This window comes from Balaenoptera physalus, assembly GCF_965194825.1.
Source record: "Balaenoptera physalus genome assembly, chromosome: 17".
Lineage (NCBI taxonomy): Eukaryota > Metazoa > Chordata > Mammalia > Artiodactyla > Balaenopteridae > Balaenoptera > Balaenoptera physalus.
The window spans coordinates 34,289,351-34,361,439 of record NC_138895.1 but is presented as its reverse complement, the minus strand read 5'-3'; positions in this window follow the sequence as shown (position 1 = coordinate 34,361,439).

Below are 72,089 nucleotides of genomic sequence, written 5' to 3'. Positions count from 1 at the left end.
GGCCAGGGGGAGGTAGGGGTACGGATGCAGGGCGAGCCTGCGGTGGCAGAGGCCGGCATGACATTGCAACAGCCTGAGGCATGCCGTGTGTCTTCCCGGGAAAGTTGTCCGGGTATCACGGGACCCTGGCAGTGGCAGGCTGCTCAGGCTCCTGGGAGGGGAAGTGTGGAGAGTGACCTGTGCTTGCACACAGGCTTCTTGGTGGTGGCAGCAGCAGCCTTAGTGTCCCATGCCCGTCTCTGTGCTCTGCGCTGAGAGCCACAGCTCGTGTCCGTCTCTGGAGCTCCTTTAAGCAGCGCTCTTAATCCCCTCTCCTTGCGCACCAGGAAACACAGAGGGAAGAAAAAGTCTCTTGCCTCTTTGGCAGGTTCAGACTTTTTCCCAGACTCCCTCCCGGCTAGCTGTGGTGCACTAGTCCCTTCAGGCTGTGTTCACGCATCCAACCCCAGTTCTCTCCCTGGGATCCGACCGAAATTCGAATCTCAGCTCTCAGCCCCTGCCCGCCCCAGCAGGTGAGCAGACAAGCTTCTCGGGCTGGTGAGTGCTGGTCGGCACCATTCCTCTGTGCGGGAATCTCTCCGCTTTGCCCTCCACACCCCTGTTGCTGTGCTCTCCTCTGTGGCTCTGAAGCTCCCCGCCTCCACCACCCACAGTCTCTGCCTGTGAAGGGGCTTCCTAGTGTGTTGAAACCTTTCCTCCTTCACTGCTCCCTCCCAGTGGTGCAGGTCCTGTCCCTATTCTTTGTCTCTGTTTTTTTCTTTTTTCTTTTGCCCTACCCTGGTACGTGGGGAGTTTCTTGCATTTTGGGAGGTCTGAGGTGTTCTGCCAGCATTCAGTAGGTGTTCTATAGGAGCTGTTCCACATGTAAATGTATTTCTGATGTATTTGTGAAGAGGAAGGTGATCTTCGTGTCTTACTCTTCTGCCATCTTGAAGCTCCTGGTTATGCATTTTAAATATAGCAGTGTGTACATGTCAATCCCAAAATCCCTACCTACCTCTTCCCTCCACCCTTCACCCCTGGTAACCATAATTTGGCTCTCTAAGTCTGTGAATCTGTTTCTGTTTTGTAAATAAGTTCATTTGTATAATTTCTCTCTCTTTTTAAAGCTTTTTATTTTATATTGGAGTACAGCCAATTAACAATGTTGTGACAGTTTCAAGTGCACAGCAAAGGGACTCAACCATACATATACATATATCCATTCTCCCCCAAACTCCCCTCCCATCCAGCCTGCCACATTATATTGAGCAGAGCTCTTTATGCTATACAGTAGGTCCTTGTTGATTATCCATTTTAAATACAGCAGTGTGTACCTGTCAATCCTAACCTCCCCACTCCCCACTCTTCCCCTCTGGTAACCATAAGTTCATTCTCTAAGTCTGTTCCTGTTTTATAAATAAGTTCATTTGTATCATTTCTTTTTAGATTCTGGATATAAGCAATATCATATGATATTTCTCTTCCTCTGTCTGACTTATTTCACTCAATATGATACTCTCTAAGTCCATCCATGTTGCTGCAAATGGCATTATTTCATTCTTTTTAATGGCTGAATAATAGTTCATTGTATATATGTACCACACCTTCTTTATCCATTCCTCTGTCAATGAACATTTAGGTTTCTTCCATGTCTTGGCTATTGTAAACAGTGCTGCAATGAACATTGGGGTGCATGTATACTTTCAGACAATGTTTTTCTATGGATATATGTCCAGGAGTGGGATTACAGGATCATATGGTAGCTCTATTTTTAGTTTTTTAAGGAACATCCATACTTTTCTCCATAGGGCTTGGCCAATTTACATTCCCACCAACAGTGTAGGAGAGTTCCCTTCTCTCCGCACCCTCTCCAGTATTTATTTTTTGTGGATTTTTTGATGATAGCCATTTTGATTGGTGTGAGGTGATATCTCATTGTAGTTTTGATTTGCATTTCTCTAATAATTAGCGATGTTGAACATCTTTACATGTGCCTCTTAGCCATCTGTATGTTTTCTTTGGAGAAATGTCTATTTAGGTCATCTGCTTATTTTTTGATTGGGCTGTTTGTTTTGATGATATTAAGCTGCATGAGCTCTTTGTAAATTTTGGAAACAAATCCCTTGTCAGTCACATCATTTACAAATATTTTCTCCCAATCTGTGCATTGTCTTTTAGTTTTGTTTATGGTTTCCTTTGTTGTGCAAAAGCTTTTGAGTTTAATTAGGTCCCATTTGTTTATTTTTGTTTTTATTTCCATTACTCTAAGAGATGGCTTAGAAAAGATATTGCTGAAATTTATATCAGAGAGTGTTCTGCCTATGTTTTCCTCTAAGAGTTTGTAGTGTCCGGTCTCACATTTAGGTCTTTAATACCTTTTGAGCTTATTTTTGTGTATGGTGTTAAAAAAATGTTCTAATTTCATTTTTTTAAATGTAGCTGTCCAGTTTTCCCAGGACCATTTATTGAAGAGACGGTCTTTCCCCCATTGTATAGTCTTGCCTCCTTTGTTGTAGATTAATTGACCATAGGTGTGTGGGTTTATTTCTGGGCTTTATAGCCTGTTCCACTGATCTATAAGTCTATTTTTGTGCCAGTAGCATACTGTTTCAATTACTGTAATTTCATAGTATAGTCTTAAGTCAAGGAGCCTGATTCCTCCAGCTCCGTTTTTATTTCTCAGTATTGCTTTCACTATTCAGGGTCTTTGGTATCTCCATACAAATTTTAAGATTTTTTGTTCTAGTTCTGTGAAAAATGCCATTGGTAATTTGATAGGGATTGTACTGAATCTGTAGATTGCCTTGGGTAGTATAGTCATTTTGACAATATTGATTCTTCCAATCCAAGAACATGGTATATCTTTCCATCTCTTTGTGTTGTCTGTGATTTCTTTCATCAGCATCTTATCGTTTTCTGAGTACAGTTCTTTTGTCTCCTTAAGTAGGTATATTCCTAGGTATTTTATTCTTTTTGATGAGATGGTAAATGGGATTGTTTCTTGAATTTCTCTTTCTGATCTTTCATTGTTAGTGTATAGAGATGCAACAGATTTCTGTGTATTAAATTTGTAACCTGCAACTTTACCAAATTTATTTATGAGCTCTAGTAGTTTTCTGGTAACGTCTTTAGGATAGTCTGTGTATAGTATCATGTCATCTGCAAACAGTGACAGTTTTACTTCTTCTTTTCCAATTTGGATTCTTTTTATTTCTTTTTTCTTCTCTGATTGCTGTTGCTAGGACTTCCAAAACTATGTTGAATAAAAGTGGTGAGAGTGGACATCCTTGTCTGGTTCCTGATCTTGGAGGAAATGCTTTCAGCTTTTCACTGTTGAGTATGATGTTAGCTGTAGGTTTGTCACATATGTCCTTTATTATATTGAGGTAGGTTCCCTCTATGCCCACTTTCTGGTGAGTTTTTATCATACATTGGTGTTGATTTGTGCTGAATTTTGTCAAATGCTTTTTCTGCATCTATTGAGATGATCATATGGTTTTTATTCTTCAATTTGTTGATGTAGTGTGTTGAATGATTTGTGGATATTGAAAAATCCTCACATCCCTGGGATAAATCCCCCTTGATCATGGTGTTGATCCTTTTAATGTTTTGTTGGATTGGAATTGCTAGTATTTTGTTAAGGATTTTTCTGTCTATGTTCATCAGGGATATTGGCCTGTAATTTTCTTTTTTTGTGTGGTATCTTTCTCTGGTTTTGGTATCAGGCTGATGGTGGCCTCACAGAATGAGTCTGGGAGTTTTCCTTCCTCTGCAATATTTTGGAACTGTTTCAGAAAGATAGGTGTTAGCTCTTCTCTAAATGTTTGATAGAATTCACCTGTGAAGACATCAGGTCCTGGACTTTTGTTTTTTGGGAGTTTTTAAATCTCAGTTTCAGTTTCAGTGCTTGTGATTGGTCCATTCATATTTTCTATTTCTTTAGCTCAGTCTTGGGAGATTGTACCTTTCTAAGAATTTGCCCATTTCTTCCAGGTTGTCCATTTTATTGGCGTATAGTTTCTTGTAGTTGTCTCTTATGATCCTTTGTATTTCTTTTGTGTCCATTGTAGCTTCTCTTTTTTCATTTCTAATTTTGTTGATTTGAGTCCTCTCCCTTTTTTTCTTGATGAGCCTGGTTAAAGGTTTATCAATTTTGTTTATCTTTTCAAGGAAACATCTTTTAGTTTCATTGATCTTTACTATTGTTTTCTTTGTCTCCATTTCATTTATTTCTACTCTGACCTTTATGATTTCTTTCTTTTAACTAAGTTTAGGTTTTGTTTATTCTTCTTTCTCTAGTTGCTTTAGGTGTAAGGTTAGGTTGTTAATTTGAGATTTTTCTTGTTTCCTGAGGTAAGATTGCATTGCTATAAGCTTCCCTCCTAGAACTTCTTTTGCTGCATCCCATAGGTTTTAGATCATTGTGCTTTCATTTTCATTTTTCTCTAGGTATGTCTTGATTTCCTCTTTGATTTCTTCAGTGATCCATTGGTTGTTTAGTAGCACATTGTTTAGCCTCCTCGTGTTTATGTTTTTTACATTTGTTTCCTTGTAGTTTTTTCTAATCTCATAGCATTGTGGTTAGAAAAGATGCTTGATATGATTTCAATTTTCTTAATTTTCCGAGGCTTGCTTTGAGGCACAGCATGTGGACAATCCTGGAGAATGTTCCATGTATACTTGAGAAGAATGTGTATTTTGCTGCTTTTGGATGGAATGCTCTATAAATATCAATTAAGTCCATCTGGTCTAATGTATCATTTAAGGCCTGTGTTTCCTTATTGATTTTCTGTCTGGATGATCTGTCCATTGATGAAAGTGGGGTGTTAAAGGCTCACACTATTATTGTGTTATTGTTGATTTCTCCCTTTATGGCTGTTAGTATTTGCCTTATATATTGAGGTGCTCCTATGTTGGGTGAATATATATTTACAATTGTTATATCTTCTTCTTGGATTGATCCCTTGATAATTATGTAGTGTCCTTCTTTGTCTCTTATAACAGTCTATATTTTAAAGTCTATTTTTTTTCTCATATGTGTATTGCTACTTCACCCTTCTTTTGATTTCCATTTGCATGGAATACTTCTTCCATCCCCTCACTTTCATTCTGTATGTGTCCTTAAATCTGAGGTGGTTTTCTTGTAGACAGCATATATATGGGTCTTGTTTTTGTATCCATTCAGCCAGTCTATGTCTTTTTGTTGGAGCATTTAATCCATTTACTTTTAAGGCAGTTATTGATATGTGTGTTCCTATTGCCATTTTCTTAATTGTTTTGGGTTTGTTTTTGTAGGCCTTTTTTCTTCCCTTCCTCTTTAGTTCTCTTCTCTTATGATTTGATGACCATCTTTAGTGTTGTATTTGGGTTGCTTTTTCTTTTTTGTTTGTGTATCTATTGTAGTTTTTGCATTTGCTGCTCCCATGTGGTTTTGATATAGCAGTCTATATATGTACACAGGTGTTTAAGTTGCCGGTCTCTTTCCCCCTAGAGTAGTTCCTTTAGCATTTGTTGCAAAGCTGGTCTGATGGTGTTGAATTCTCTTAGCTTTTGCTTGTCTGTAAAGCTTTTGATTTCTCCATCAAATCTGAATGAGAACCTAGCTGGGTAGAGTATTATTGGTTGTGGGTTCTTCCCTTTCAACACGTTACATATATCATCACCTCCCTTCTGGACTGCAGAGTTTCTGCTGAGAAATCATCTGATAACCTTATGTGAGTTCCCGTGTATGTTATTTGTCATTTTTCCCTTGTTGCTTTTAATATTTTTCTTTGTCTTTCATTTTTGTCAATTTGTTTACTATGTGTCTCTGTGTCTCAACATGTTTCTCCTTGGGTTTATCGTGCCTGGGACTCTCTCCACTTCCTGGACTTGGGTGACTGTTTCCTTTCCCATGTTAGGGAAGTCTTCAACTATTTTCTCTTCAAATATTTTCTCAGGTTCTTTCTCTCTCTATTCTCCTTCTGGCACCCCTATTATGCAAATGTTGTTGCATTTAATGTTGTCCCAGAGGTTTCTTAGACTGTCTTCATTTCTCTTCATTCTTTTTTATTTATTCTGTTCCATGGTAGTGATTTCCACCATTCTGTCTTCCAGGTCACTTATCCGTTCTTCTGCCTCAATTATTCTGCTATTGATTCCTTCTAGTGTATTTTTCATTTCAGTTATTGTATAGTTCATCTCTGATTTTTTGTTCTTTAGTTCTTCTAAGTCTTTGTTAAACATTTCTTGCATCTCTCGATCCTTGCATCCATTCTTTTTCTGAGATCCTGGAATATCTTCACTATCATTATTCTGAATTCTTTTTCCAGAAGGTTGTCTCTCTTTCCTTCACTTAGTTGTTTTCCTGGGGTTTTATCTTGTTCCTTCATCTGGGACATAGTCCTCTGCTCTTTAATTTTGTCTAACTTTCTGTGATTGTGGTTTTCATTCTTCAGGCTCCAGAATTATAGTTCTTGCTTCTGCTGTCTACCCTCTAGTGGATGAGTCTATCTAAGAGGTTTGTGTAAGCTTCCTCATGGGGGGAACTGGTGGTGGGTAGAGCTGGGTCTTGGCCCTCTGGTTTTCAGGGCCATGCTCAGTAAAACTTTAATCCACATGTCTGCTGATGGGTGGGGCTGTGATCCCTCCCCATTGGTTGTTTGGCCTGGGACAACCCTGCACTGCAACCTACTGACTGTTTGGTGTGGTTAATGGTGACCTCTGGGAGGGCTCACACCAATGAGTACTTCCCAGAACTGTTGCTGCCAGTGTCTTTGTCCCCACACTGAGCTATGGCAGCCTCCCACCTCTACAGGAGACCCTCCAATACTAGCAGATAAGTCTGGCCCAATCTCTTATGAGGTCACTGCTTTCTCCCCCTGGGTCCTGGTGTGCACAGGACTTTGTTTGTGCCCTCCAAGAGTGAAGTTTCTGTTTCCACCAGTCTTGTGGAAATCCTGCAATAAAATCCTGCGGGCTTCAAAGCCAGATTCTCTGGGGACTCTTTTTCCCATTGCCAGACCCCCAGGCTGGGAAGCCTGACATGGGGTGCAGAACTTTCACTCCAGTTGGAGAGCTTCTGTGGTATAATTATTTTCCATTTTTGTGTGTCATGCACCTGGTGGGTAGGGGATTTGATTTTATCATGATTGTGCCCCTCCTCCCATCTCATTGTGACTTCTCCTTTGTCTTTGGATGTAAAGTGTTTTTTTTGGTAGGTTCCAGCATTTTTTTTTTGTTTTTTTATCACTGTTCAGTTTTTAGTGGTGTTTCTGGTGTTCTCATAAGAAGGGGTGAGTGCATGTCCTTTTATTCTGCCATCTTCTCAATAATCAACAAGGATAGATCTTGAGGGTGTTATGCTAAGTGAGATAAGTCAGATGGAGAAAGACAAATACCACAACATTCCACTCGTGTGAAATATAAAACTATTAATGAACAAACAAACAAATAAAAACAAAATAAATGCACAAAACAAACCAAACTAAAACAAATACATAGATACCGAGAACCAAGTATTGGTTGCCAGAGATGAAGGGGAAAGGGGAGTGTAAAATGGGTAAAGGGGATTAACTGTTTGGTGATGGATGGAAAATAAATTTTTGGTGATAAGCACAATGTAGGGTATACAGAAGTAGAAATGTAATATTGTACACATGAAACATATATTGCTATACATCAACATTACATCAGTTAATTTTTTTGAAAATTAAAAAAAATAACTATTTGATATGTAGACTTCCAATCAGTCTTATGTTCAGTTCCACTCTATTTATCCAAATTAGTCCAAAATTACCTGGGACCTCAAAATCCAGGTTTTCTTTTCCTGCAGAAAATTTCAACTTTCCATATTCTAAATAATTATTGACATTTCTTGTTTGTTATTTCCTATTCTGTTCTCTGTGTCTTTGTGGATTTATATCATTTGTATTCCTTTCATACTGTATTTGTGTTATTTGGAAAGAAATGAAGATATCTGTATTCAATCTTACTTTTTTTTTTTTTTTTACCAGATACTCTTAACAAATGCTTTCTCTTGTTAGTCCATTCAGGATTCTACAACAAAATACCACAGACTGGGTAGATTTTAAATAGTAGAAATTTATTGCTTACAGTCTAGAGGCTGGAAGTCCAAGCTGAGAGTTACAGCATCAGGGCCCTTCCCCAGTAGTACAGTTCTCATTGTATTCTTCCATGGTGGAAAGGGGTTAGAAAGCTCTTTCTGGAACCTCTTTTTATAGGGCACTAATCTAATTCAGGGTTTTACTTTTATGACTTAGCACCTCCCTAAAGCCTCACCTACTAATGTCATCACTTTGTGGGTTAGGATTTCAACATATGAATTATGGGGGGACACATTCAGATTATAGCAATGATTTAAAGCTCCCATGAGTCTTCTAATTCAGAAGAAGTCTTCTAATTCAGACCCTAGTTGCAATTTACACCATTCCAGCTGTTTGTACATTATAGTTACCTGCTAGATTATTAGACAGCACAGTAGCAGGAAAAAAGAAGGAAAAAAATGTTTTGTTGAGTGACACTCTATTCCAGGCACTTTGTTATGTATTTTTATTGAGATATGTCATAAAATTTACTCCTTTAAAATGTAAAATTTAGTAGTTTCTACTATGTACACAAAGTTATGCAACCTGCTAGGTACTTTTAACAAACTTTATTTTATTTAATTTTATTAGTCTCAAGAGTTGCTATCATTTGCTATCATTAACATCATCTTTGTGATAAGCACACTGAATCAGGCTCATAGAGACTAAATAGTTGTCCAAATCCTCCCATATAAGAAGGATGGATTCTCTACTTGAGAACCCAAGTCTATAATATCTTCAAAGCCCAAATTTACCCATGTCATCTTACCACCCAAGAAATGGTGAAATTTTTAAAATCATGATCTTGATCATATCCATGAACCCTGAGAAATTATTGGTATTAAACCCTCTTTATTTAATTCTCTCATTCACAAAATGAAAAAAATAACAATAACTACCATCACGTTTTTACAGTAGTATTGCACTCTTTCTGACAACCTTCAAATATATTACCCAACTTGATTTAAATGGATATGATTTAAATTTATTAAGTAACACTAACCAAATGCAATGAAATTCATGCCCATAATAAAATAAAATATAGCATTAGCTTAATTGAAAGTTTTATGGCTTCATTCAAGATTATGTTTCCATCTCTGTTCTTGGAAGATCATAGGTCAAGAGACCTTGTACTGTTTTAAGAAACTCATCTAAAACCAAGTTGAGAGTAAGTACTCTGATTCTTCTAGAAAGGCTAGGAGTGTGGACGGAAAATTTTCAGAATTTGATACTTTGTGAAATCTTTTCTTTGATGATAACTTTTACACATTTTACAGATAATTCCCTGATACAGCCCTTTGAGAGTTTTATCTCAAAACTCCATGTTTATGTGAGATATGCCACTATTCTCTGCACAGATTGCAATCATAGTAATGAGATTTAGAGGCACTAATGTATTTCATGTACCCGGCTTATGGTCCGCTCTCTGAATGGGTGCTTACACCATCAGTATATATTATCAAATGTCTACTGGAGAAAATGAGAAGAACTGCCATCACCCCAAATCCAAAATAAATGATTAGGGTAAATATTACTAAGGAAAACAGCATTTGCTGCTTTAAGTATGCTTACAATAGGAATTGAAATGATCATTGTAAATCAGAGGATCTCAAATGTGGTCTTTGGACTGGCAGCATCAGCATTACCTAGGAACTTCTTACAAATGGAAATTCACAGAAACCCCCAGACGTACTGAATCAGGAGCTATGAAGATGGGCATCCAGCAGTCTGATTTGTCAAGCCCTCTAGGCTGGTGATGCTAATGTCTGATAAAGTTTTTTTAAAGTGTGCTGTAATGTGAAGCTGACAAACAAAAGAATAACAAATAATCAAACAGAGATCACAATGTACAGTATACCCCCTTACCTGTGGAGTTTATGTTCCAAGACGCCCAGGATACCTGAAACATGAAACCACAGATGGTACCAAACCCTATATATACTATATTTTATCCTATACATAGTTACTTATGATTAAGCTTTATTTACGAATTAGGCACAGTAAAATATTAAAAGCAATAACTAACAATAAAATAGAATAATTATAAACAATATATTGCAGTAAATGTTATGTGAATGTGGTTTCTCTCTCTCAAAATATCTTATTGTACATATTTAATTCCTTTTCCATCTTAACTAAGCACTTATCATACACTGTGGCTATAACTTTTGCCATGTGAGGTGCCACAGCAAAACTGGAATGGATTTCTTTTTTCTTTCTTCATAATTTCACAAAGAGAAGATTCGTTCTTACTGTAGATTTTAGCAACCTCAGCATACTTTTCCCTTTCTTATTACATCTAGAACTTTCATCTTTTCATTTTACAACACTTTACAGCTTCTCTTTGTCATATCTGAATTGCCAACATCACTACTTTGGAACTTTGTGGCCATTATTAAGTAAAATAAGTGTTGCTTGCACACAAGCACTGTGATAGCCAGGGCAGGTGATTTGATATCAGAGAAGATTGACTAAGGGGCAGGGTACACTGAACAAAGGGATGATTCATCTCTCAGTCTGGAAGAAGCAGGACAGAGTGAGATTTCATTACGTTACTCGGAATTGTGAGCAATTTAAAAATTATGGATTATTTATTTCTAGAGTTTGCCATTTAATATTTTCAGACTGTGCAGGTTTTGCACGAAGTAGGTGGTATCTAAACAAAAGAGAACCTTTTCTACTGAGATACACGAATGGAGGCTCCTCCATTGCTTTCATTTCTGCTTTATACTAGATATCAGGATGATTTCCTAATCTGGTAAGATCCAATGTAAAACTCAAGAAATAATACACATGAAAATTAAAAAGTGTTAATTACAAACTGTATCATATGACATGGGAATCAATAACTTCTTCCTCATGTCTGACTGTCATTTTTATTCTTCGGGAGAACAGTTTGTTCGTTATGAAAATGTTTTAAATGGATACAGACTGTCTTAATTTTTGATTGTTATGGTGAAATATGGTGCCCACAAACTAGGGGTTTTCTGAGACTTCGTGTAAAGTACACATCATATCAAACTTTTAAAATGTATTTGTTTAAATTAAAATGTAATATGCATTTATTACATCTTTGAAAATAGAGAAATATGCACTGGTCATGTGAAAAAGTGATCTCAGTTCTTATAATCTGGAAAGATGAAATATACATAATACTTCATGCAATGCTGATAGATTCCATGGGTGACAAGCAAAGGTACAAAGGATATTTGGGAGTGGAAATTAGATTTCCTAGAGAAGGTATCATTTGAGTTCGTTCTTGAAATATAATTTTAAAAACAGCTTTATTGAAGTATTTGTTACCTACCTAAAATTCTCTCATTTTAAGTGTTCAATTCAATGATTTTTAGTAAAATATTTGAGTTATGCCACCATCAACAAAATTCCTTGTGCCCATTTGGAGTCACTTCCCTTACCAACCCCAGTGCTAGGCACCACTAATCTACTCTCTGTCTATATAGACTTGCCTTTCCTGGATAGTCTATATAAATGGAATTATAAAATATAGTCTTGAGTGTCTGGTTTCTGTCACTTAGCACAATGTTTTTATGGTTACTTCATGTAACCTGATGGTTTTTTTTCTTTTTATTTCTCAAAAGTACTCTGTCATATGGATACACCACTTTTGTTTGTCCATTCATGAATTGACTTTGAGAATGTTTTAATTTTTGGCTACTATGCATACTGCTTTCAATATTTGTGTACAAATCTACTTATTGATATATTGCAGAGGAGTTTAGTCCTCTACAAGGTGGCCTCCTTTGCTTTATATTTCCTGTGAGTCAGGAAAATCTTCACAGAAAAGAGAAATGTGTGCAAAAGAAAAAATGATATGGCATTAATTAATAAGTAACCATATCCTATTTTCTCATTGTTTTGGATTAAAAGCAACAATAACAAACTAATTCCATCTTTACCTAGTAAAACTATCTCCACATACTTTGGGAGAAAATGTTTAGCTTTTCCATGGAACAGAAGATACTGAGGTAAACTGTTTTATAGTCTCATGGAATGGTTTTAATTTTAATTTTACAGTATCTCATTAGCTATGTTATGGTATACAGCATAGGTAATGCCTCCTGTGGTTCAATAAATCTATAAAGTTAGCTGCAATATAGCAGTGTTTTTGTTGTAGTACTCTTTTAGGCCCTCATGGGATCATGTGATGGGATAAAGTTAAAATGAAGAAGTATTATAGTAATGCAATTAAACCATGGTAAATTTACTTTCATGACAGGTGCATTTGCCCCCTACCAGAAGGCTTAGAAATCCACAGAACTAGCCATTTGTCTAAAACATGTTTTATATTAAAACTAACTTGTATAAATCATGAATTAGAATGCTCCAAACTTAAGATAAAGCATGAGGTTTTGTTTCTTTCATAAATATTTCTAAGAATCCACCCCTTTGTGACAGTGAACACTCTGAGTTGCATGTGTGTTCATTGAACTCATCTTCTGTAATGTTGAAATTGTATTATTTTACATTCATTATTTGATTGTGACAGTTTAATTGAGTGCATTATATGTGGAAATGCAAAGTTGTCTTTCCATTCAAACAAGGACTGAAATGATCATTTGAGTTGAGTACTGAAGGTTGCTGTTGTTCTTTAAAAAGGGCAGCACTAGTGGTGTGGTGAAACAGCAGATTGCACCAGGTTGGAGCAGATGGGAATGATGACCAGTGTTTCCAGAAAGCTAATTGAGAAAGGAATAGATCCAATAACAGCTAGATGATGATGACAGAAAAATGGTGAGATATTGTAATGGCTCCAACGACAAGATTAAAGAGATTTAGGCATATGTTTACTGTTTAAAGAAAGAGGGAGCAAAATCATAGAAAATGTGGGGAAAGAATAGAATTAAGGTCAGAAATGCAGGGATTGAACTTGCAATTAGAGGAATAATCCTCTGGATGGGTATAAAGGATGATGTTGTACATTGCAGTACAGTCTTCTGGACAATGAGGACAGATGGGGGCAAGGACAGAAATCTGTACAAAGAAATCTAGACTAAGATTAGGAAAACTGAATTATGTTCCCTACCGTGTTTTATGTTGGTAAGCATAAATGCTTTGTGGAAGGTGTAAAAATAAAAAAAAAATAGAATAAAATTAAGCAATAAATGAACAAAAAAAATCTGTGACCTAGAAATGTCATTTAAATTCTGTGGACTTTAAGTTTTCACTTATAAAATAAGAGATAATAATAATTTATAAGATTTCTTATAATTCCAGGTTCCAATCAATGGGAATTTTAAAAGTGTGCCATTAAGTAAGATCAATAAATGATTTCCACCTATTAAATGGGAGTAGATTTCCTGCCTCTTTGAGTAACATTTTGATTACTATGAAGAGCAAATAATGTAATACATATGGTCCAATGACTTATAAATATAAATCATTTACACTTATATTTACTTATAAATATAAATCATTATATTTACATATAAATATAAATCATATTCTGGCAGTATTACAACTGTTGAGGTTCAGTGTGGACTTCCCAAAGTATGCCACAATGGCATATTGATTATTTTGAGTTAAAGTTACTTAAGAAATGTCCAATGCAACAAGGGCACTCTGATTCTTACTTTTGTCCCCCTGAAAGCATGAAATAAATCTTTCATGTTAAAGGTGAACTCCCTGCATCTGGAGGTAGAAGGACATACTGATCACCAGAAACAGGGAATTCAGGCCAAGCCTATACAAACAAACCTTTTTACTTCTTTAATATTCTACCTCAGGTCCAAACTCTGCTTAGATTTTTCACTAATTGAATATCCAAAACCTGTTTTTTTGTCATGTCTAATCCTTACAAATTTATTGTTTCTTTGTCTAAAAAGCATTAAAACTACCTGCTTTGGCCACTTCTTAGGTCCCATTTCTATGACATTTCCATATGCACATGATTAAAATTTGTTTCTTTTTCTCCTGTTAATCTGTCTTGTGTCAATTTTATTATTAATTCAGCCACAAGAACTCAAGAGGAGTGGAGGAGATTTCCCCCTCCCCAACAGTTGGTGAGCCAGCCAGGAGGCTGGCTTGACCCTACTTCCCATGCTGAGGCTGCTGAGAGATCCCAGGAGACCTGACAAAGGCTCACAGAAGGTAAGATTTCTTACCATGTCACACTCACAAGTCTCTGCCTGTAAATTCTGGTGGAAGGGAAAGTGGTTACAGTTCCTTTTCTCTCTCTCTCAATTTAGATTAGCAGGAGAAAATATTTGTGAAGCTAGTTTCTTGGACTTAGCAACTCTTGGGGATCCTTTTCCTCCCAGAGATGGTCACTGTTTTTCTTTGTCTCTTATCAGTTATGTTTTTGTTTTTGTTTTTGTTTTTTCATGAGGAAGAAGAACCATAGGGCAGAATACAGGCATGGGCCCTATAAGCCTGCTATTTGACCTGGCCTCACATACTGGTGAGTTAATAATTCTCACCAAGCAGGTATCTATTTAGACAAACTTTGCTGTGGATCCTCTATATAAAAACTGGATGTGGTTTTTCCTTCCATTTTGTTCTGTGTCCTGAGAGTTACTTTATGTCCAGTGAGAAAACTCTGGTCTCCACCATCTGGAAGGTACACTTACTGGAGTGTGCCTAGTGTCCAGTTGAATACACTGAGGTTCCAAGACATGAAGTCTCAAACATCATTCTCTTTTTCTGAACATTCCAGCTTTCAAGGGAGTTTGTCATAGAGTCCCAATGCATAAGGAGCATTTGTTGTCTCAAACTTTATTGCTTGTTAGTGCTGGAAAAGTCCCATTTCAGTAGTGCCTGCCTGCGACATAAATTAGTGGGTTCATGGCTGAAGGTGCCCCACATTTTTGCTAGACACCATTTTCACTACACCATTCTTACCTCCAGTAGCAATGAAGGGCTTTTACTTTCCTAGACTAACTCAAGGAGTAAATTTTCTGGACCTTGTGAGGACTACATACTCTTTTGTGAGATGCCTGTTTTGTCTTTTTCTTTTTTTCTTTTAATTTTTATTAGGGTATAATTGATTTACAATGTTGTGTTAATTTCAGGTGTACAGCAAAGTGAATCTGTTATACAAATACATATATCCACTCTTTTTTAATATTCTTTTCCCATATAGGCCATTACAGAGTGTTGAGGAAAGTTCCCTGTGTTATACAGTAGATCCTTATTAGCTATCTATTTTTTATATAGTAGTGTGTATGTCAGTTACAATCTTCCAATTTATTACCCCCCCCCCAAGCCCTGGTAACCATAAGTCTATTTTCTACATCTGATGTCTGTTGTGTGTTTGAATAAGCCATTTTTTTTTAAAGGGCTTATTGGTTTGAGTTGCTATTTGAAATTTATATGAGATCCTACTTGTTAATGGCTAGACAATGGACTTTTTAAAATTAGCTATATTTAAAAGGAAAACAAATTGAGAACTCTCATTGTAAACAGCTGTCATATTGGTACTTATGGGAGGATCAAGTTTAAAAAAATATATGCAATGACTAGCCTTAAGGAGTTCCTTATTAAGATGAAATAATCAAATTAAACTTAAAACAAAAATCCAACATAAATCCCCCTTCTTAAAAATCTCCCCATCTCCTCTGCATTTCCCCAGGTTCTCCTACAAACAATCAGGAATAAATCAGCTGAAGGCCAATATTCAAGGGCTAATAGAAACAACTGTCTTGCCTTGAATATCTCTACAAAATGAGAAGTACAATTCTAGAAGCAAGTCAAGGAGCACCTCTTTTTACCTGTTCCAAGTCCTCTCCTATTGCTCTCAAAATATTTGGACATATTGGGTATTGGAATTTCCTATAGTTAGAAAACAATTAATAATCATTAACCTAAGACTTATGATAATAGACCAATATATTCCAAAACTCCCAGGAGAAAATTTACATTTTCTTTTTCTGTCCCTTAAAGCTATAAATCTTATCATGTCTTTGAAATGTAAACACAACCCACATCCCATGAGACTTGGCCCAGGGTAACTCAATGGGAAGACATGAAACTAAAGACAAAATAAAGGGAAAACACAAACAGCCTCCTTAAAATTGCTTGTCAAGGGCAAATACAGATCTTAAGAGTCATCTCCACAAATCATAAAATATTTTAGCCATCTGAGAAAACTTAATTTTTTCCAACTGTTATTTATAAAATAGTGAATTGTACCTGACTTATGATTAAAGTTTTAAAATGAAAACTATGAGATCTCTGCTTGTGTCTGTCTGTATGTCTGTATGTGTACATTATAGATATGGCACTATGTAAAATGAGTATACTTTCAAAAATATAATAGAACTAACTCAAATGTTGTTCAAGTTTACATGATCTAAGATTAATCTTTAGTAAATAAAAGCTAATTTAAATTTGTTGGCGTAATAACTACTGATATGTATTTAGATTTATCAACACTAAGTATAATACTTTTATTCTACTTTACTAACTTAGTAAATACGTTTGGTACCAGGCTGAGAAATTTTCTATGAGAAAGCATGTTTCTAGAAATTACAAAAGTATTTTTGTTCCCAATCTACAGAATGCTGTAGACAACTCATAATTGTTTAGTTTTCACTAGAAATTAAGGTTTCTAAAGGTTAAAAATTCTAATTAATATATGTAATTAAAGCTACCAAAATTAAAACATCTTCATATGCAAGGACATTTTTTTGAAAGGTATAAGGAATGGAAATGCATTTTGTTAAGGTAAAATAAAGTGATTTTCTCCCTAAATCTGGTTATTCCTAAATGGGAAAGAAAACAAGAGACAAACAAAAATAGATATAGAAAGTTGTAGATTGTTGAAAGAAGGAATCTTTAGAAAGAAATTTATCTGTGGTCAGGACAGGTTAAAATTGGAATAAATTGAATTAAGTGAATGAGTTTTAATATAAAAAGTAAATGGAACAAAATAAAAATTTGATTTTTTCTCTGTTAAAAGGGTACAGTTTTCTTATATTATTGGTCTGGTCTTAATAAAAATTTGTAAATAAAAGTTTTCTTTACCTTTAATGTAATCTGTCTAGAAAAACAGATTCTATATTTTATAACTAAGGCTTTTGGCAACTATTTAAATTTCTGAAATTGCCTGTGAAATCTTTGTCAATTCCATTAAATAGATAACTAAACATTACTTCACAGTGACCTATTAGACTGTTTAAAAATCTTTTTGATATTTTTAACAAACTTCCCCCAAATCAAATTCTAAGTGAAGTATTTTGTCTTAGAACTAACTTTGAGATATGAGATGTTTCAAAGGTCCCTGAAATATCTCAAAGATTTGTTCTCTCTCCTTTTAAAAAGAGAGATAGTCAACTAATCAGGCATATTTGATATGTTAAATTACATGGTAAGCATTGTCAGATAAGTAACATTAAGCTTTCTTTATGCTGTGTCTATATAAGCATGTATTAAAAGTGTTCCAGAAATTCCTGGAAGTCTTATATGTCTTGGCACAAAATGTTATTTGTCATCAAAATTGAGGCTCACATTAAAAGAAATGAACTTGAGTATCAGGGAAATGCCCTAACTGACTTTCATACAAAGGCAGCAACAAAAAATAAAATGTAAGGGTTGTGGCACATGTGAATAAAGTTCATTCTGCTTCCGCAAAAAAAAAAAAAAAAATTGACCCCTCATTGTTAGACTTTTGCCATCCTGCTGTCCATGTAACATGCCAACAGTCTGCTCCTTAATCAAAGAAAGTAAGATGGGTAAACAACAGCTGTAAATTACAAACAGTTGGGGCTGTGGGAAACCCAAGACTGGTTGCTTTGTTCTTCCTGGCTCCCTGGCAAACCTCATTTTCTGTTTTGTTGTTGTTTATTGGTTTGTTTGTTTTTCATTCCTTCACCCACCATAGTGCATTTACGATGGTTCAAACTGTAACTAAACATTGGCAGGAAGATTTTTATAAAATTGTAAAAGCAGTCTACCAGCAATATCTGACATGCAAAAAAACTATTTTTCTCTCCAGAGGACTCAGATCTCCTCCATTTGGACCTGCAGCTAGACTTCATTCAACTGCCATTTATTATGTGTTATCAAAATATTCTTGTTATTGTATGTATGTTTTCTGGATGGGTTGAAGCCTTTCCTTGCTGCAAGGCTGGTGCCCTCACAATGACAAAGAAACTGATAGAAAATGTGTTTTCCAGTTGGGGTATACCTCCCAGAATTTCCAGTGATCAAGGCACCCACTTCACTGGGCAAATAATATAAGCTTTGATGAAAACCTTACAATCTTCTTGGAATTTTCACTGTCCCTATCACCCTCAATCATCAGGCAACATTGACAGAAATAATGGAAAAACAAGATTCAAGCAGGATACGAATTAACTACTTGGGACTGAATGAAATAATGAATATGATTATAATTTTTATGACTTTTTGTCTAAAATATTACTTTTTAAAATGTTTTGTTTTACAGATACAAGTTTTTTCTAAGTAATTTAGTAAATTATACCTTTGTAAGCAGAATTAAAGCATTTATCTTTTTCTCCCTACCTGATTCCTCCAGAATCAGAAACTCTCAGTGAGTATTCTTATTTTCTTGGCAATATAGTTGTTTGCATAAATTCAATGAAAATCTGTTCTCCTTATAACAGGACACAATTGTAAACACTGATTATATTACCAAAGCTTTGACTGAAATGTCATATTTGAGAGAGACATGCATACACTCAGACATGATCAGACAGCTTTAAGGAACTAAGGTTGACTTTATGCAGCCAATAAAGCCCCTTGGAAGAATAGCCTGGTACCAGTTTTTTCTCCCATTCTTTTGACTTGGAAACCTTAAGAACTAAAACTTCACTTTTCCAGAAGCCATGAAAGCTAAAATTGGGCTACTTGAAAGCATAACAATGGCTTATGTTTAGACAATCTTCATGACTGTTGCTGTATGGTCCAATCAGAAAGACCATCAGAGACATTCAAACTGCAGCCCAGGATAACCTGTCAGATAGTCACTGTCTGCCTCACTCCATTGGAGGATGCTGTGAGCCTGACATCTAGAAATCTTCTTAAATGGTTACTCTCAGAACCCAGAAGCTGGGATTAGAGTTTACTCCAATTATTAACAATTGTTTTTGTTTTGTTTCCATAGAAATGCCTCTTATTTAATACCTGATTTCCTGCACCATAAACCTAGCTTTTGGAGCCCACCTGCGGCACTGCCTCCTGAAATGAGATACACTATTTAACTGAAATCACCTGTTCTCAGAACTAAGAAACTGGTACAATTAAACGGAGGACTCTCATAACCTGTTCTTTTCCACAGTCACCAGCTCAATTTTTAATATTTGAAACTTCCAGGGAAGTTTCAGAAGAAGGAATTTGGGGGCTCAGGGTGGACTCTCTTAAAATATGCCACAATGGCATATTGATTATTTTGAATTAAAGTTACTTAAGAAATGGCCAATGTAAGAGGGGTACTCTGACCTTTCTCTCTGTTTCCCTGAAAGCAGGAAATTAATCTCTCATGTGAAAGATGCACTCCCTGCCTCCGGAGGTAGAACACTTATCACCAAAAACAGAGAATTAAGACTAAGAAGCATTTATAAACAAACCTTGTTATGTCTTTAATTTACTAATCCAATCCCAAACTGTTTATATTCTTCACTAACTGAGCATCCAGAACCTATGTTTCTTTGTCCTGTCAATTCCTCACAAATTTATTATTTCTTTGTCTAAAAAGTATAAAACTGCCTGCCTTAGCCACTCTTAGGTCCCATTTCTATGGTCCCCTTGTACATGATTAAAGTTTGTTTCTTTTTCTCCTATTAATCTGTCTTGTGTCAATTTTATTATTAGTCCAGCTATAAGAAATGAAGAGGAATAGAAAGACAAATATTGCCCTCCCTGATACATCTTACATTAGGTTATTCTTATTATAGTTCTCCTTGTCCAATAACTTTACATATTCAGATACAAATGAGTTGGTAGGGTTAATGTGTTTTAGTAACCTCAAGTAAAAGGAACCATGTAAATAATATATAATTGTTTTACAATTAAGAGTTACAATGTTATTTCTAGATTAGTTACCCAAGTTTATAAGAACCTCTTCCAGGAAAATTACAAACACATTCTTTACCTGCAATTAACCTTGACAGTTAGGCCTGGTCTATATGGTTCCCAGAATGACAAAGAAATTGCCTCAGCATATAATTCTTGATAACTCTTCACACTGATAAAATTAGTTCAAATTTCTAATCATTTTGCTGTTACTATCTAGAACATAAGAATAAAAGAAAATGTCTCTTTATTAGATGTGGAGAAAAAACTAATACAATGTAATCAGAGAAGTCATCAAAAAATCAATAAAAATTAATATTTTCTTCATCCTTACACTAACCAAATAGTAGCCTGGTGATAGAGGCACTCAACAGAGCCTGAACTATTGTGAAATCAAGCTTTCATTTTCTTCCAATACCTCCAAACCCAGCCTCTGCCTGCCTTCCTCATTTCCCACCCTTTCTCTCTTACTTTCCAGATGTATTTCTTTTCCTTTAATTTTTTTTGTATTCTTTCCAATGTAAATTTCTTAACTCACCTGAAACTTCTCAATTCCATCCTGTCACCCCACAACTACCAGTTTACTTAATATAGTAAGTACAGAGAAAGATATGCTGCCTCTCAGACCCTAAATTTGTCTATATTTGTGGAACAGATTTTTAGCCTGGAGCAACACAGGAATCCACCAGGTCACTATCATCACTACTGTTTTAAGGGCAAGATCACTCAGTATATATGTAGCTGCCAGATTTTAACCTCCTAGGACTTGATAAGGAACATTAAGGGGAGAACAATTTACAGAGGAAGGGTATGATAAGGACACCCTAGAAGGGATTATCTATATGGAATGCAACAAAATACAGTAGAAAATATAAATGTTTATTGTGAACTGTCAGACACTGTTTAGAAGGAAAATATATTGCTCTAAATGAAGACATCACAAGAATAGCTATACTTTTAGGTCTCTGTCAATTGCATTTCCAAAGACAGTAACTGATTCTTTTTACAAAAAGTTACTGTCAGAACAATAATTTATTGCTTTTGTTGAAAAACACTTAGGTAAGATTTTTTTTTTTTTTTTTTTTTTTTTTGCATCAAGCTCTGCGTTAGGTTCAGGGGAACTAAAAATATTAAATCAAGGAGCTTATGGTTTGATTAGAATAATTATGGGTTATAATGGGAGTGCTCAGGAAATAGTATTCAAAAAATATTAAGCATAATTTATCACCATCTGACATATACAGCAGTTGTCCCTCAGTATCAGTGGGGGATTGGTTCCAAGACCTCTTGTGGATACCAAAATCTGTGAATCTTCAAGTCCCTTATATAAAATGGTGTAGTATTTCCATATAACCTATGCATTTCCTTCCATATACTTTAAATCATCTCTAGATTACTTATAATACCTTATAAAATGTAAATGCTATGTTAATAGTTGTAAATACAACTTTAGTGAATAGCAAAATCAAGTTTTTTCCTTTTGGAACTTTCTGAAATTTTTTAAAAATATTTTTGATCTATGGTTGGTTGAACCCATGTGTGTAGAACCTGTATATACGGAAGGCCCACTGCATTTTTGATTTTTCATTTGTTTGCTTTTATATCATCAGTGCCTAGAACAGTGTCTGACACAAATTAGACACTCAAAAACTTGTTCATGAATGGATAAGTGAATCTTCCATTAGCTGGGCACTATGCTATGTGCTGGGACTATCATTATAAATAAAAAAGAAAGTTTGCATTCAGGGAGCTTACAATATATCAAGGTAAAGAGAGAGTAGGTTGTCTGAGGTCTTCTGTGGGCACTCAGTAGCTGTTCTGCGTGAATTGTTCCACTTGTAGATGTATTTTCAATGTTTCTGTGGAGGGAGGTGAACATATATACAATGGAATATTACTCAGCCATAAAAAAGAACAAAATAATGTCATTTGCAGCAACATGGATGGACCTAGAGATTGTCATGCTGAATGAAGTTAGTTAGGCACAGACAGACAAATATCATATAATATCGCTTTTATGTTGGATCTTTAAAAAAAAAAAAATAGGTACAAATGAACTTATTTACAAAACAGAATTAGAGTCACAGATGTAGACAACAAACTTATGGTTACCAGGGGGTAAAGGGGGATGAATAAATTGGGAGAGTGGGATTGACATATACACACTACTATGTATAAATTAGACAACTAATAAGAACCTGCTGTAGAGCACAGGGAACTCTACTCAGTACTCTGTAATGGCCTCTATGTGAAAAGAATATATAAAAAAAGAGTGTTTATATGTATATGTATAACTGATTCACTTTGCTATATACCTGAAGCTAACACAACGTTGTAAATCGACTATACTCCAATAAATTTTTTTAAAAAGAGAGATTAAACCAATAAATTTACAAAGCAAAGTGATAGGAAGTATTGTACAAATCTACTTCAACTTGGGAGACAGCATATTCAGGAAGACATAGAGAAGAGATGCAGCCTGAGCTGTCTTGAAAGATGGTTAAGAATTGTTCAGACAAAAATAAAGTTTCACCTGTTTGGACAAATGATTTTATTACAAAGAGGAAGCAGTGTGTACAAAGATTTAGGGTTTTAAATATCCTGCATGTCCAAGAAACTACAAGAAGTTTGAGTTTGTAGGACATGAAAACAGGCACACAAAATGAGACATTTCAGTGCTAGAGAAACTGAAAGTGGTTTAGGAAGGCTGGGATGGAAGCAGCTATATGAGTAAGACCAGATCAAGTCCAGCTCTGGGTCTCATTGTAATGGTTTTGGACAAAGACAATGTGAAGCCAATGAAGAGTTTTAAACAAATTAGTTTTGGAAAGAACACTTCATCTATATATTTACATGTAACATACAAATAACGAATACAAATAAATTATATACACCAGATGTTGAAAGTTTAAATCTAAAAATAGTGGAAAAAAGACAAGTATGCTTGTTTAAAAAAAAAAAAATGTGGTTAGGGCAGAATGGGGAAACAAAGTATTTAGATTTTGCTTGTAGAAAAACTTGAAAAACCTATTTCATTGAAAATGTATTAACACTTGAGTTTTATTTTTGTATTTTATGATGAATTATGACCCTATGGAGGATAAAGTTGATTTATAGCTGGACTGGAAAGCTCTTCTTTTATTTGGGGAAAGGCCAGGGTATTTTTTTTTAACTTTTGGCCAATATAAAGGCAATGCTGGTTAAGGGATATGCTGTTTAAAATCCTAAACACCCTGGGAACACTTACCAATGGTTTACAGTTGGCATGCCCTGGCCTACATATATAATCATAGGAGCATAAAACTAAGAACTTCTGCTCTGATCTCTCCCAAAGCCTGGATCCCTTTCACAGATCTTGATGATGCAATCCTGAGACAGAGTGTTGTCAGATCTTGGATGACTAATGCCTGGAAGCTTGCTCATGGGATGTCAATTGAACCCCTAATGCTTACAGCTCTCTCTTGGTGCATTGTATCTTGCTTTTAAATAAAAACCCTACATGAGTATGTTCTGTGGAGTGTGGTGAGTTCTTTCAAATATCAAAACTTGGGAAATTTGTCCAGACTCTTACTCTTTCCCATGGCCAATATTATTTTATAATTTTAGTACTTTCAAAAGTACTTCCTTTTATACTTTTATAATTATACTTTCTTTTATAATTTTAGTACTTTCCTAAACCAAGGTAGGTTTATTAAAAATAATACCCTTAAATTTTAGTAATTGTTTTAAAAGTAAATTTTAAAAATCTCAGTAAACAAACATAATATAATTATAGAATTTCATAATTCAATTTGTCTCCTTAAATCAAATATATTATAAAGATATTTAACTACCTCAAATGCTTTTTTCCTCTATTCTATCACTAAAGCAGCATTTTTTGAACAAAATGAGAATTTTAATAAAGAAATAGTAACCATAAAAAAGAACCAAACAGAAATGTCTGAACTGAAAAATTCAACAAAGAGTTTCAAAAACAGAGATTTGGAAAAACACTTCATCAACAAAGAAACACAATGGCAAATAGGATTTGTCTTCCAAAGCCTCCCACACTATACTTCTTTAAACTGTGGGGATTAGTCACCTCAAAAAATGCAGCTTTAGGGATCCAAAACATGATGTCCATGTTTTTACTTTATAGAAGTTAATAATTCCTTTTAGGTGTGGCATAATGTCTGAAAGGCTGTGGGTGTATGTACTAATATGTATAGTTAGAGGAAAACAATTCAACTTTAGGGAGTCAAACGTCAAAATTTCAACTATATATATTCTTTTGAAAATAAAGAAAAGGAAAATCAGGAGTTCTTTGCAGCAGTTTTGTATGTATTCTGGTTTCTCATAAACATTACCTGAGGATGGGTTCTAGAAACAGAGAAATCCATGCCCAATTCCCAGAGTTTGACTAAATTGTTCAAGGGTACAGCCCATGCATGAATATTTTTTAAAAGCTCACCAGGTAATGCTGATGTGCAGCCAGAGTTGAGAGCTACGGAGCTGAAGGAAATGAAAGTCCCGTTTTAGAGTAAACATCCTTACTCATACTCTGTGTCTCAAACATGAAATGACACTTGAGACTGCCTACGCCTTACAGAGTATGCTGTCCTGGCATTACAAAGATGTAAGGATGAGCACAACACTTGTCTGATAGGAAGTAAAGAGGTTATTTTGACTAGAGTAGTTCTTGAAACCATTTAATTGTTCCATTATAATTTTCCTCTATTTTTGTCTGGTATTTATACAATTTAAATTTACTTTAGTGTTCTTAAGTATTACTCTAAAGTTCTAGTTTTCAAACTGTATTATGAAGAATCCTGGCATCCCTGGTGGAGTCTCAGGGATGCCAGGATTCTATATGAGGGAATGGGTGGGATAGGTGGAAATCTAGCTTAAAGCCTGTGGACTCCCTTCTTTTCAACCAGAGCATGTTTGCTCCACTTTGTTGGGTATGTTTGTGTGTGTGTGCAGGTGTATGTGTGTGTGACATATATTTTCTTTTCCTATAGAAAAAAGCGGACTTTGAAACCTCAGAAAGTATTTGAAAAGTATGATTTCAGAAAAATTGTAATAGGTCAATAGAATCTTGCCTCCAAATAACTGATATTTACTTCTTTCTTTAAGGACTCAAATATTTAATACATTAACTCTTCAGCTACTGGTAAATAGAAAAAGAATAAAGAAGCACTTCTTTTAGCATAACTAACTCTCAAAATGTTTTCTTTGTTAGAAAGGTAGCTACTAGCATCACTTAGGAAGAAATATATATCAATTGATCTACCTATCATCTATCTATCTAACTACCTATCTATTTTTAGAAAAACTGAGCCCTTTCTCCTGTGTTTTTCATTTACTTTTACACTACTACCACACTTGCAACACTTTTTTTTTTTTAAACATCTTTATTGAAGTATAATTGCCTTACAATGGTGTGTTAGCTTCTGCTTTATAACAAAGTGAATCAGTTATACATATACAATATGTTCCCATTTCTCTTCCCTCTTGCATCTCCCTCCCTCCTACCCTCCCCATCCCACCCCTCTAGGTGGTCACAAAGCACCGAGCTGATCTCCCTGTGCTATGCGGCTGCTTCCCACTAGTTATCTATTTTACATTTGGTAGTGTATATATGTCCATGACACTCTCTTACCCTGTTACATCTCACCCCACCCCCTCCCCATATCCTCAAGTCCATTCTCTAGTAGGTCTGTGTCTTTATTCCCGTCTTGCCACTAGGTTCTTCATGGCCTTTTTTTTTTTTTCCCCCCCTTAGATTCTGTATATATGTGTTAGCATACTGCTCGCAACACTTTTGACACCAGATGTGTTAGTTTTCCCCACATCAAGCAATTCTCTGTGACACCAGCTGGGTGTCCTACAATTTAACTCAATTCTGAAACTATCTACCTGTAGATAGCATTAGATACCACAGGTTAAAAGCTCAGTCCCATGAGACTGCCCCCTCACTTCAGATGCCAGGTTACCCACAACTTCTAACCAATTTGGCTGTAAATTAGAGGTGACCATGACCCCCTCCTTGAGTTCAATTAATTTGCTAGAGTGGCTCACAGAATTCCAGGAAACACTTACTTACATTTACCAATATATAAAGGATATAGATGAACAGCCAGATGAAGAGATATGTAGGGCAGGTCTGTCGGGGAGGGTACAGAGCACAGGAGGGTCTCCAGCACAGAAGGGTCCCCATAGAGTTGGGGTATATCACCCTCCTGGTATATGGATGTGTTAACCAACCTGGAAGCTCTCTGAACCCCATATTTCTGAGATTTTATGGAGGCTTCCACATGTAGGCATGACCAATTATTAACTCCATTTCTAGCCCCTCTTCCTTCTCCAGAGAATAGAGGGTGGGGCTGAAAATTCCAAGCTTTTAATCAGGGCTTGGTCTTTCTTGTGACAAGAACTCCACTCCAAGAGCCATCCAGGAACCCACCCAAGGTTGCCTCATTAGAAAAAACCTTGCTCTTCTCACTTAGGAACTAACAAAGATTTTAGGAGCCCTGTGTCAAGAACCAGAATCAAGACCAAAAAGTAGAATGAAGTATACTCCTAGCACATTTATCGCATAGGAAATTACAAGGGTTTTAGGAGCTCTGTGCCAGGAACTGGGGTCAGAGAACAAGTTTTCTATCTATCTATCTATCATCTATCTATCTATCATCTATCTATCTATCTATCTATCTATCTATCTATCTATCTATCTATCTATCATCTATCTATCTGTCCAGCTATCATCTATCTCTATCATCTATCCACATACACATACATATATATATCAGAAAATATTAAAAGTGTTTGATATATTTATAATGCCAGAAAATATTAACAGTCTTTTGTGTGACAAAACAAAGATGTGTTCAGTAAAAAATAGAAGTTATTCTGAGGAAAGACATCAGCAGCCAAGAGAAAACTCAAAGATTGCTTAAATTTCCACTATGGAAAGAATGATGACCACACAACCAACTAAGAACTGATAACATTTGATACAGGACTGGAGAATTGAAATAAACAGAAGACAATATAAATAGCTGAAAAATCTGGCAATTCCTCAAATGAGCATTTGAACTGTGAGTTGCTCACAGACTGATGCAATAGGAACATGACCCACAAGGGGACCTTAAGTGGGTTTCTTTGTCTCTAGTGGCATTGAGAAGGAAACAAAGGAAGTGGCAGATAGAAAGAGTTACACTCAAAAAATACTAAATTGTTGAGCTGGTTAAATAGTAAAAATGGCTTATATAAAGTATATTTTAACTGGAGGAAATGTACTAAAATGCTATAAATAGCTGCTGACTCTCGGGCATTGCTTCTGCAACCACATATTGCCATGGCCACTTTTATTCTATAAAATAGACATTTTTCAATCAAATAGAATAATGAAAAAACAGGTCTGATTTTGCAAACAATGCTGATATTAAGGTAGGAGAAATAAATCTTTTCTAAGATCAGATAACAGATATCTGCTATTTTCACTGCAGCCAGTCAGAAGATAACATAGTAACTCTCTACTTAATTACAAAAGGAAAACAGAGCATGTTTATATATGGAGGTTTAAAAAACTGTTGAAAATATACTGCAAATAATACTGAAATAAATATTATTGATAAAAATATATAACATGAGGCAGTAAATAAGTAAAAATTTAACAACTAAGAAAAATTGTTGACTGAAAATTTGATGTGATTGTTTCTGGAAACATTTTGGAACATATTACTGTAAAAAAGTAATAACCACCACTGCAAAAACAACATACACTTAAATATTCATGCCATTGCTTATATTTTTTTCCAAACCTGTCTATTAAAAATCACCTCCTACATTAAGTTACAAAGTTTAAAGTTCAGAACACAGAAGCTTTACTAAAGACTATTTTATTTTCAGTGATACATTTAGCAAGGCTTACTGTTTCTGTTTTTTGTTTTTTCTAATTGGAGGACCATGCTTCACATAAGGAGGTGAATGGTCTGAAATAAGCAATGAAAGATTTGCTCCAAGAAAACTCTGCTAGCTATAGAGTTTTAGGGAGGGGGAAATTTCCTCCTACTCTTCTGGAGTTCTTGTGGCAGTACTAATACTAAAATTGAAACAAGACGGATTAACAGGAGAAAAAGAAACAAATTTTAATTTATGCACATGGAAGTCTCATAGAAATGAGAACTAAGAAGTGTCCAAAGTGGGCAGTTTTCATACTTTTTAGACAAAGACACAATAAATGTGTAAAGAATTGACAGGAGAAAAACTTAGGCTTTGGATGCTCAATTAATGAAGACTCTAAACAGAGTTTGAGCTTGGGGTAGTAAATTAAAAAAATAAGTTTTTTTTTTTCTTTTTTTTTTTTAAATACAGATTTCTCAGCTCTGAATTTCCTATCTCTGGTGATAAGGGTGTCCTTCTACCTCCAGATGCAGGGAGGGCACCTTTCATATGAGAGCTTTATTTCCTCTTTCATGGGGAAGAGGAAAGTTAGAGTTTCTTCTTGCATCAGCTGCTTCTCAAGCAACTTCAATTCAAAATAATCAATATGCCACTGTGGCATATTTGGGGGTGGCCTTCCCTGAGTCCCAACAATCCAAAAGATCTGGGAAGTAGCCGACAACCACAAGGCAGGTTTTAAAAGTGTGTGCTGCTGCTAATGCAGAAAGAATTCTGCCAGTTGCCACTTTAATATTTGCTGATTGTTAAACATTAGGTGTTAGCTAATCAAACACACACACACACACACACACACCCTCTATTTTTCCCCAAGTCATTTGATTCCAACTATATACTGCCTCATATGGCAAACTAACTTTTCTTCAGTGAATGGAAACATGTTGTGAACAAATTTCTCTTTATTATTCATCTCTTCCTTTCTATTCATGCACAACAATCCAAACACAAACTCAAACATGATCATTTCTATATCTTTTGGAGAAATTTGCCCTCTAGAAGGAAAGGCAATTTTCTTATATATTATCTTTTAAAAGTGGAAACATCCTAAATAGGATGGGAGATATACAGTTTATTTTCATCTTGTGCTCAATTTTCTCTTTTTTTTTTAAATTTATTTATTTATTTATTTATTTTTGGCTGTGTTGGGTCTTCGTTTCTGTGAGAGGGCTTTCTCTAGTTGCGGCGAGTGGGGGCCACTTTTCCTCGTAGTGTGCGGGCCTTTCACTGTCGCGGCCTCTCCTGTTGCAGAGCACGGGCTCCAGACGTGCAGGCTCAGTAGGTGTGGCTCACGGGCCCAGTTGCTCTGCGGCATGTGGGATCCTCCCAGACCAGGGCTCGAACCCGTGTCCCCTGCATTGGCAGGCAGTTTCTCAACCACTGTGCCACCAGGGAAGCCCCTCAATTTTTTCTTAATTTTCCAGTGTTTTTTGAATTTTTTTTTTATACAGCAGGTTCTTATTAGTAATCTATTTTATACATATTAGTGTATATATGTCAATCCCAATCTCCCAGTTCAGCCCACCACCACCCACCCCCACTTTCCTCCCTTGGTGTCCATAAGTTTTTCTCTACATCAATGTCTCTGTTTCTGCCTTGCAAACCAGTTTATCTGTACCATCTTTCTAGATTCCACATATATGCGTTAATATACGACATTTGTTTTTTTCTTTCTGACTTATTTCACTCTGTATGACAGTCTCTAGGTCCATCCACGTCTCTACAAATGACTCAATTTCGTTCCTTTTTATGGCTGAGTAATATTCAACAGTATATATGTACCACATCTTCTTTCTAGTTTCCAGGAATGAAAATAGTTTAAAAGAAACTTTGTTGTTAAGCCTATTTGTGCTGTTTCTGTTCATTCTTTGTAGTGATTTACAAACTCATGACTGTAAACATCTATAATCCAGCCAAGTGGTTTAGAAATAGGTATTAGGCAAATAATTGCTGTGAAGGATTTTCCCATCTAATTAGTTGCACCATTGCATGAAGACTATCTTAATATTGTAAGCTTTACAACTTAAACCTGTATTTTAATACCTATATTGGAAAAGTAGAAAGGTCTCAAAATAATAATCTTTGTACTTCCACCTTAAGAAACTAGGAGAAAAAAAAGGCATATGGAAATCTCTGTACCTTCTGCTAAATTATTTTGCTGTGAACCTAAAGACACTCTAAATAATAAAGTCTATTTTTTTTAAAAAAGCAAATTAAATCCAAAATAAACAGAAAAAATAATGAGAGGAATCTATGAGAGGGAAAAAAGGAAAACTTTTAAAATTTAAAAATAAAGAAAATAGCTTCAAAAGAAATACAATTGATAAGTCTCTAGCCAGAGTAGTCAGGAAGAGGGAAGCCACAAATTGTTTATAGTAGACTTTATAGATTACCTACCCAAAAAGAAACCTAAAGGCCCCAGATGTCTATACAGATAAATTTCACCAAAAATTTGGGAGAAAATAAATAATACCAATCTACTCATGCTTCCAGAAAATGGAAAACATCTCAATTCAAATCTATAACGTCATTACTGATTCTAAAATGAGACAAAAATATTACAAGAAAAGAACATCACATGTGTTAGCATCCCTCAGGAACATAAATTCTAAACAAAATTTTAACAAATTGAATAGCAAAAAATTGTATTCAGAATTTGTACCCAATCAACATGAGACTATGAGAAAGACATAAAAGACATTATTGTCTGCATACTATGATTCTTAGGAAATTTTGATCAAGGTGCCAAAAAACAAAGATGTGTCCTCATTGGGGAGATCACAACTGAAGACAGCAATGACCTTCAGCACTAGGACACCTGGTTGACTGGAAAGACAAATATCCCTGTGTCTGGAAAACATTGGGCTTTCCTGGAATATTTTTAATTGGCTGTGAAAACACTGCTGTTGCTACATGAGGTGTGAAGAGATGAAATTGGAAATACATGTGCCCATCGATGGCAAGGCCTCCAAATATTATACATGGGAAGAAGGACAACAGTCAACACCAAGACTGTGCCTTTACGGAAGTTAGTGTTACCCATATAACAGAATTTTTGACGTTAGGCTTGAATGTGTCTGAGAAGAAGAAAATTTCCTCTACTCTTCTAGATTCTTTTGGCTGGTCTATGAATTAAATTGATATGAGATGGATTAACAGGAGAAAATCACATGAAAGTTTAATTACATGTATACATGACAGAGACCCAGAAAAACTAAGTAACTTACCAAAGCGGCTGAAATCTTTACCTTAAATACCATCTTCAGCTAAAGACAAAAGAGGATGTTGCAGGTAGTGGTTCAGGACTTCAAAGGGGAGAAAGGCAATTCACATGGACATGAAAAAGCAAATGTTTGGTAAACAACAATTTCTCTCTGTGGGACACAGAGAGAAATTTTAATAAACCGATTTTTCTAGGTTTCTCTTTGTCTATACACCTAGTTCATACCATAGTTATCTATGGTGATAGCTCCCTTCCTGGAACAGGTCTTCTGTCTACATTTTTTAGGCAGTTTCATCCTGAGTCTTTTGGGCCTTGATTGTTTTCAGCTTGAAATAATCCACATGCCAAAGAAACATTTTGGAGTGGCACGTTTTTTCCCCTATATCCTTCAGGAGGAGAAAAATAAATCTGAGAGCACTGGAGTCTAGGAGAGTTGTTTCTCAAACTTTCTTTTTTCTTAAGTGCAGGACAGTCTCTCTTCCAATGTCATGACTTCTTGCAATATCTGCAATTGTCTAAAGGCACATAGGGAGGGCTCTTAGTGAGCTTTAAGTTATTCTCAAAGTCATATTTTTGTTTTTCTAAAGATTCAAGTTGCAGAGCAAGAATCATTGTTTTTAATTCCCTTTTCCTTCTGCTTTTCTGTAAACTGTTTTCAAAGCATTGTGTGGCAGCTTCCATTATTACACTAAAAGGCTGTCCTGACCAACCAATCATGTTATTATGAATTTGTTTTTTAATCTCAGAAAAAATGTCCTACTAGAGCAGAAAGTATGAGATTCCTATGCACTGGGGCTTCGAGATTTAATGCAGTCTGGCTTTGAAAAGTTTCTATAAAGCATTCAACAAAGGCTTTTAGATGTTCTCCCTCTTTCTGAGTGCATAATTCAGTTTTGGCCCAATTAACTTTAAGAGGAAATGCCTCTAAAATCACTCTTATGAAACCTTGAATATCAGCCTCTAGTGGAGTCATCTCCTGGTCATTTGCAGAAGGGCCTGGAAGAGGGTCTGGCCATCTATTTTCTCTGTGGGAGGGATTTTCTCCAGGGGACCAAATGACCTCGTTGATAACTACAGTATGAATAGCCATTAATCTTTATAATTGCTCTCTGAATTTTACAGATCTTCTGATAATGGAGTTTTAGAAGTTTTTTATTTTAATTTTTTTTATTAGTTATCTATTTTATTTTATTTTATTAACATCTTCATTGGAGTATAATTGCTTTACAATGTTGTGTTAGTTTCTGCTGTATAAAAAAGTGAATCAAAAAAAAAAAAAGTGAATCAGCTATATGTATACATATATCCCCATATCCCCTCCCTCTTGTGCCTCCCTCCCACCCTCCTTATCCTACCCCTCTAAGTGGTCACAAAACAGTGAGCTGATCTCCCTGTTCTATGCAGCTGCTTCCCACTAGCTACCTATTGTACATTTGGTAGTGTATATATGTCAATGCTACTCTCTAATTTAAAAGATCAACTGCTGTCCAAGGGACATGAATTCTCTGTGGTATGGTCCTCAATACGTCTGCAAGATATATTGCATGGGAATGCCTGATTACAAAGTCCTGGAAAGTAAAAGAAGTCATAAGGGACAGCAAAAGGAGACTTCCCGGCCTTCCAGGTTACTTCTGCTAAATTTACTTCCTGGCTTTCAACATTAACACAAGTGCTCCTACATGGCTGTCAGGCCTGAGTGCCCTCTATAAGTCTTCTAGAGAAACGGAAGTTAAAATTTGTAACTGGATGTCTTCTGCAGAAGCTGGAGTCTTAAGATCTAAGGGAACTGGTGGAGGATTTTGAGATGTGGTGTTAAAAACCAGGGGCCAAGAGATCCACAAGATTTTCTGGAGGACCAGAACCAGGAAGTTGGGGGAAATAGGGGAGTATAGGAGGGGGTAAAGGGGGGATTTATACAGATTTGGTTTTTAACTTTTCTTCTAAATCTGACTTTTGTCCTTTCATTTTATTAAGGGATTTCCTGAGGTTAGCTGGTATACTTCCTTGGGTTTTCTTTTCAATTTGATTCTCCCATAAATATCAAAAAAAAAAAAAAAAAGCCAGCTGCTTGGTATGAGAGGTCTCTAACAACATTTCAAATACAAAAGTTTTTCAAATTAAAAAGATCTGCCTTCTGGCCATTGACAGAAGTAGGATCTCCATTAGTATATTTATTCCAGTAGAGACTTAATCCAATAAGCTTATTTATGGAAAGACCCTGAGGTAACTTTCCAGGCTTAGAATAAATAATTTCCATGAATGAAAGGGGTCCTTGATGAGGGAACAGATGATGTAGCCCCCATGATCCAAAAGTTCACTCCCAAAAATAGTTTTAAAAAGTAAAGACTTCCATTGCATAGACAGTAAGGATGGTGTAGTGAAGATGGTGTCTCCATTCTCACACAAAATTATAGGGCACCTCCAGCCACAAACCTGCCAATTTATGGCACTGGTCAGGTTCTACTGTAATAAGACTTTTCCAGCACTAACAAGCAACAAAGGTTCAGGTGATAAAAGTCCCTTATGGACTGGAACCCCTTTTGCCAAACTCCCCTGAGAGCTGGCATGGTAGACAAAGAGTGCTGCTTGTGACTTTGTGTCGCAGAACATATGCGCATTAATAGCTTTAGTTAAGCCTTGGGTTTCTTGGAGCCATACTAATGCCTAAGAGGGATATGCCACAGAGTTGGGGATTGTGTGATGGTTTACAAAGTACCTTGTTGCATGAAAATTTTCTTGCATTTGATGGATGACCTAGTGTCAATCTAACTCATTCCGTGATCAACTTATATTGTCATAATGTCTTCTTGAGGTGGCAAGTGCCCTAATGGCCACTAAATTCTTGATCCATGCCCACCAGTCGTGCAGCTGTGTCTTCCAAGATATCCCTCAGCAATAGTTTTATCTCATGTGCATATTAACCCACAGCAAAATTTGTCTAAATAGACACCTGTCTGGTGAAACCTGAAAACACACCAGTCTGCAGGGCTAGTCTGGATAACAGGTTTATAGGGCCTAGACCTGCATCTTACCCTAAGGAATTTCCTTTTTATGACAAATGACACAATAGAGATAAAGAAAGACAATAACCATCTCTGGGAGGAAAAGGCTTAACAAACCAAGAGTACTCTATCAAATTCCAAACCAAGACTCACTGAACTGAAGAAATAGTTCGACAAATATTTTCTCCTGCTAATCTAAATTTAGAGGGAGAGGAAAACATTCTCGCCACTTTCACTTCACCAGACCCTGCAGACAGAGCTTCTGGGAGGCTGTTATGGTAAGAAATCTTATATTCTGTTGGCTTTTGTCAGACATCCCAGGATCTATTCATTTGTAGGAGGAAGTCTTCAGGAAGAAGCAGTTTTCCAGCCAGAGGAGGCAAGTTTTCAGCCAGATTTTGCCAGCCAGGGAAGTATCCTGCCTATTACACCAACTGTGAGGGAAGGGAAATTTCGCTTCTTTCTCCACTAGTTTTATTCGGCTGGCAATAAAATGACATAAGGCAGATTAACAGGAGAAAATCAAATTTATTACCTGTGCATGAGAATCCAACATGAGCATGAAGAATTCCAAACACAACAAGGCAAGGTGAGACATATATATTATTCTGGGCTAAGGAGAAGGATGTAGGGGTACAAGGTTTCAAGGGGAAGTTAGGTAATTCACAGGAAAATAAAAAGAGTTAATGTTTGGTAAATAAATGCTTGCTGAGTCATCCAAAGACAGTGGGACACAGAGAGAACTTTAATCAAATGGGCTTTCCTAGGTTCCTCCCTGTCTACCACATCTAATTCATACTTTATAGTTATATATGGTGATAGCTCCTTCATGGGATAGGCTTTCTCTCTTAAATTCTTTTAGACAATAAAGGGAAAGTTCAAAGGTTATTCCTGAGTCTTTTGGCCTTTGATTGTTTTCAGCTCAAAATAATCTACATGCCAGAGTGTCACATCTTGAGGCAGCATGCCCTGACCACATCAAGTGGTATGATCTGAAAGTTATCAGAAACTTGTATTTGTCAAAAAGTCCTTTCTATGAATCTTCTTGTAGATGAAACATTTTTTACAAAAGCATCGGAGTAAAACAATAACTGTAGATGACAAATACTTAAAATGGCATGATTAGCCCTTAGCCCAGGGAAAGCAACAATGCCTTGATAACTTGCAGACTGTGGCACTATTGGTCTTGACACCAGAGACACCCACATACTGTCTGGGTGAGAAATTTAAATAGGAAAGTCATTGAAAAAAGTGCAGACAAGATGGTGGAGTAGAAGGACTTGAGCTCACATCCTTTCAAGAAAACACCAAAATCACAACTAACTAAACAACCATTGACAAAAAGGAATGGAACCTACCAAAAAACATATTCTATATCCAAGGACAAAGAAAAAACCACAATGAGATGGTAGGAGGGGCACCCTCGTGATATAATCAAATCCCATACCCAGTATGTGGGCAACACACAAACTGGAAAATAATTATATTGCAGAGGTTATCCTACAAGAGTGAGAGTTCTGAGCCCCATGTCAAGCTCCCCAGACTAGGTTTGTGGCATCAGGAAGAGGAGCTCCCAGAGCATTTGGCTTTGAAGGCCACCAGGGCTTAAGTGCAGGAGATCCACAGGACTGGGGAAAACAAAGACTCCACACTTGGAGGGCACATACAAGGTTTCACATGCACTGGGACCCAGGGCAAAGCAGTAACTCCAGAGGAGCCTGAGCCAGCCAATATGCTGGTCTTGGAGGTTCTCCAAGAGAGGGTGGGGGTCGGTTGTAGCTCACTGTGGGGGCAAGGACACAGGTGGCAAAGGCCCCAGGGAATTTTCATCAGCATGAGCTCTCGTGGAAGTCACCATTTTAGTACCGAGACCTGGCCCCACCCAACAAACTGAAGCCTCCAGTGCTGGGAAGCCTCAGGCCAAACTACCAACGGGGTGGGAACACAGCCTCTAAAAACTTCTCTTGACATGACATTGCCCACCAGAGGAACAAGACCCAGCTCCATCAACCAGGGGGCAGGCACCAGTCCCTCCCACCAAGGAGCCTGCACAAGCCCCTGGACCAACCATACCCACCAGGGGGCAGACAGCAGAAGCAAGAGGAACTACAAACCTGCAGCCTGAAATATGGAGACCACGAACACAGAAAGGTAGACAAAATGAGATGGCAGAGAAATAAGTTCCAGATGAAGGAACAAGATAAAACCCCATGAGATGTGACAGGGTAAGAGAGTGTCATGGACATATATACACTACCAAATGTAAAATAGATAACTAGTGGGAAGCAGCCGCATAGCACAGGGAGATTAGCTCGGTGCTTTGTGACCACCTAGAGGGATGGGATGGGGAGGGTGGGAGGGAGGGAGATGCAAGAGGGAAGAGAAATGGGAACATATTGTATATGTATAACTGATTCACTTTGTTATAAAGCAGAAGCTAACACACCATTGTAAGGCAATTATACTTCAATAAAGATGTTAAAAAAAAAAAAAAAAGATAAAACCCCAGAAGAACAACTAAGTGAAATGGAAATAGGCAATCTGCCTGAAAAATAATTCAGAGTAATGGTAGTAAAGATGATCCAAGATCTCAGAAAAAGAATGGAGGCACAGAGCTAGAAGATACAAGAAATGTGTAACAAACTGCTAGAATATTTAAAGAACAACAAACAGATGAACAAGACAATAACTGAAATGAAAAAAATACACTAGAAGGAATCAATAGCAGAATAAATGAGGCAGAAGAACAAATAATTGAACTGGAAGACAGATTGGTGGAAATCACTGCTGCTGAACAGAATAAAAAAAATAATGAAATAAGAGGACAGTCTAAGAGCCCTCTGGGACAACATTAAAGTTGAGTTTTCAGAAGAAAGTCTGCAAGACAGAGGGAAGTGGCACAATATATTTAAAATGATGAAAGGGAAAAATCTGCAACCAAGAATAATCTACCCATCAAGGCTCTTGTTCACATTCAACAGAGAAATCAAAAGCTTTACAAGCAAGAGAAAGCTAAGAGAATTCAGCACCACTAAATCAGCTTTACAACAAATGTTAAAGGAACTTCTCTAGATATAAAAGAAAAGGCCACAACTAGAAACAGGAAAATTACGAATGGGAAGCTCACTGGTTAAGGCAAACATACAGTAAAGGTAGGAAGTCATCTACAAACAAATATGATATCAAAACCAGCAGTCATGAGAAAAGGAGAGTAAAAATGCAGGATATTGGGAATGCATTTGAAATTAAGAGACCAGCAACTTAAAACAATCTTATATATATATAGACTGCTATACCGAAACCTCAAGGTAACTGCAAACAAACAAACAAAAAGACTACGATGGATACACACAGTAAAAAGAAAATGCAATCTAAGCACAACACTGAAACTGGTAATCAAATCACAAGCGAAGAGACCAAAAGAGGAACAGAAGAAAAGAAGATCTACAAAAACGAATCTTAAACAATTAATAAAATGGCAATAAGAGCATACATAATTACCTTAAATGTAAATGGATTAAATGTTCCAACCAAACGACATGGACTGGCTGAATGGATACAAAAACAAGACCCATTTCACATCTAGGGACACATATAGAATGAAAGTGAGAGGGTGGAAAAAGGTATTCTATGCAAATGGAAGTCAAAAGAAAGCTGGAGTAGGAATACTCATATCAGACAAAACAGACCTTAAAATAAAGACTGTTACAAGAGACAAAGAAGGACACTACATAATAATCAATCAATCAATCCAAGAAGAAGACAAAACAATTGTAAATATATATGCACCCAACATAGGAACACCTCAATATACAAGGCAAATACTAACAGCTCTAAAAGGAGAAATTGACAGTAACACAATAATAGCAGGGACTTTAACACCCCACTTTTGTCAATGGACAGATCATCCAGACAGGAAACACAGGGCCTTAATTGACACATTACATCAGACGGACTTAATTGATATTTATAGAACATTCCATTCAAAAACAGCATAATACACATTCTTCTCAAGTGTACATGGAACATTCTCCAGGTTAGACACATACTGGGCCACAAAGAAACCCTTGATAAATTTAAGAAAATTGAAATCATATCAAGCATCTTTTTGAATACAACATTTGTAGAAATTAACATCTTAGAAATTAGAAATCAACTACAAGAAAAAAGTGTAAAACACACAAAAACGTGATGGCTAAAAAATATGCTTCTAAACAACGAGTGAATCACTGAAGAAATTAAAGAGGAAACTTAAAAATACCTAGAGAGAGGGGAGGAGAGAAGATGGCGGAAGAGTAAGACGCGGAGATCACCTTCCTTCCCACAGATACACTAGAAATACATCTACACATGGAACTGCTCCTACAGAACACCCACTGAACGCTGGCAGAAAACGTCAGACCTCCAAAAAGGCAAGAAACTCCCCCCGTACTTGGGTAGGGCAAAAGAAAAAAGAAATAACAGAGACAAAAGAATAGGGACGGCACCTGCACCAGTGGGAGGGAGCTGTGAAGGAGGAAAGATTTCCACGCACTAGGAAGCCCCTTCGCGGGCAGAGATTGCGGGTGGCAGAGAGGGGAAGCTTCAGAGCCACGGAGGAGAGCGCAGCCACAGGGGTGCGGAGGGCAAAGCGGAGAGGTTCCCGCACGGAGGAGCGGCGCCGACCAGCACTCACCAGCCCGAGAGGCTTGTCTGCTCCCCCGCCGGGGCGGGCGGGGCTGGGAGCTGAGGCTCGGGCTTCGGTCTGATCGCAGGGAGAGGACTGGGGCTGGTGGCGTGAACACAGCCTGAAGGGGTTAGTGCACCACAGCTAGCCGGGAGGGAGTCCGGGAAAATGTCTGCAGCTGCCGAAGAGGCAAGAGACTTTTTCTTGCCTCTTTGTTTCGAGGTGCGCAAGGAGAGGGGATTCAGAGCGCCGCCTAAACGAACTCCAGAGAAGGGCACGAGCCGCGGCGATCAGCGCGGACCACAGAGACGGGCGTGAGACGCTGGGGCTGCTGCTGCAGCCTCCAAAAATCCTGTGTGCGAGCACAGGTCACTCTCCACACCACCCCTCCCGGGAGCCTGTGCAGCCCGCCACTGCCAGGGTCCCGTGATCCGGGGACAACTTCCCCGGGAGAACACACGGTGTGCCTCAGGCTGGTGCAACGTCACGCCAGCCTCGGCCGCTGCAGGCTCGCCCCGCCTCCTCTGTACCTCTCCCTCCCCGTGGCCTGGGTGAGCCAGAGACCCCGAAGCAGCTGCTCCTTTAACCCCGTCCTGTCTGGGCAGGGAATAGACGCCCTCAGGCGACCTACACGCAGAGGCGGGTCCAAATCCAAAGCTGAACCCCAGGAGCTGTGCGAACAGGGAAGAGAAGGGGAAATCTCTCCCAGCAGCCTCAGAAGCAGCGGATTAAAACTCCACAAACAACTTGATGTGCCTGCATCTGTTGAATACCTGAATAGACAACGAATCATCCCAAATTCAGGAGGTGGACTTTGGGAGCAGGATATATTAATCTTTCCCCTTTTCCTTTTTTTTGTGAGTGTATATGTATATGCTTCTGGGTGAGATTTTGTCTGTATAGCTTTGCTTTACAATAGCTTTATTTTACTTCACTATATTATAGCCTCTTTCTTTCTTTCTTTCTATTTTTTCTCCCTTTTACTCTGAGCCGTGTGGATGAAAGGCTCTTGGTGCTCCAGCCAGGCATCAGGGCCGTGCCTCTGAGATGGGAGAGCCAACTTCAGGACACTGGTCCACAAGAGACCTCCCAGCTCCACGTAATACCAAATGGCAAAAATCTCTCAGAGATCTCCATCTCAACATCAAGACCCAGCTTCACTCAACGACCAGCAAGCTACAGTGCTGGACACCCTATGCCAAACAACTAGCAAGACAGGAACACAGCCCCATCCATTAGCAGAGAGGCTGCCTAAAATCATAATAAGGCCACAGACACCCCAAAATACACCACCAGACGTGGACGTGCCCACCAGAAAGACAAGATCCAGCCTCATCCACCAGAGCTCAGGCACTAGTTCCCTCCACCAGGAAGCCTACACAACCCACTGAACCAACCTTAGCCACTGGGGACAGATACCAAAAACAACAGGAACTACAAACATGCAGCCTGTGAAAAGGAGACCCCAAACACAGTAAGATAAGCAAAATGAGACGACAGAGAAACACACAGCAGATGAAGGAGCAGGGTCAAAACACACCAGACTTAACAAATGAAGAGGAAATAGGTAGTCTACCTGAAAAAGAATTCAGAATAATGATAGTAAGGATGATCCAAAATCTTGGAAATAGAATAGACAAAATGCAAGAAACATTTAACAAGGACGTAGAAGAACTAAAGAGGAACCAAGCAATGATGAAAAACACAATAAATGAAATTAAAAATACTCTAGATGGGATCAATAGCAGAATAACTGAGGCAGAAGAAAGGATAAGTGACCTGGAAGATAAAATGGTGGAAATAACTACTACAGAGCAGGATAAAGAAAAAAGAATGAAAAGAACTGAGGACAGTCTCAGAGACCTCTGGGACAACATTAAACGCACCAACATTTGAATTATAGGGGTCCCAGAAGAAGAAGAGAAAAAGAAAGGGACTGAGAAAATATTTGAAGAGATTATAGTTGAAAACTTCCCTAATATGGGAAAGGAAATAGTTAATCAAGTCCTGGAAGCACAGAGAGTCCCATACAGGATAAACCCAAGGAGAAACATGCCAAGACACATATTAATCAAACTGTCAAAAATTAAATATAAGGAAAACATATTAAAGGCAGCAAGGGAAAAACGACAAATAACACACAAGGAAATCCCCATAAGGTTAACATCTGATCTTTCAGCAGAAACTCTGCAATCCAAAAGGGAGTGGCAGGATATACTTAAAGTCATGAAGGAGAAAAACCTACAACCAAGATTACTCTACCCAGCAAGGATCTCATTCAGATTCGATGGAGAAATTAAAACCTTTAAAGACAAGCAAAAGCTGAGAGAGTTCAGCACCACCAAACCAGCTTTACAACAAATGCTAAAGGAACTTCTCTAGGCAAGAAACACATGAGAAGGAAAACACCTACAATAACAAACCCTAAACATTTAAGAAAATGGGAATAGGAACATACATATCGATAATTACCTTGAATGTAAATGGATTAAATGCTCCCACCAAAAGACACAGGCTGGCTGAATGGATACAAAAACAAGACCCATATATATGCTGTCTACAAGAGACCCACTTCAGAACTAGAGACACATACAGACTGAAAGTGAGGGGATGGAAAAAGATATTCCATGCAAATGGAAATCAAAAGAAAGCTGGAGTAGCAATTCTCATATCAGACAAAATAGACTTTAAAATAAAGACTATTACAAGAGACAAAGAAGGACACTATATAATGATCAAAGGATCGATCCAAGAAGAAGGTATAACAATTGTAAATATTTATGCACCCAAAATAGGGTCACCTCAATACATAAGGCAAATACTAACAGCCATAAAAGGGGAAATCGAGAGCAACACAATCATAGTAGGGGACTTTAACACCCCACTTTCACCAATGGACAGATCATCCAAAATGAAAATAAATAAGGAAACACAAGCTTTAAATGATACATTAAACAATATGGACTTAATTGATATTTATAGGACATTCCACCCAAAAACAACAGAATACACATTTTTCTCAAGTGCTCATGGAACATTCTCCAGGATAGATCATATCTTGGGTCACAAATCAAGCCTTGGTAAATTTAAGAAAATTGAAATCATATCAAGTATCTTTTCCGACCACAACACTATGAGACTAGATATCAATTACAGGAAAAGATCTGTAAAAAATACAAACACATGGAGGCTACACAATACATTACTTAATAACGAAGTGATTACTGAAGAAATCAAAGGGGAAATCAAAAAATACCTAGAAACAAATGACAATGGAGATACGACGACCCAAAGCCTATGGGACGCAGCAAAAGCAGTGCTAAGAGGGAAGTTTATAGCAATACAAGCCTACCTCAAGAAACAGGAAACATCTCGAATAAACAACCTAACCTTGCACCTAAAACAATTAGAGAAAGAAGAACAAAAAAACCCCAAAGCCAGCAGAAGGAAAGAAATTATAAAGATCAGGTCACAAATAAATGAAAAAGAAATGAAGGAAACAATAGCAAAAATCAATGAAACTAAAAGCTAGTTCTTTGAGAAGATAAACAAAATTGATAAACCATTAGCCAGACTCATCAAGAGAAAAAGGGAGAAGACTCAGATCAATAGAATTAGAAATGAAAAAGAAGTAACCACTGACACTGCAGAAATACAAAAGATCATGAGAGATTACTACAAGCAACTCTATGCCAATAAAATGGACAACCTGGAAGAAATGAACAGATTCTTAGAAATGCACAAACTGCCGAGACTGAACCAGGAAGAAATAGAAACTATGAACAGAACAATCACAAGCACTGAAATTGAAACTGTGATTAAAAACCTTCCAACAAACAAAAGCCCAGGACCAGATGGCTTCACAGGGGAATTCTATCAAACATTTAGAGAAGAGCAAACACCTATCCTTCTCAAACTCTTCCAAAATATTGCAGAGGGAGGAACACTCCCAAACTCATTCTACGAGGCCACCATCACCCTGATACCAAAACCAGACAAAGATGTCACAAAGAAAGAAAACTACAGGCCAATATCACTGATGAACATAGATGCAAAAATCCTCAACAAAATACTAGCAAACAGAATCCAACAGCACATTAAACGGATCATACACCATGATCAAGTGGGGTTTATCCCAGGAATGCAAGGATTCTTCAATATACGCAAATCAATCAATGTGATACACCATATTAACAAATTGAAGGAGAAAAACCATATGATCATCTCAATAGATGCAGAGAAAGCTTTCGACAAAATTCAACACCCATTTATGATAAAAGCCCTGCAGAAAGTAGGCATAGAGGGAACTTTCCTCAACATAATAAAGGCCATATATGACAAACCCACAGCCAACATTGTCCTCAATGGTGAAAAACTGAAACCATTTCCACTAAGATCAGGAAGAAGACAAGGTTGCCCACTCCCACCACTATTATTCAACACAGTTTTGGAAGTGTTAGCCACAGCAATCAGAGAAGACAAAGAAATAAAAGGAATCCAAATCGGAAAAGAGGAAGTAAAGCTGTCACTATTTGCAGATGACATGATACTATACATAGAGAATCCTAAAGATGCTACCAGAAAACTCCTAGAGCTAATCAATGAATTTGGTAAAGTATCAGGATACAAAATTAATGCACAGAAATCTCTTGCATTTCTATACACTAATGATGAAAAATCTGAAAGTGAAATTAAGAAAACACTCCCATTTACCATTGCAACAAAAAGAATAAAATATCTAGGAATAAACCTACCTAAGGAGACAAAAGACCTGTATGCAGAAAATTATAAGACACTGATGAAAGAAATTAAAGATGATACAAATGGATGGTGAGATATACCATGTTCCTGGATTGGAAGAATCAACATTGTGAAAATGACTCTACTACCCAAAGCAATCTACAGATTCAATGCAATCCCTATCAAACTACCACTGGCATTTTTCACAGAACTAGAACAAAAAATTTCACAATTTGTATGGAAACACAAAAGACCCCGAATAGCCAAAGCAATCTTGAGAACGAAAAATGGAGCTGGGGGAATCAGGCTCCCTGACTTCAGACTATATTACAAAGCTTCAGTAATCAAGACAGTTTGGTACTGGCACAAAAACAGAAATATAGATGAATGGAACAGGATAGAAAGCCCAGAGATAAACCCACACACATATGGTCACCTTATCTTCGATAAAGGAGGCAAGCATATACAGTGGAGGAAAGACAGCCTCTTCAATAAATGGTGCTGGGAAAATTGCACAGGTACATGTAAAAGTATGAAATTAGAACACTCCCTGACACCATGCACAAAAATAAACTCAAAATGGATTAAAGACCTAAGTGTAAGGGCAGACACTATCAAACTCTTAGAGGAAAACATAGGCAGAACACTCTGTGACATACATCACAGCAAGATTCTTTTTGACCCAGCTCCCAGAGAAAGGGAAATAAGAACACAAATAAACAAATGGGACCTAATGAAACTTAAAAGCTTTTGCACAGCAAAGGAAACCATAAACAAGACCAAAAGACAACCATCAGAATGGGAGAAAATATTTGCAAATGAAGCAACTGACAAAGGATTAATCTCCAAGATTTACAAGCAGCTCATGCAGCTCAATAACAAAAAAACGAACAACCCAATCCAAAAATGGGCCGAAGACCTAAATAGACATTTCTCCAAAGAAGATATACAGATGGCCTACAGACACATGAAAGAATGCTCAATATCATTAATCATTAGAGAAATGCAAATCAAAACTACAATGAGATATCATCTCACACCGGTCAGAATGGCCATCATCAAAAAATCTAGAAACAATAAATGCTGGAGAGGGTGTGGAGGAAAGGGAACACTCTTGCACTGTTGGTGGGAATGTAAATTGATACAGCCACTATGGAGAACAGTATGGAGGTTCCTTAAAAAACTACAAATAGAACTACCATACGACCCAGCAATCCCACTACTGGGCATATACCCTGAGAAAACCATAGGTCAAAAAGAGTCATGTACCAAAATGTTCATTGCAGCTCTATTTACAATAGCCAGGACATGGAAGCAACCTAAATGTCCATCGACAGATGAATGGATAAAGAAGATGTGGCACATATATACAATGGAATATTACTCAGCCATAAAGAGAAATGAAATGGAGGTATTTGTAATGAGGTGGATGGAGTTAGAGTCTGTCATACAGAGTGAAGTAAGTCAGAAAGAGAAAAACAAATACAGTATGCTAACACATATATACGGAATCTAAGGGAAAAAAAAAAAAAAAAAAAAGGCCATGAAGAACCTAGTGGCAAGACGGGAATAAAGACACAGACCTCCTAGAGAATGGACTTGAGGATATGGGGAGGGGGTGGGGTGAGATGTGACAGTGTAAGAGAGTGTCATGGACATATATACACTACCAAATGTAAAATAGATAACTAGTGGGAAGCAGCCGCATAGCACAGGGAGATCAGCTCGGTGCTTTGTGACCACCTAGAGGGGTGGGATGGGGAGGGTGGGAGGGAGGCAAATGCAAGAAGGAAGAGAAATGGGAACATATTGTATATGTATAACTGATTCACTTTGTTATAAAGCAGAAGCTAACACACCATTGTAAGGCAATTATACTTCAATAAAGATGTTTAAAAAAAAATACCTAGAGAGAAATGAAAATGAAAACACAATGATCCAAAAATTTTGCGATACAGCAAAAGAAGTTCTAAGAGGAAAGTTTATAGCAATACAGTCTTACCTCAGGATACAAGAAAAATCTCAAATAAACAACCTAAGCTTAACCTAAAGCAACTAGAGAGAGAAGAACAAACAATACCCAAAGCTAATAGATAGAAGGAAAGAAATCATAAAGGTCAGAGCAGAAGTCCATGAAATAGAGAAAACAATAGAAAAGATCATTGAAAATAAAAGCTGGTTCTTTGCAAGGATAAACAAAATTGATAAACCTTTCACCAGACTCATCAAGAAAAAGAGGGAGAGGGCTCAAATCAATAAAATTAGAAATGAAAAAGGAGAAGTTATGACAGACACCACAGAAATACAAAGGATCATAAAAGACCACTACAAGGAACTATATGCCAATATAATGAACAAATTCTTAGAAAAATACAATCTCCCAAGACTGAACAAGAAAGAAGTATGAACAGACTAATCACAAGCACTGAAATTGAAACTGTGATTTAAAAACTTCCAACAAACAGAAGTACAGGATCAGATTCCTTCACAGGCGAATTCTAGCAAATATTTAGAGAGGAGTTAATCCTTATCTTTCTGAACTTATTCCAAAAATTTGCAGAGGAAGGAGCACTTCCAAACTCATTCTATGAAGCCACCATCATCCTGATACCAAAACCAGACAAAGATACTAAAAATAAGAAAATTACAGTGCAATATCACTGATGAACATATATTCAAAAACCCTCAACAAAATACTAACAAACTGACTCCAACATACATTAAAAGAACATACACCATGATCAAGTGGGATTTATCCCAGGGATGCAAGGATTTTTCAATATCCTCAAATCAATCACTGTGATATACCACATTAATGAATTGAAGAATAAAAACTATATGATCATCTCAATAGATGCAGAAGAAACTTTTGACAAAATTCAACACACATTTATGATAAAAACTCTCCAGAAAGTGGGCATGGAGGTAACCTACCTCAACCTAAAAAAGGCCATATATGACAAACCCACAGGTAACATCATACTCAATAGTGAAAAGCTGAAAGCATTTTCTCTAAGATCAGGAACAAGACAAGAATGTCCACTCTCACTACTTTTATTCAACAGAGTTTTGGAAGTTCTAGCCCCAACAATCAGAGAAAAAAATAAAATAAAATGAATCCAAATTAGAAAAGAAGAAGAAAAACTTTCACTGTTTGCAGAGGACATGATACTATACATAGAAAATCCTAAAGATGCTACCAGAAAACTACTAGAGCCCATTGATTAGTTCAGTTATGTTGCAGGATACAAAATTAATACACAGAAATCTGTTGTATTTCTATTCACTAACAATGAAAGATCAGAAAGAGAAACTAGGAAAACAATTCCATTTACCATCACATCAAAAAGAATAAAATATATAGGAATAAACCTACCTAAGGAGGCAAAAGACCTGTACTCCTAAAACTATAAGACAATGATGAAAGAAATTGAAGATGACACAAATAGATGGAAAGATATATCATGTTCTTGGATTGGAATAATCAATATTGCTAAAATGACTATACTACTTAAGAAAATTTACAGATTCAATGCAATACCTATTAAATTACCCATGGCATTTTCCACAGAACTAAAACCAAAAAATTTAAAATATGTATGGAAACACAAAAGACCCTGAATTTTCAAAGCAATCTTGAGATAAAATATAAAACGGAGCTAGAGGAATGAGACTCCTTGACTTCAGACTATACTATAAAGCTACAGTAAGCAAAACAGTATTGTCCTGGCACAAAACAGAAGTATAGATCAATGGAACAGGAGAGAAAGCCCAGAAATAAACCCACACACCTATGGTCAATTAATTCATGACAAAGGAGGCAAAACTATAACAATGGAGAAACGACTGTCTCTTTAATAAACGGTGCTGGGAAAACTGGACAGCTACATGTGAAGAATAAAATTAAAACATTCTCTAACACCATACACAAAAATAAACTCAAAATGCATTAAAGACCTAAATGTAACACTGGACACTATAAAACTCTTAGAGGAATACATAGGAAGAACACTCTATGACATAAATCACAACAAGATGCTTTCTGACCCACCCCTAGAGTAATAGAAATAACAACAAAAATAAACAAATGGGACCTAATGAAACTTAAAAGCTTTTGCACAGCAAAGGGAACCATAAACAAAATGAAAAGACAACCCTCAGAATGGAAGAAAATATTTGCAAATGAAGTGACCAACAAGGGATTAATCTCCAAAATTAATAAAGAGCTCATGCAACTCATTATGAAAAAAACAAACAACCCAATCAAAAAATGGACAGAAGATCTAAGTAGACATTTCTCCAAGGAGACACACAGATGGACAAAAAACACATGAAAATATGCTCAACTTTGCTAATTAACAGAGAAATGCAAATCAAAACAGCAATGAGGTATCACCTCACACCAGTCAGAATGGCCATCATCAAAAGTCTACAAACAAATGCTGGGGAAGGTGTGGAGAAAAGGGAACTCTCCCACTGTTGGTGGGAATGTAAACTGGTACAACCACTATGAAGAACAATATGGAGGTTCCTTTAAGAACTAAAAATAGAAGTACCATATGATCCAGCAATCCCGCTACTGGGAATATATTTGGAGAAAACCATAATTTGAAAAAAATCCATGACTCCAATGTTCACTGCAGCACTATTAACAATAGCCAAGACATGGAAGCCACATAAATGTCCATTGACAGAGGAATACATAAAGAACATGTTGTAAATATGTATACAATGGAATATTACTCGGCATTAAATAATGAATTAATGCCATTTGCAGCAACATGAATGGACCTGGATATCATCATACTAAATGAAGTCAGCTAGACAAAGAAATATCATATGATATCACTAATATGTGGAATCTAAAAAAAAAAATGATACAAATGAACTTATTTACAAAACAGAAACAGTCCAACCGCAGGCACATGGAAGACGACAGGGGTGTCAGCCTGAAGGTGGCAAAGGAGAGAGCAGTGTGGACTTTTGTAGGGAAATTCTTCCAAGCACTGAGAGGCAAAAATCAAAGACATTTGAGGTTCCCTCATGAGACCACAGGTAAGATGTTGGCGAGGGCTGCAGTCACCACTGCGGCCTGAGGATTCCCTGCTGAGATGGCTTAGTCACCTGACTGTCTGAGCCGTGTGGATGAAAGGCTCTTGGTGCTCCAGCCAGGCATCAGGGCTGTGCCTCTGAGGTGGGAGAGCCAACTTCAGGACACTGATCCACAGGAGACCTCCCAGCTCCACATAATACCAAGTGGCAAAAATCTCCCAGAGATCTCCATCTCAACACCAAGACCCAGCTTAACTCAACGACCAGCAAGCTACAGTGCTGGACACCCTATGCCAAACAACAAGCAAGACAGGAACACAGCCCCATCGATTATCAGAGTGGCTGCCTAAAATCATAATAAGACCACAGACACCCCAAAACACACCACGAGGTGTGGACGTGCCCACCAGAAAGACAACATCCAGCCTCATCCACCAGAACACAGGTACTAGTCTCCTCCAACAGGAGGCCTACACAACCCACTGAACCAACTTTACCACTGGGGACAGATACCAAAAACAACAGGAACTACGAACCTGCAGCCTGCGAAAAGGAGACCCCAAACAGAGTAAGATAAGCAAAATGAGAAGAGAGAAAAACACACAGCAGATGAAGGAGCAAGGTAAAAACACACCAGACCTAACAAACGAAGAGGAAATAGGCAGTCTACCTGAATAAGAATTCAGAATAATAATAGTAAAGATGATCCAAAATCTTGGAAATAGAATAGACAAAATGCAAGAAACATTTAACAAGGATGTAGAAGAACTAAAGAGGAACCAAGCAAGGATGAAAAACACAATAAATGCAATTAAAAATACTCTAGAAGGGATCAATAGCAGAATAACTGAGGCAGAGGAACGGGTAAGTGACCTGGAAGATAAAATAGTGGAAATAACTACTGCAGAGCAGAATAAAGAAAAAAGAATGAAAAGAACTGAGGACAGTGGCAGAGACCTCTGGGACAACATTAAACACACCAACATTCGAATTATAGGGGTCCCAGAAGAAGAAGAGAAAAAGAAAGGAACTGAGAAAATATTTGAAGAGATTATAGTTGAAAACTTCCCTAATATGGGAAAGGAAATAGTTAATCAAGTCCTGGAAGCACAGAGAGTCCCATACAGGATAAATCCAAGGAGAAACACGCCAAGACACATATTAATCAAACTGTCAAAAATTAAATATAAAGAAAACATATTAAAAGCAGCAAGGGAAAAACAACAAATAACACACAAGGAAATCCCCATAAGGTTAACAGCTGATCTTTCAGCAGAAACTCTGCAAGCCAGAAGGGAGTGGCAGGATATACTTAAAGTGATGAAGGAGAAAAACCTACAACCAAGATTACTTTACCCAGCAAGGATCTCATTCAGATTTGATGGAAAAATTAAAACGTTTACAGACAAGCAAAAGCTGAGAGAGTTCAGCACCACCAAACCAGCATTACAACAAATGGTAAAGGAACTGCTCTAGGCAGGAAACATAAGAGAAGGAAAAGACCTACAATAACAAACCCAAAACATTTCAGAAAATGGGAATAAGAACATACATATCGATAATTACCTTAAATGTATCTGGATTAAATGCTCCCACCAAAAGACACAGACTGGCTAAATGGACACAAAAACAAGACCCATATATATGCGTTCTAAAAGAGACCCACTTCAGACCTAGGGACACATACAGACTGAAAGTGAGGGGATGGAAAAAGATATTCCATGCAAATGGAAATCTAAAGAAAGCTGGAGTAGCAATTCTCATATCAGACAAAATAGACTTTAAAATAAAGACTATTACAAGAGACAAAGAAGGACACTATATAATGATCAAGGGATCAATCCAAGAAGAAGGTATAACAATTGTAAATATTTATGCACCCAACATAGGAGCACCACAATACATAAGGCAAATACTGACAGCCATAAAAGGGGAAATCGACAGTAACACAATCATAGTAGGGGACTTTAACACCCCACTTTCACCAATGGACAGATCATCCAAAATGAAAATAAATAAGGAAACACAACCTTTAAATGATACATTAAACAATATGGACTTATTTGATATTTATAGGACATTCCACCCAAAAACAACAGAATACACATTTTTCTCAAGTGCTCATGGACCATTATCCAGGATAGATCATATCTTGGTTCACAAATCAAGCCTTGGTAAATTTAAGAAAATTGAAATCATATCAAGTATCTTTTCCGACCACAACGCTATGAGACTAGATATCAATTACAGGAAAAGATCTGTAAAAAATACAAACACATGGAGGCTACACAATACACTACTTAATAACGAAGTGATCACTGAAGAAATCAAAGGGGAAATCAAAAAATACCTAGAAACAAATGACAATGGAGACACGACGACCCAAAACCTATGGGATGCAGCAAAAGCAGTTCTAAGAGGGAAGTTTATAGCAATACAAGTCTACCTCAAGAAACAGGAAACATCTCGAATAAACAACCTAACCTTACACCTAAAGCAATTAGTGAAAGAAGAACAAAAAAACCCCAAGTTAGCAGAAGGAAAGAAATCATAAAGATCATATCAGAAAAAAATGAAAAAGAAATGAAGGAAACAATAACAAAGATCAATAAAACTAAAAGCTGGTTCTTTGTGAAGATAAACGAAATTGATAAACCATTAGCCAGACTCATCAAGAAAGAAAGGGAGAAGACTCAAATCAATAGAATTAGAAATGCAAAAGGAAAAGTAACAACTGACACTGCAGGAATACAAAGGATCATGAGAGATTACTACAAGCAACACTATACCAATAAAATGGACAACCTGGAAGAAATGGACAAATTCTTAGAAATGCACAATCGTCCACGAATGAACCAATAGAAAGAAATAGAAAATATAAACAGACCAATCACTGGCATTGAAATTGAAACTGTGATTTAAAATTTTGCAACACACAAAAGTGGAAGATCAGATGGCTTCACCGGCGAATTCTATCAAACGTTGAGAGAAGAGCTAACACCTATCCTTCTCAAACTCTTCCAAAATATAGCAGAGGGAGGAACACTCCTAAACTCATTCTATGAGACCACAATCACCCTGATACCAAAACCAGACAAAGACATCACAAAGAAAGAAAACTAAAGGCAAATATCACTGATGAACATAGATGCAAAAATCCTCAACAAAAAACTAGCAAACAGAATCCAACAGGACATTAAAAGGATCATACACCATGATCAAGTGGGGTTTCTTTCAGGAATGCAAGGATTCTTCAATATATGCAAATCAATCAACGTGATACACCATAATAACAAACTGAAGGAGAAAAACGATATGATCATCTGAATAGATGCAGAGAAAGCTTTCGCCAAATTTCAACACCCATTTATGACAAAATCCTTACAGAAAGCAGGCACAGAGGAAACTTTCCTCAACGTCATAAAGGCCATATATGACAAACCCACAGCCAACATTGTCCTCAATGGTGAAAAACTGAATCCATTTCCCCTAAGATCAGGAACAAGACAAGGTTGTCCACTCTCACCACCATTATTCAACATGGTTTTGGAAGTGTTAGCCACAGCAATCAGAGAAGACAAAGAAATAAAAGGAATCCAAATCGGAAAAGAAGAAGTAAAGCTGTCACTGTTTGCAGATGACATGATACTATACATAGAGAATCCTAAAGATGCTACCAGAAAACTCCTAGAGCTAATCAATGAATTTGGTAAAGTAGCAGAATACAAAATTAATGAACAGAAATCTCTAGCATTCCTATACACTAATGATGAAAAATCTGAAATTGAAATTAAGAAAACACTCCCATTTACCATTGCAACAAAAAGAATAAAATATCTAGGAATAAACCTACCTAAGGAGACAAAAGACCTGTATGCAGAAAATTATAAGACACTGATGAAAGAAATTAAAGATGATACAAATGGATGGTGAGATATACCATGTTCTTGGATTGGAAGAATCAACATTGTGAAAATGACTGTACTATCCAAAGCAATCTACAGATTCAATGCAATCCCTATCAAACTACCACTGGCATTTTTCACAGAACTAGAACAAAAAATTTCACAATTTGTATGGAAACACAAAAGACCCCGAATAGCCAAAGCAATCTTGAGAACGAAAAATGGAGCTGGAGGAATCAGGCCCCCTGACTTCAGACTATACTACAAAGCTACAATAATCAAGACAGTATGGTATTGGCACAAAACCAGAAACATAGATCAATGGAACAGGATAGAAAGCCCAGAGATAAACCCACACACATATGGTCACCTTATCTTTGATAAAGGAGGCAAGCATATACAGTGGAGAAAAGAGAGCCTCTTCAATAAGTGGTGCTGGATAAACTGAACAGGTACATGTAAAAGTATGAAATTAGAACACTCCCTAACACCATACACAAAAATAAACTCAAAATGGATTAAACACCTAAATGTAAGTCCAGACACTATCAAACTCTTAGAGGAAAACATAGGCAGAACACTGTAAGACATAAATCACAGCAAGATCCTTTTTGACCCACCTCTTCGAGAAATGGAAATAAAAACAAAAATAAACAAATGGGACCTAATGAAACGTAAAAGCTTTTGCACAGCAAAGGAAACCATAAACAAGACGAAAAGACAACCCTCAGAATGGGAGAAAATATTTGCAAATGAAGCAACTGACAAAGGATTAATCTCCAAGCTTTACAAGCAGCTCATGCAGCTCAATAACAAAAAAACGAACAACCCAATCCAAAAATGGGCAGAAGACCTAAACAGACATTTCTCCAAAGAAGATATACAGATGGCCAACAGACACATGAAAGCATGGTCAACATCCTTAATCATTAGAGAAATGCAAATCAAAGCTACAATGAGGTATCATCTCACACCGGTCAGAATGGCCATCATCAAAAAATCTAGAAACAATAAATGCTGGAGAGGGTGTGGAGCAAAGGGAACACTCTTGCACTGTTGGTGGGAATGTAAATTGATACAGCCACTATGGAGAACAGTATGGAGGTTCCTTAAAAAACTACAAATAGAACTACCATACGACCCAGCAATCCCACTACTGGGCATATAGCCTGAGAAAACCATAGTTCAAAAAGAGTCATGTACCAAAATGTTCATTGCAGCTCTATTTACAATAGCCAGGACATGGAAGCTACCTAAATGTCCATCGACAGATGAATGGATAAAGAATATGTGGCACATATACACAATGGAATATTACTCAGCCATAAAAAGAAATGAAATGGAGGTATTTGTAATGAGGTGGATGGAGTTAGAGTCTGTCATACAAAGTGAAGTAAGTCAGAAAGAGAAAAACAAATACAGTATTCTAACACATATATACGGAATCTAAGGGAAAAAAAAAAAAAAAGGCCATGCACTATTGTTTATTAACTGCTCCTCCCTTGTCTCCACATCCCCTCTCTTCCCTGATTAGCAACTGTTTGAACCTACCATTTGCAACTCAGGGAAGGTCATGGTGGCTGAATGATGCCTATTTCTTACAAACAAAAAATGGGGGACACAGAATGGTTTTTGAGCCCAGGAGCCCCACAGGGTCCTGCTGAGTTTCATGTCTGCATTAGAACAATAAATGGACAAAAGACTAAGATTTGTATTTGTCTTTGACAAATCCTTAAGTAGGCTGTGAATTAGATTTTGGGTGAGGGAGACTTTCCAGCGGTTTGTACTTTAAAAACAAAAAACAAAAAAAAAAGCTTCTTTTCCACTTTTTTTTCTTTTCTTGGGTTTCAGGTTCTACCAATTGAATTAACTGGGCTCAGTCTTTAGATGATTGCAGACTGTATTTACATTTATGATTTTAGTAGAGATATATAAGACAAAGACAGTTGTTTTCAACTCCCCAAAGAACTGGGTTGCTGCCTAACTGTGAGCAAGAGGCTGATCTGCCCATCCAACTACATTTTCTTTAATTAGTTCTTTACATCAGGGAGAAGATTTCCAACTAAAATGGAAATCAAAAAATTTCTATGTTCTAGAACTTCAGGGTTCAATGTATTATGCCTTCAAAACATCTGCACAAGGCATTCAATAAAGACCCTCTTTCTGAGTGAATAAGTTAACCCCACATCAATTTACCTTAGGGGCAAAAACTTCCGTTATTGCTCCTTGCAATCTTCAAATATTAGCCCCCAGCTTGTACCTCACACTGTGTGTGCTCAGGCAACACCATTGGTTCCCATTAACATGTTTTGCCAAAACATAGATTTATATGCTCTGTCTTATAATATCAGGCAGGAGAAATGTTCCCCAGTGAGACACAAAGTCCACCCCCACAATACAATTAGGGAAGAGACACAAACAGTATAAAGCCTGTGTAAATACACCAATTTTCTTATAAACTTTCACCTCAATTTTATCAGCTCTTATGCATCTAACCATGGCCTCCACAGAGTACCCATCAATAAGTCTCAGTCCTGTAATCCTCATTTCTCCTGTCCTACTGGAGGGGAGAGTTCTTGGCCAGACAAAATATCCATTCCCATAAAACTCTTGGGCAAACTTGACATAATCTCTACACATAACATCTGCTCAAACATTCTAACCTTTATAATCCTATCAACCCTTGCACGTTTATGCTTTCTCAATCTAATTGTAGGGTTCCACCAATGGGTTTGGGGTTTATGTTTTCCCAATCTAATTGTAGGGTTCCACCAATAAACCACAGCTCATGGGGTTTATTGGGGCCCAGGGTAAGCTGCCCTAAAATGTGGCTAAATTGTATATTGATTATTTTGAATTAAAGTTACTTAAGAAATGACCAATGCAAGAGGGACACTCTGAGGCTCTTTTCTGTCTTTCTGAAAGCAGGAAATAAATGTCTCATGTGAAAGGTGTACTTCTGAGGCAGGAGACTGATAGGCCTCAGTCTGAGCAGGAGTTTGTCCCCTGTGGACAGATACTCCAAGAGGAAGAGGAGGAGGAGCTGAGCCCTGCCCAGATAAGAGACCCCGTATTTCTCATTCTCAAATTCAAGGAGACCTTCCTGACTACACACACGCAGAAAAGCTCCTTGACGATCACAAAGGGAGGGGGCACCACCCCATAGTAGGTGATGTCCACCTACTCATAGGCCTCTTCGCTAGAATCAATCTTGGCTAAGATATGTGCATGCACACATGAAAGGGCCCTGAGAAGAACCAAGTACGAACTCAGAACAAGGCAAAGCAAGATGATTGACCAAAGGAAACCTGGAAGAAATGCCCCATATAAGTGATTCAAACTACCATGAGGGCACGGCTCTCTCTCTGAGCCCTCCCATGTGTCTATCCACACATACCTTTTTTCCTCCTAATAAACACTCTACTTGTTTCACTACTTTCTCTCTCTGTGGAAATTCATTTCTACACAGCTAACAGGTTAGAGTCTTGTCACTGGCCACTGGTCCCTGGCAGTCTAGTGGCTAGGATTCTGTGCTTTCACTGCCATGGCCTGACTTCAATCTCTGGCTGAGAAACAAAATCCTGCTTCAAGCCGCTGCAGGCTGAGATAACCCCAGATCACTCCCTGCCTTTGGAGGTAGAAGGACATCCTTATCTCCAGAGATGGGGAATTCAGGCTGAGAATTTTGTACAAATAAATCATCTTTAATTTACTATGTCAAACCCAAACTCTGTTTAGTTTCTTCACTAGTTGAGCGTCCAAAACCTATGTTTCTTTGTCCTCGCAATTCCTCACAACTTTACTATTTCTTTGTCTAAAAAGTATAAAAGCTGACGGCTTTAGTCACTTCTTAGGTCCCATTTCTATGAGACCTCTGTGCAATAATTAAAATATGTTTTTTTCTCTTATTATTCTGTCATGTCAATTTTATCATTAGTTCAGCCACAAGAGCTCAAGAGGGGTTAGAGGGAGAAATTTCCCCCTCCCCAACAGGTTTCCACATGAAGGTGTCCCAGAAACTTCTCTCCATTCTTATTCATTTTACCCATTCCTTTGTACAAAGCTTTGGGTCCCCAGTGATGGGTTGAGGCAAGACACCCAAGCCAGTTTGTTCATCTTTATCTTGATTAATTGGCCTAACAATGCCTGCAAATAATTGTTTTTCAGGTTTATTGTAATTTTCCTTTTAGATTTTTAAAGTTCTCCAAACCAGGGTAAATAAAGGGGACTTTTTGGAGGGCTCTTTAATGTTGGGGGAGACCAACAGGGGGTCCCTTTGACCCACCTAAGCATAGGAAGTGCTGCATTAAAACCATTGTTTTAACCCCATCAATGTCCATTTTATTTATCCCATTTCTTAATAACCATTTAAAGATTTCTACCCTTCAAGGATGAGTCTCTTGACACTTCCCTTTCTTATTCCACTTTTTCCCACTTCTTTCAATATTTGCTTTATTTACTTTATTTGTTAATAACTCTTTAAGAATTTCCACCTTGTTAAGATGATTGTCTTTTGACATTCCTTTTGGTTTCTCCCCAATTTCTTGTTAATTAAACTAATGCTTTTATTGGCATCTGTAAGACCCATGAAGGGAAGCTGAGACCAAAAATTCTATAACGTTTCCCAAACCATTTTTTTAAATTAAGGAAGTTCTTCAGGTTAGCCATTATGTATCTTTGTATCCACCTTCTAATTTCGTCTTTCCATAGGTGCCAGTAAAACAGTTATTTACAATGAGAGCTTTCTAAAAAAATTTTACCTATTTAGAAGTCCTTCCAATTCAAAAGATACACTGTCTGGCCATTGATGAGTAGGATTTTAACAGTGACTCAATCCAATAAGCCTTTTTATGGCTTAACCATGGAGGAAAGAGATGTTCCATGAGAGAGTACAAAAGATGCAGCCCTCACAAGCTCCAGAAAATTTACTCCCCAAAATAGTCTAAGAAATCATAGATCTTTGTTGCATTACTAACAAAGTGATGGAGGTTGAGACAACAAAAGTGCCTTATGGACTGGGACCCTTTATGAGAAACTCTCCTGAGAACTTCACAGCCAGACAAAAAGGCACCTGTGTTTCTGATCAACCTGCTACAGCTACTCAGAATCCCAATAAATTTGACTGGCTGCCAAATGCACACTGGTATGTGCACCTTCTGGATGGCAGAGACCAGAGAGAATATTCTAGTTGGCCATCTAGCCAAGACATAAAACCATCTATTAAGACATATTGGCCATCTATTAAGACATAAAACAAGATGAAAGAAAAACGTTATCAGACTAATGGTTTTCCTCTTCATGACAAATGACAAAAAAGAAAAAGGACAAAGAAAAGCAGTGATCATCTCTGGGAGGAAAAGCACCAAAAACCAAGAGTATTTTACCAAATTTTCCAAGAGCTGCTGAATTCAAGAACTAGTCCCACAAATATTTTCTCCTATTTATCTAATTTTAGAAAAGAGAAAAATGATCCCTGCAGGCAGGGATCCAGGAGACTGACTAACATGGTAAGAATTCTTACCTTCTGCAGGTTTTTGTCAGTTGTCCCAAGATCTCTTAGCTGCAACAGCCTCAGGGGGAATACTGTCTAGCCAATAATGTTGAATCCTGCCAGCTAAACCAGCTATAGGAAAGGGAAACATTTTCCTCTACCCTTCTAGGTTATTCTGGCTGGTCTAAAAACTTAAATGACATGAGACAGATGAACAGGAGAAAATCAAACAAAATTTAATAACATGTATACATGGGAGAGACTCAAGATAACTGAGTAACCCACCCAAATAGCCAAAGCCCTCATCTTAAACACCATCTTCAGCTAAAGATGGGAATAGTGGTTTGGGACTTCAAAGGAGAGGAAGGCAATTGACATGGAGACATAAAAACAAATGTTTCGTAAACAAATGTTTGCTGGGCCATGAAGAGACAGTGGGACACAGAGGAATTTTAACAAACAGAATTTGCTGGGTTCCTCCTTATCTACCACACCTAGTTCATATTGTTATCTATGGTGACAGCTCTCTTCCTAGCACAGGTCTTCTGTCCACATTGTTTAGGCAGTGGAGGGAAGGTCAAACTTTCTAGGTCTTTGGGCTTTGATTGTTTTGGGCTCAAAATAATCTGCATGCAAAGAAACATTTTGGGGTAACAAATTTTGTTCCCCTCAATATCATTGGGTGACCTTGAGTCAATTCATATGATCAGAAATAATATTCAAAATATTTAACTAATAGGGCTCAGGCTAAACAGAACAGATGTTGGCAGCTGTGCTGTTAATAGTGCAAAAAGACTGAATATCAAGTCTGCTTATGGACTAGAAAAGGTTGGATTATCACGGTTTCTCAACCTCAGCGTTATTGACATTATGGGTAGAATAATTCTTTGGTGTGAGGACTGTCCAGTGCATATAAGATGTTTAGGAGCATCCCATATTCTTTACCTTTGGCCTCTATCTACTACACACCAGAAGCATCCCCACACCCTGTATCTAGCTATGACTATCAAAAATGTCTCTAAACAGTGCCAAAAATCTCGGGGGCTTGGGGATGAAACAAAATTCCATCACTTGAAAAATCACAGAATTAGATTTATTTATTCATTTAATGAATTGGTTTATTGAGTATCTCCTTTTTTCCTCTCTGCTACAATTTTTCTCCATTCCCTTAAATATGAGTATCTTTCTCCAAGACTAAAGTAGATTATAACCTACTTTTGAAAAACAAAATTAATTAGTGTTTACTGACACAAATTTATAAAGAATCTAATTTAGATACTTCTGAAGATATAATGCTCTATTTTTAATAGTAGGTTTCAGTAACTAGGATTTTTCATATTTCTGCTTACTAGTAAAAGAAAGAACAATTAGCTTTTAATCAGATAATTAAAATATTGTACATACTTGATCTCATGGTCAGGATCTCCCTTTGAAATAAAAATTTATCTTTATGTTTAGAAAAAGATAAACATGAAGGCATACTACAATGTAATTGTATCTCTGTTATGCATTTTAAAACAATTTACATATATGAAAAGAGTTAAATTGTTTTTAAAAAATCAAAAATCTCTTAATAACTAAGCAACGAAGAATCCAGGAAAGCAAGCAGCTGTTACTATGATAGAGATAAAACAATAACAGCTAAATAATTTATATGCTTTCATTTAATTTCCCAATAACACATTTATTTGATAAATGTTTATTATGTTCTTTCTATACAGCACACACTGTTCTAAATGCTGGGTATATAGCAGTAAACAAAACAAACTCCTGCTTGCTTTATATTGGTGGGTGTGCTGTGGAAGGTGGAGGGACAAGCAATAAAAATACAAACATATATTATGTCAGGTGGTGATAAGAGCTGTAGAGAAAAATAAAGCAGGATAAGGGGGTAGTACTCTTGGGGGTAAGTATGGGATTTCTGTTTTATATAAGACAGTAATGGAAAAGCTCTTTGAAACATTGATATTACAGCAAAATCCTGAAGATCTTGAAGGAACGTTTTCTAAAGAAAGAACATTCCTAGTGGAGACTAAGCAAGTACTAAAGTTTTGAAGAAGCATTTTCTTGACATATTCAAAGAAAAACACGGTGGCCAGTATGGCAGATGTGGGCTAGACAAGGGAAAGAGTGATAGAAAATAGGATGGGGGGGGGGGAAGCTACAGATTCTGTACGACTTTTGAGGCTATTGTTAGGAGTGACTTTTATTCTGAATGATATGAGAAGCCATTGGAGGTATTTGAACAGAGAAGAGGCCATCTGATTTAATGCTCAGAAGGAACTCTCTGAAGAATAGAATAATGGAACAAGGCCAGAGACCAGTTGGTGTGGTAAATATTAAAAATTCCCCAATTTTATTGATCCATATCCCAAGGCTTAGTAAATTAACTCCCAGAAAGACACTTAGAAAATAATGGGTAGAATTGAATTTCATACTCAGAGCTTGTTTTTCTCTCCTGGAAAATAGAAAGGAATATAAACTCCAAAAGGAATATAAGCTCTAAGAGCCAAGCCTATTGACACTCTAGTTATCAATGGAAGAGAATTCAAAATCCTCACTAACACTACAAACAGAAAAGAAAACATGGACAATGATCCATAATCATTAAGATTAATATATAAGATTTTGATGTAGGTAGGATTTTACTTTTCTTTAATATCTGCATTTTAAGTATTGTGCTTTTGGTGTCTATATAACTAGATATTTTATATAAAAGTTCTAACTGTAAGGGGAACAATAATTGACTAAAAAACAGGTTAATCTAGGTATTTCTATTAGGCAAATCTGTAGGGAGTCTAATTATTTAGAATGTCCAGTCACACTCCAGATTTCAATATCTAGTTGAAAATAGCTTAACTGAAGCGTAATTGTGAGTCAATTAATAATTTATTCCAAATTCAAACTTAGAAAAGAATGACACATTATAATTTCTTAAAATTTTTTACCCTTAAAAATTCACTTTTGCTTTACAGAGTTATTCAAAACAAAGAATCAATTATTTTAGCAGAAGATATATGTCCTCAGAAAAGTTACTTTCTTCAAATTCTGGTTTCTGAATTATGGAATTTCATTGGGTTTCTTTCAGACTTCTGAGTTGGAGTTTTTTGGTTAGAACATAAGGTCAGTGAGGTTAGTATTATAGATTTGATGCATCTCTAGACCAATGAAATTTATTCAGATTCAGGATAATAGTCTCTGCATCCCTGCATTAGATAGCATGCAGACAAAACTTTGGTAACAGCAATTCCATGTCTTAACTTTTTTTTCTTTCATAGACAATTCAGAAGTGAGTGGTCCAGGTTTGGTGCAGCAAATTTCCCAACCTCAATACATGACTTTTTAGTATTCTTCAGTTATTGTAATTCCTTAGCCACTGAGAAATGGGACAGAGGAAGTCAGGTAAGAGGAAGTTGCACATGTCCATTGGCTTAAATTCACATCTATTGTCTGAAAACTCACATCCATTGGCTCAACTTTCTAATATGGATACACCAAGATGCAAAGCAGATTGGAACAGTCTATCTTGGACAGTCATGTTCCCAGCTAAAACTCAAAGAGGTCTACATTGGAGAGGAGGAGACAAGATGGCAGAGTAGAAGGATGTGAGCTAATCCCTTCTTATGGAAACATCAAAATCACAACCTATTGAACAACTACCAACAAAAAAATGCTGGAACCAACCAAAAAAATTACCCTACATACAAAGACAAAAAAAAAAAAGCCACAATATTATGGTAGGAGGGACACAATCATGATAAAAATCAATTCTCATACATGCAAGTTGGGCAACCCACAAACTAGAAAACAATTATATCACAAAGTTCTCACATGGGAGTGAAAGTTCTCAGATCCACATCAGGCTCCCAAACCTAGGGGTCTGGTAATGGGAGGAGGAGCACCCAGAGAATCTGGCTTTGAAGGCCAGTGGGTTTGATCACAGGAATTCCACAAGACTAGGGAAACCAGAAACTCCACCCTTGGGTGAGCACACACAGGGTCTTGTGCATACCAGGACACAGGAAAAAAAGTGGTGACCTCATGAGAGATTGGACCAGACTTACCTGCTAGTACTGGAAGGCCTCCTATGGGGGAGGTGGGCAGCTGTGGCTCATTGTGGAGACAAGGACACTGGCCGTGGCAATACTGGTGAGTACTCATTGGCATGAGCCCTCTTAGAGGCCACCACTTCCTCATCAAGATGCAGCCACCCAACAGCCTGTAGGTTCCAGTGCTGGGATGTCTCAGGTCAAACAACAAATAGGGCTGGAACACAGCTACACCTATCAGCAGACAAGTGGATTAAAGTTTTACTGAGCTCTGCCCATGAGAGCAACACCCAGCTCTACTTCTGAATATAAAGCTGCCTGAGAAACACAACCCATGACATGGCCCTCTCAACAAAAGGGACAAGACCCAGCTCCATCCACCAGCTGGAAGGTACTGGTCTCTCCCACCAGGAAGTCTGCAGAAGCCTCCTAGACATCTTCATCCAACAAGGGGCAGAGAGCAGAAACAGGAAGAACCAGAACCCTGCAGCCTGAAGAATGGAAACAGCAACACAGGAAGTTAGACAAAATGAGACAGCAGAGGAATATGTACCAGATGAAGGAACAAGATAAAACCCCATAAGAACAACTAAGTGACATGGAGTTAGGCAATCTACCTGAAAAAGAATTCAGTAATGATAATAAAGATGATCCAGGATCTTGGAAAAAGAATGGAGGCACATATCAATAAGATACAAATTATTTAACAAAGAGCTAGAAGAACTAAAAAACAAAGAAACAGAGATGAACAATATGATAACTGGAAAAAAAATACACTAAAAGGAATCAATATCAGAATAATTGAGGCAGAAGAACGGATAAGTGAGCTAGAAGAAAGAACAGTGGAAAACACTGCCATGGAAAAAAATAAAGAAAAAAAAGTTTAAAAAGAAATGAGGACAGTCTAAGAGACCTCTGGGACAACTTTAAATGCACCAGGATTCACATTACATGGGTCCCAGAAGAAGAGAGAAAGGACCTGAGAAAATATTTGAAGAGATAATAGCTGAACTCTCTAACATGGGAAAGGAAACAGACATCAAAGTCCAGGAAGTGCAGAGAGTCCCAGGCTGGATAAACCCAAGGAGGAACAAGCCAAGACACATAGTAATCAAATTGACAAAAGTTAAAGATAAAGAAAAAATATTAAAAGCAACAAGGGAAAATCAATAAATAACGTACAAGGGAACTCCCATAACGTTATCAGCTGATTTCCCAGCATAAATTTTGGAGACCAGAAGGGAGTGGCATGATATATTTAAAGTGATGAAAGGGAAGAACCTGCAACCAAGAATATTCAACCCAACAAGGCTCTCATTCAGATTTCATGGAGAAATCAAAAGCTTTACAGATAAGCAAAAGCTAAGAGAATTCAGCACCACCAAACCAGCTTTGCAACAAATGCTAAAGGAACTTCTCTAAGTGGAAAAGGAAAGGCCACAACTAGAAACAAAAATTGTGAATGGAGAAGCACAACGGTAAAGGCAAACATATAGTAAAGGTAGGAAATCATCTGCACACAAATATGTTATCAAAACCATCATGAGAAGAGAATTGCAGGATATTGAAAATGCATTTGAAATGGAAAGACCAGCAACTTAAAACAATCTTGTTTATATATAGAGTGCTATATCAACACCTCATAGTAACCTCAAACTGAAAATTTACAATAGATAAACAAACAAAAAAGAAAACGGAATCCAAACACAACATTAAAGATAGTCATCAAATCACAAGAGAAGAGAACAATGGAGTAAAGGAAGAAAAAAGACCTACAAAATCAAATCCAAAACAGTAACAAAATGGCAATAAGAACATACATATCAATAATTACCTTAAATGTAAATGGATTAAATGCTCCCACCAAAAGACACAGGCTGGCTGAATGGATACAAAAATGAGACCTATATATATGCTGTCTACAAGAGACTCATCTCAGATCTAGGGATACATACAGACTGAAAGTGAGGGGCTAGAAAAATGTATTCCATGCAAATGGAAATCCAACAAGAGCTGGAGTAGCAATACTCAGACAAAATTGACTTTAAAATGAAGACTGTTACAAGAGACAAAGAAGGACACAACATAATGATCAAGGTATCAATCCAAGAAGAAGATATAACAATTATAAATATATATGCACCCAATATAGGAGCACCTCAATATATAAGGCAAACACTAATAGCCATAAATGGAGAAATTAACAGTAACTCAATAACAATGGTTACTTTAACACCCCACTTTCATCAATGGACAAATCATCCAGACAGAATATCAATAAGGAAGCACAAGCCTTAAATGACAAATTACACCAGATGGACTTAATTGATATTTATAGAGCATTCCATTAGAAAGCAGCATAATACACATTCTTCTCAAGGGCACATGGAACTTCTCCAGGATTGATCATATGCTGGGCCACAAAGTGAGCCTCAGTAAATTTAAGAATATTGAAATCATATCAAGTGTCTTTTTGACCACAACACTATGAGATTAGAAATTAACTGCAAGAAAAACATGTAAAACAAAAAAAAAGAGGCTAAACAATGTACTAGTAAACAACCAATGGATCACTGAAGAAATCAAAGAGGAAATCAAAAACTACCTATAGACAAATGAAAACAAAAGCACGATGATCCAAAACATATGGGATACAGCAAAAGCAGTTCTAAGAAGGAAGTTTATAGCAATACAATTTTACCTCAGGAAACAAGAAAAATCTCAAATAAACAACCTAACCTTACACCTAAAGCAACTAGAGAACAAACAAACAAAATCCAAAGTTAGTTGAAGGAAACAAATCATAAAGATCAGAGCAGAGATAAATGAGATGGAGACAAAGAAAACAATAGAAAAGGTCAATGAAACTAAAATAAAAGCTGGTTCTTTGCAAAGATAAACAAAATTGCTAACCTTTAGCCAGACTCATCAAGAAAAAGAGGGCAAAGGCTCAAATCAATAAAATTAGAAGTGAAAAAGGAGAGGTTACAATGGACACCACAGAAATACAAAGGATTATAAAAGACTACTACAAGGAACTATATGCCAATAAAATGAACAAATTCTTAGAAAGGCACAATCTCCCAAGACTGAACCAGGAAGAAGTAGGAAATATGAACAGACCAATCACAAGCACTGAAATTGAAACTGTGATGATTAAAACACTCCCAACAAAAGTCCAGGAGCAGATGGCTTCACAGGCAAATTCTACCAAACATTTAGAGAAGAGTTAACACCTATCCTTCTAAAACTATTTCCAAAAATCACAGAGGAAGGAACACTCCCAAACTCATTCTATGAGGCCACCATCACTCTTATACCAAAACCAGAAAAAGATGCCACAAAAAAAGAAAATTACAGGGCCATATCACTGATGAACATAGATAATAATCCTCAACAAAATACTAGCAAACCTACTCCAACAATACATTAAAAGGATCATACACCATAATCAGGTAGGATTTATCTCAGGGATGCAAGGATTCTTCAGTATATGCAAATCAATCAATGTGATACACTGCATCAACAAACTGAAGAATAAAAACCATATGATCATCTCACTGGATGCAGAAAAACCTTTTGACAAAATTCAACACCCATTTATAATAAAAAGTCTCCGGAAAGTGGGCAAAGAAGAACATACCTCAACATAATAAAGACCATATATGACAAGCCTGTAGCTAACATCATACTCAACAGTGAAAAGCTGAAAGCATTTTTTCTAAGATCAGGAAGAAGACATGGATGTGCACTCTTGCCACTTTTATTCTACATAGTTTTGGAAGTGCCAGCCATGGCAATCAGGGAAGCAAAAGAAATAAAGTGAACCTAATTTGGAAAAGAAGAAAAAAAACTGTCACTGTTTGCCGATGACAGGATACTATACGTAGAAAATCCTAAAGATGCTACCAGAAAACTACTAGAGCTCATCAGTAAATTCAGTAAAGTTGAAGGATACTACAAAATTAATACACTGTTGTGTACATCTGTTGTATTTCTATACACTAACAATGGAAGATCAGACAGAGAAATTCAAGAAACAATCCAATTTACCATTGCATCACAAAGAATAAAATACCTAGGAATAAACTTACTTAAGGAAGCAAAAAGCCTGTACTCTGAAAACTACGAGACGCTGATGTATATTATAGTTTCTACTGAAATGTAATTTTTTTTCTGTTTATAATCACCCTCATTTCTACCAAACGTAGCCAAATTGAGACGAATTTGTTAGCAAAATAAGTTTAGTTTCACTTAATTTGGCTTGCTTATTTATATAAGTCCAGCAAGAATAGCAATTGACCATAAGGCTCTCTTGAATCTGCTTTGCCAGAACTTTTCAAAAGGAATCTCTAGATGAAAGTTTTAATAGCCTCTCAAGGCCAGGAAGTCTTGCCAAGGACTTGCTATCAGACTTGCCTGTAATATCTGTAGATTTTGGTGAATTCTTTTCTTCTTGATGTCCTCAGAATGGCCTGAGTTTCCTGCACCTGTCAGGAAGTAACCTTTCTTACCTGGTAAGGTTGCTGGGAACCCTGTAAACAAGGAACCAGGCTATGTTTCTAAGGGAATTTATGGCTCCACAACATCCATCTTAGTTCCTTAAAGTTGTTTGGTCATATCTGAGTCTCTGTGTATTCTCAAATATGACATTTCAGTCAAAGCCTTGATAATGTAACCAGTGTTGTTTGCAATTGTGTCCTATTACAAGGAGATCAGTTTCTTAGTAAACTTAAGCAAATAGTTATTTTGCCAAGAAAACAAACCACTGAGAGTTTCCAAATTCTGGATGGATCAGGTAAGGAGAAAAAGATAAATGTTTTATTCTGCTTATGAAGCTATAATTTACCAAATTGCTGTAGGTCACAGTTAGCTAGGAGGAAAGGTCTCCTTATATCTGGAAAACAAAGAGTATAATCCACTAATAGTTCAGATAAAAGTTATAAAAATTATAATATTCAACGGTTCATTCAGTCCCTTATAATTAACTCTTATTGATCTTTTGTTATCCAGTTTTTTCTCAGAGTCCTATAATTTCTTACCCAGTTCAGTGGTATGATCTGAAAGTTGTCAGGAACCTGTATTTGTCAAAAAGTGGTTTCTATAAATCTTTTTAAAATAAAGCATTTCTTGTGAAAGCATCATAGTAAAACAATAACTGTTTATAAATGACAAAATACTTAAAAAGCCATAGCTAAAGATTTGATGACAATGCAATTGACAAAGAAATTTGTTTATTGCTGTGGCATACAACATTTTACGATAATAATTAGAATTATGACTGATAACATTATACCAGGACATAATGAAATTTTAGGAACATCATATAATTTCTGGAGCATCCATATTAGTAACATTTACCTGACAATATAACTTAAGATGACTTAAAAAACTTGGTCAAATAGAATCATGGGTCACTGTGAAACAATACTTATTCACTTAACCAGAGTGACAATAAAAAATTTCAAAAGCAAATGCCAAAAGTTACAACAGATTACTTAAAAGGTAAAGAAGATTACAATCTGTTATCAAAAATCAATATTCCCAGAAAGCCTTATCTCCTTAACAGAGAGATAAAACCAAATTCAAATTTTTCACCTGCTTACTTTTAATATTAAAATTCATTCACTCAACTAAATTCATTTTAATCTTAGCCAGTCATGATCATGCACAAAACTTTTCCTAGGGTTTCTTTTCCCTAAGGAAAGGGAAATCTTCTATAATATTTTTTTTCTTTTTCATTTTTTTACATTCAGATTTTGTACTATGCTTTCCCCCTTTTTCTTTTTTTTAAACTTCTCTTTAAGACAAAATTACTTTCTTTTCCCTTAATGAAATTCATTTCTATTCCTTATATCTTTTAAAATTTCCTGCACGTGAAGACATTTTCCTTATAAACTCCAGTAGTTTTACTTACATATATTAATTAGAATTCTTAGAAACCTTAGATTTAGAATTAATTAGAAACCTTAATTTCTACTGAAAACTGAGAAGTAAACACTTGTGAACTCTTTGTTATACCAATATCTTTTGTTTGACAAACATGAATATATTTCATAACTTCTAAAAACATACATTTCCTTATAGCATATTTTGTTCAATATGATACTAGATATGTTTCTAATAAACCTAAACATCTTAGGTTTTTTTCTGTAATATAAGACAAAAGTAGGTAAACTTATTAGCAATTAATGTTTCAGTATTTTATCTTATTTAGAAATGATCTAGACATTTGATAAATTCCCATCATTTACCTTAACGTAGCAAAACTCAAAAGTTTCAAGGTACCAAAAAGATTTGGAGGGCTTCCCTGGTGGTGCAGTGGTTGAGAATCTGCCTGCCAATGCAGGGGACACGGGTTCGAGCTCTGGTCTGGGAAGATCCCACATGCCGCGGAGCAACTAGGCCCGTGAGCCACACTACTGAGCCTGCACGTCTGGAGCTTGTGCTCCGCAACAAGAGAGGCCGCGATAGTGAGAGGCCCACGTACTGTGATGAAGAGTGGCCCCCGCTTGCCGCAACTAGAGAAAGCCCTTGCACAGAAACGAAGACCCAACACAGCCAAAAATAAATAAATAAATAAAGGAATTCCTTTAAAAAAAAAATTTGGAGAAACTGTTTTTAAGTAGACATACCACGAAACATAATTCGCCTTAAAGAGTTCACCTAAAAACTCATCCCATTTACATTTATGTAATTACTTTTGAAATTAAATAATTTTCCTACTGACAACTTTGAAACAGAGAAAACATGAAATTATTTGATTCTTGTAACCCAATTAGAATAAAAGTTTGACATTTAATGCTGATAACTTTAAAGACAGGCTTATTCTAATTAATCAATAAATTTTATTTTGCTTTTATTCACTAAAGATTAATCCTAGATCATGAGAACTTGAAAAACATTTGGGTTAGTTTCTATTATACTTTTGAGATTTAGAAATATTTAGTTCAGAAGAGCTTACTCTCAAGCCAATTAAATAAAATTCTTTACAAATTAATTTTGACAATATTATCCAGAAGTATATAATATAGATATTAATATTATTATTATATATTATATACACAATATATTATAATGTATATTATGTATTATAATACATTATAATATATAACATATTATAATATATTATATTATAGGTATTAATATAGGTATATAATATAGATATTATATACCATATCTATAATGTTTACACATAGATGTATAGACAGACACACCAAAATCTTATAGCTTTCATTTTAAAATGTTAGCCATGAATAAGGTAAAACAATATAACTCTTACTAGTTTACAACTAACAGTTGGAATTCATTAAGCTTATCTGCTCAGATGACTAAGTCTTTTTACTATTTGTGGATAAGACTTTCAAGCAGTTCATATTTTTTTAAAAAACCTCTTTCCTTTTTTTTTGGTTTTAGTTGCTAACAGTTGAGTTAATCTGATTAACCTGGCTCAGTCTCAGGTGGCTGTGGGCTGTGTTTACATTTCTAATTTTGTAAAGATTTTCAAGACAAAGACAGTTGCTTCCAATTCCCCCCCAAAATTGGGCTGCTGACTAAATTATAACAAAAGGTTGATCTGCCCATCCAACTACATTTTCTTTAATTGCTCCTTTATGTCAGAGAGATTTCCAACTAAATGGAGCTTAAAAGATATCTATGTTCTAGAATTTGATGAAGTCAGCACAAGGCATTCAATAAATACCCTATTTCTGAGTGCACAAGTAAACCTCAGACCAATTCACCTTAGGGGCAAAATGCTTCCATTATTGCTATCAGCCCCTGAATATTAGCCCCTCACACTGTGTGGTCTCAGGAAGCCATATTAGCTGTCCTGAGCTTTTTTTTTTTTTTTTGGCTTTAGCATGTTCAATTTACATTTATATGCCAGTCGTATAATACCAGGCAAGGGAAATGCTCCCCAGTGAGATACAATGTTCATCCCCACAATACAATCAGGCAAAAGAGATGCAACTACCTTACATAAAGCCCACTGAAATATACCAATTTCCTATAAAATTTTACCTCAATTCCATCAACTTTTGTATCTCCGCTAGGACCCCATTAACAAGTCTCAGACTTACAGGAGTAGCAGAAACTTTTCATTTCCATCCCCCTGTCATTTTATCCACTCCTGTGTAAGAGGCTTTGGGTACCCGGTGAGGGGTCCAACAAAAGGACCTAGGCCCTTTTTTCAATCTTTAACTTGATTAGTTGGCCTGTTGCTCCAAGCAATTGGTGGTCAGGTTTCTGACCTGTAATTTTTGCCTTCTGTTTTTTAAAAATTTCTCCAAATGGGGGCAAATAGGGCAGAGTTCTTTGGGGCTCTTTAATATTAAGGGACAAATAGGGGATTCCCATGGCCAACCTAATCTTAGGTAGTGCTGTACTAAAACTTTTGCTTTAACTCCATCAATATCAGTTTTATTCATCCCATTTCTTAATAACCAGTTAAAGATTTCCATCCTGCTTATATTAGTCCCCGAGTTTTTCCCTTTCTGATTCCCCTTTGTTTCACTTTTTTCAATGTATGCTTTATTTACCTTATTTATTAATAATCCTTTAAATTTTTCCACCTTGTTGGGAAGAGTTCTTTGACTTTCTTCTTGGTTTCTTCCCATTCTCTTTTTAATTAACATTATGTTTAATTAATATCTGTAAGGGAAACTGAGACCACAAATTCTGTAAGACTTCCCAAACATTTTTTTCCTTTCATTTTTTCCTTTAAAATTTTTCTAATAACTTTATTTTTTAATTTTAAAAATTTTAATTGTGAGTATAGTTCTCTGTGCTATACAATAGGTTTTTGTTGGTTATCTATTTTATATATAGTTGTGTGTATATGTTACCCAAACTTCTAATTTATCCCTGTCCTCCCTTACCCCTTTAGTAACCATAAGTTTGTTTTTCATGTCTGTGGGTCTATTTCTTTTTTGTAAATAAGTTCATTTGTATCTTATTTTCTTTAGATTCCACATATAAGCAGTATTATATGATATTTGTCTTTGGTTTACTTCACTTAGTATGATAATAATCTCTAGGTCCATCCATGTTGCTGCAAATAGCATTATTTCATACACTTTTATGACTGAGTAATATTCCATTATATTATATATATATACCACATCTTCTTTATCCATTCATCTGTCAATGGACATCTAGGTTGCTTCTTGACTATTGTAAATAGTGCTGCAATGAACATTTGGGTGCATGTATCTTTTTGAATTATAGTTTTCTCTGGATATATGCTCAGGAGTGGAATTGCAGGATTATATGGTAACTCTATTTTTCCTTCTTATTAAGGTAATTCTTAAGGTTAGACATTATATTTATTTGTATCCACCTTTTAATTTGGTCTTTCCATAGGTACCGATAAAACAGTTCTTTATGATGAGAACTTTCAAAAAATTTAGCAATTTAGAAGTTTTATCAATTCAAAGCGTCCATCATTTGGCTACGGATGAGTAGGATTTTATTAGTGACTCTAGTCTATTTATGGAAAGATCTGGAGGTAAGTTTCCAGGCTTAGTACCATGGATGCAAGAGGCTTCACTCCCACTATCCAAAGGCTCACTCCCAAAAGAAAGAAAAGACATTTATTGCACAGAAATCAATAAAGCTTGAGACAACAAAGGCAACTTATCAACTGGGAACCTTTCTGACAAACTCCCTTGAGAGCTGGCATAGACGGACAAAGAGACTACTCTGAATCCCCGTCTATTAGACTGTCTTCCAAATGCACACTGCTATGTGCACCTTCCAGATGACAGACCAGAGAGAGTTTTCCCACTGGTTAGCAAATAAAGCTCTCAAGACATAGAACAAGACGAAGGACACTCTCATCAGACCAATGGTTTTCTTCCTTATAACAAATGATACAATACACAGAGACAAAGAAAAACAGTGACCATCTCTGGAAGGAAAATATTCAACAAACCAAGAGTGTTCTACCCAATTTTTCAAGAG